General features: G+C 40.4%; 1 protein-coding gene across 1 annotated transcript; it reads left to right on the top strand.

Moving 5' to 3' along the window:
• The first annotated feature begins 14,641 nt into the window (after positions 1-14,641).
• LOC143133323 (uncharacterized) lies at positions 14,642-35,649 on the top strand. The gene is made up of 7 exons (XM_076293107.1): positions 14,642-14,849; positions 17,577-17,749; positions 18,202-18,395; positions 18,689-18,836; positions 18,973-19,002; positions 19,615-19,789; positions 35,354-35,649. The coding sequence occupies exons 1-7, from the start codon at positions 14,642-14,644 to the stop codon at positions 35,647-35,649; spliced, it is 1,224 nt and encodes a 407-aa protein (XP_076149222.1).
• The last annotated feature ends 36,440 nt before the right edge of the window (positions 35,650-72,089 follow it).

The following is a 72,089-nucleotide window of genomic DNA, read 5'->3' as shown; positions in this document are numbered from 1 at the left end:
AATGTTGCCGTTTCTAAGCTAAAAAAAATTGTCCCATACAGCAAGCATCACCTCACCATCCGCTAGCTGACTATCCCCTGAATACACTGTAAAAAAAAACGTGGTCTCTGTGGGCAGCCCAGGCTCCAAAAACAGCAACAAATACAGCCTACGTATTATTGCTAACAAACGCAGTCTGAGGCTCCGCACAAAAGGCACACATTTTATAGAACAATCCTACAGATTACATCTCCAAGTATGGTATGACAGGAATCAAAATGAGCGCATCACCTGTTTCAGCAAAAGATTGTATACAAGGACCTCACATACAAGGCGGCGGCAACCCCCCAGAAGGAGATGACGACGCCAACCCAGGGCCTCTTCTATCTCAACAAACAAACACTTAGGCCAAATCACTTTGAGTGACCCTACACTTCAGAGCAGTAGTATGTGTGTGATATCATCATCATATAGCACTTGCCTTCTTGCTTACACCACCTTTCTGATGCCTAACAGATCATCCCCCATATGACATGCAGTACTAGCCTCTGGCTCCAGGCTGGGGCTGCTGGATGGCACCTAAAAAAATAAAACAGCAATTGCCATACATTTTGTTATGCAATTTGTTATTGCAATCATAGCATTAAAAAGAATAAATAATGTAAGTTAATCAGGTGTACAAACATAAATTGTAATTACCTTTTGAGGGCACCTTTGCCACCATCACCATCTATGTTAATTCTTGATATCAATTTATTTGTGAGGACTCTGTCAATAAAACATAGGATCGAACTAAGTTGTAACCAGTTTGGCAGATATTCAGAGCACACTCACATTACCACCAACACAATGGTAAACATGGCTAGCTAAATTGCAAAATTCATTAAGTAGCTGCAATAATCATGATTTATTAATGCATTACATAGCCCATATGTCAAACAAATTAGAGCATGCACAACAACATCACCATGTAACAAAAAATACAATACAATACATTCAAAACACAAACACTTACACCACGTTGAAGGCAGCAGAGGTGGCTAGTACCAGGCATCATCAAGTAGCAGGTAGTACCATCGGGACAGACCGACTTTGACCTTTGACAGTTGATGGAGCCCACTATACAATCATAACAACGTTCGGAACTGCAGGGCCAAACAGGGAGAGACTGGAGCCGCCCGAACCAGCCTCAATGATGGATCCACCGAACCAGTGTTGCACAAGCACAAGGAGAACAGACGCAGACATCACATGAACAGAGACAAGACAAATAACAACAAACAGACGCATGCAAAGAGGGGATAAACTAGAGTTGCAAACACAAATACATGCTCACATATTATAATGTTATATGCGATTCTACGTGTGTGTGGGTGTGTATACTTCAAACAAGGGGCAAAACCGAGGTGAAGTTAGTTTGATATTTGATATTCGGATATTCGAAAGATATTCAAAAAAAAAAAAATATGCGGCCGGTTTCACCCCGTGTTTGCAGACAATGTGAAAACAGATGACCTGTCTACTTGCTCCCAGCCGACCTTAGGGACCGTCTAAAAAGTACCTTCTGAATTACCTTCATAGTCTTTTTTGTCAATAGCTTTGACATCATGTGACCTAGTGACTCCAAACTAATTCAAAATAGTTATCCTATATGGGACTCATCAGACACACCTCTTTTTATAGTCACTGTATGCACACTGTATTTTATATGAATATTTTGTAAAAAAAATACATTATATCCTATATGAATGGTCCTCTTTTTTGAATACCTCCCAAGTGATGTGACCTAGTGACTCCAAACCAATGGAGAATAGTTATCCTATATGGGACTCATCGGGCACACCTCTTTTTATGATCACTGTATGCACACTGTATTTTTTATGAATATTTTAAAGAAAATACATTATTTCATATTAGAAACAGTCTCCTTTTTTTAAATACCTCCCAGGTCATGTGACCTAGTGACTCCAAACCAATGCAGAATAGTTATCCTATATGGGACTCATCAGCCACACCTCTTTTTATGGTCACTGTAGGCACACTGTATTTTATATTAATATTTTAAAGAAAATACAATATTTCATATCATTTCACTGTATGCACACTGTATTTTATATTAATATTTTAAAGAAAATACATTATTTCATATAAGAAACAGTCTCCTTTTTTTCAATACCTCCCAGGTCATGTGACCTAGTGACTCCAAACCAATGCAGAATAGTTATCCTATATGGAACTCATCAGATACACCTCTTTTTATGGTCACTGTATGCACACTGTATTTTATATGAATATTTTGTAAAAAAATACATTATTTCCTATATGAATGGTCCTCTTTTTTCAATACCTCCCAAGTCATGTGACCTAGTGACTCCAAACAAATGCAGAATAGTTATCCTATATGGGACTCATCGGGCACACCTCTTTTTATGGTCACTGTATGCACACTGTATTTTATATGAATATTTTGTAAAAAAAATACATTATTTCCTATATGAATGGTCCTCTTTTTTCAATACCTCCCAAGTCATGTGACCTAGTGACACCAAACCAATGCAGAATAGTTATCCTATATGGGACTCATCGGGCACACCTCTTTTTATAGTCACTGTATGCACACTGTATTTTATATGAATATTTTAAAGAAAATACATTATTTACCAAAAGAAACTGTCTTTTTTTCAATACCTCCCAAGCCATGCGACCTAGTGACTCCAAACCAATGCAGAATAGTTATCCTATATGGGACTCATCGGGCACACCTCTTTTTATGGTCACTGTATGCACACTGTATTTTACATTAATATTTTAAAGAAAATACATTATTTCATATAAGAAACAGTCTCCTTTTTTTCAATACCTACCAAGCCATGTGACCTAGTGACTCCAAACCAATGCAGAATAGTTATCCTATATGGAACTCATCAGATACACCTCTTTTTATGGTCACTGTATGCACACTGTATTTTATATGAATATTTTGTAAAAAAAAATACATTATTTCCTATATGAATGGTCCTCTTTTTTCAATACCTCCCAAGTCATGTGACCTAGTGACTCCAAACCAATGCAGAATAGTTATCCTATATGGGACTCATCGGGCACACCTCTTTTTATAGTCACTGTATGCACACTGTATTTTATATGAATATTTTGTAAAAAAATACATTATTTCCTATATGAATGGTCCTCTTTTTTCAATACCTCCCAAGTCATGTGACCTAGTGACTCCAAACCAATGAAGAATAGTTATCCTATATGGGACTCATCGGGCACACCTCTTTTTATGGTCACTGTATGCACACTGTATTTTATATGAATATTTTGTAAAAAAATACATTATTTCCTATATGAATGGTCCTCTTTTTTCAATACCTCCCAAGTCATGTGACCTAGTGACTCCAAACCAATGCAGAATAGTTATCCTATATGGGACTCATCGGGCACACCTCTTTTTATAGTCACTGTATGCACACTGTATTTTATATGAATATTTTAAAGAAAATACATTATTTACCAAAAGAAACTGTCTTTTTTTCAATACCTCCCAAGCCATGCGACCTAGTGACTCCAAACCAATGCAGAATAGTTATCCTATATGGAACTCATCAGATACACCTCTTTTTATGGTCACTGTATGCACACTGTATTTTATATGAATATTTTGTAAAAAAAAATACATTATTTCCTATATGAATGGTCCTCTTTTTTCAATACCTCCCAAGTCATGTGACCTAGTGACTCCAAACCAATGCAGAATAGTTATCCTATATGAGACTCATCGGGCACACCTCTTTTTATGGTCACTGTATGCACACTGTATTTTATATGAATATTTTGAAGAAAATACATTATTTCCCATAAGGAATGGTCTACTTTTTTTCAATACCTCCCAGGTCATGTGACCTAGTGACTCCAAACCAATGCAGAATAGTTATCCTATATGGAACTCATCAGACACACCTCTTCTTATAGTCACTGTATGCACACTGTATTTTATATGAATATTTTTAAGAAAATACATTATTTCTTATATGAATGGTCCTCTTTTTTCAATACCTCCCAAGTCATGTGACCTAGTGACTCCAAACCAATGCAGAATAGTTATCCTATATGGGACTCATCGGGCACACCTCTTTTTATGGTCACTGTAGGCACACTATATTTTATATTAATATTTTAAAGAAAATACAATATTTCATATCATTTCACTGTATGCACACTGTATTTTATATTAATATTTTAAAGAAAATACATTATTTCATATAAGAAACAGTCTCCTTTTTTTCAATACCTCCCAGGTCATGTGACCTAGTGACTCCAAACCAATGCAGAATAGTTATCCTATATGGAACTCATCAGATACACCTCTTTTTATGGTCACTGTATGCACACTGTATTTTATATGAATATTTTGTAAAAAAAATACATTATTTCCTATATGAATGGTCCTCTTTTTTCAATACCTCCCAAGTCATGTGACCTAGTGACTCCAAACCAATGCAGAATAGTTATCCTATATGGGACTCATCGGGCACACCTCTTTTTATGGTCACTGTATGCACACTGTATTTTATATGAATATTTTGTAAAAAAATACATTATTTCCTATATGAATGGTCCTCTTTTTTCAATACCTCCCAAGTCATGTGACCTAGTGACACCAAACCAATGCAGAATAGTTATCCTATATGGGACTCATCGGGCACACCTCTTTTTATAGTCACTGTATGCACACTGTATTTTATATGAATATTTTAAAGAAAATACATTATTTACCAAAAGAAACTGTCTTTTTTTCAATACCTCCCAAGCCATGCGACCTAGTGACTCCAAACCAATGCAGAATAGTTATCCTATATGGGACTCATCAGGCACACCTCTTTTTATGGTCACTGTATGCACACTGTATTTTACATTAATATTTTAAAGAAAATACATTATTTGCCATCATGAATGGTCTCCTTTTTTCAATACCTCGCAAGCTTATTTCTCGCTAGACATTACAGATCAACATAGAACTGTTCTGATATGTGATACTAGTCAGACACGTCAATGTGAAATAATATTTTGCATGAACTATTATATTTAATTTTTTTTAAATAATCATATTTATTTCCTATGGAAAACAGCGTTTTGCTCAATAGCTGCCATATAAGGGGTCCTAGACAACACAGATCAATCCAGAACTGTTCTGCTATGGGGTACTTATCAGACACACCTAAATATGAAAAATGATTTGGCATCTACTATTATATGGAAGGTATTGAGAAAACACAGTTTCCATAGGAAATAAATGGGTACTATAAAATAGTATGTGCAAAAATTATATTAATTTGAGGTTTGTCTGATTAGTCCCATAAAGGATATTCTGCATTGGTTTGGTGTCCCTACGTCACTTCCCTTGGGGGGGGGGGGTATTGAAAAAGGAGACCATTCCTTATAGGAAACGATGTATTTTCTTTAAAATATTAATATAAAATAGAGTGTGCTTTCAATGGTTATAGGAAGAGGTGTGTCTGATGAGTCCCATATAGGGTAACTATTCTGCATTGGTTTGGAGTCACTAGGTCACATGGCTTGGGAGGTATTGAAAAAAGGAGACCATTCCTTATGGGAAATAATGTATTTTCTTTAAAATATTAATGTAAAATACAGTGTGCATACAGTGACCATAAAAAGAGGTGTGCCCGATGAGTCCCATATAGGATAACTATTCTGCATTGGTTTGGAGTCACTAGGTCGCATGACTTGGGAGGTATTGAAAAAAGAGGACCATTCATATAGGAAATAATGTATTTTTTTACAAAATATTCATATAAAATACAGTGTGCATACAGTGACCATAAAAAGAGGTGTGCCCGATGAGTCCCATATAGGATAACGATTCTGCATTGGTTTGGAGTCACTAGGTCACATGACTTGGGAGGTATTGAAAAAAGAGGACCATTCATATAGGAAATAATGTATTTTTTTTACAAAATATTCATATAAAATACAGTGTGCATACAGTGACCATAAAAAGAGGTGTGTCTGATGAGTCCCATATAGGATAACTATTCTGCATTGGTTTGGAGTCACTAGGTCATATGGCTTGGGAGGTATTGAAAAAAAGGAGTCTGTTTCTTATATGAAATAATGTATTTTCTTTAAAATATTAATGTAAAATACAGTGTGCATACAGTGACCATAAAAAGAGGTGTGCCCGATGAGTCCCATAAAGGATAACTATTCTGCATTGGTTTGAAGTCACTAGTTCGCATGGCTTGGGAGGTATTGAAAAAAAGGAGACAGTTTCTTATGGTAAATAATGTATTATCTTTAAAATATTCATATAAAATACAGTGTGCATACAGTGATCATTAAAATAGGTGTGCCCGATAAGTCCCATATAGGATAACTATTCTGCATTGGTTTGGAGTCACTAGGTCACATGACTTGGGAGGTATTGAAAAAAGAGGGCCATTCATATAGAATATAATGTATTTTTTTTTACAAAATATTCATATAAAATACAGTGACTATAAAAAGAGGTGTGTCTAATGAGTCCCATATAGGATAAATATTCTGCATTGGTTTGGAGTCACTAGGTCACATGGCTTGGGAGGTATTGAAAAAAGACAGTTTCTTTTGGTAAATAATGTATTTTCTTTCAAATATTCATATAAAATACAGTGTGCATACAGTGACTATAAAAAGAGGTGTGTCTGATGAGTCCCATATAGGATGAATATTCTGCATTGGTTTGGAGTCACTAGGTCACATGGCTTGGGAGGTATTGAAAAAATGAGACCATTTCTTATGGGAAATAAGGTCTTTTCTTTAAAATATTCATATAAAATACAGTGTGCATACAGTGACTATAAAAAGAGGTGTGTCTGATGAGTCCCATATAGGATAAATATTCTGCATTGGTTTGGAGTACCTAGGTCACATGACCTGGGAGGTATTGAAAAAAAGACTTTTTCTTATATGAAATAATGTATTTTCTTTAAAATATTAATGTAAAATACAGTGTGCATACAGTGACCATAAAAAGAGGTGTGCCCGATGAGTCCCATATAGGATAACAATTCTGCATTGGTTTGGAGTAACTAGGTCACATGACCTGGGAGGTATTGAAAAAAAGACTTTTTCTTATATGAAATAATGTATTTTCTTTAAAATATTCATAAAAAATACAGTGTGCATACAGTGATCATAAAAAGAGGTGTGCCCAATGAGTCCCATATAGGATAACTATTCTGCATTGGTTTGGAGTCACTAGGTCACATGACTTGGGAGGTATTGAAAAAAGAAGACCATTCATATAGGATATAATGTATTTTTTTTTTACAAAATATTCATATAAAATACAGTGTGCATACAGTGACTATAAAAAGAGGTGTGCCCGATGAGTCCCATATAGGATAACTATTCTGCATTGGTTTGGAGTCACTAGGTCGCATGACTTGGGAGGTATTGAAAAAAGAGGACCATTCATATAGGAAATAATGTATTTTTTTACAAAATATTCATATAAAATACAGTGTGCATACAGTGACCATAAAAACAGGTGTGCCCGATGAGTCCCATATAGGATAACGATTCTGCATTGGTTTGGAGTCACTAGGTCATATGGCTTGGGAGGTATTGAAAAAAAGGAGTCTGTTTCTTATATGAAATAATGTCTTTTCTTTAAAATATTAATGTAAAATACAGTGTGCATACAGTGACCATAAAAAGAGGTGTGCCCGATGAGTCCCATAAAGGATAACTATTCTGCATTGGTTTGAAGTCACTAGTTCGCATGGCTTGGGAGGTATTGAAAAAAAGGAGACAGTTTCTTATGGTAAATAATGTATTATCTTTAAAATATTCATATAAAATACAGTGTGCATACAGTGATCATAAAAAGAGGTGTGCCCGATAAGTCCCATATAGGATAACTATTCTGCATTGGTTTGGAGTCACTAGGTCACATGACTTGGGAGGTATTGAAAAAAGAGGGCCATTCATATAGAATATAATGTATTTTTTTTTACAAAATATTCATATAAAATACAGTGACTATAAAAAGAGGTGTGTCTAATGAGTCCCATATAGGATAAATATTCTGCATTGGTTTGGAGTCACTAGGTCACATGGCTTGGGAGGTATTGAAAAAAGGAGACCATTTCTTATGGGAAATAAGGTCTTTTCTTTAAAATATTCATATAAAATACAGTGTGCATACAGTGACTATAAAAAGAGGTGTGCCCGATGAGTCCCATATAGGATAACTATTCTGCATTGGTTTGGAGTCACTAGGTCACATGACTTGGGAGGTATTGAAAAAATGAGACCATTTCTTATGGGAAATAAGGTCTTTTCTTTAAAATATTCATATAAAATACAGTGTGCATACAGTGACTGTAAAAAGAGGTGTGTCTGATGAGTCCCATATAGGATAAATATTCTGCATTGGTTTGGAGTACCTAGGTCACATGACCTGGGAGGTATTGAAAAAAAGACTTTTTCTTATATGAAATAATGTATTTTCTTTAAAATATTAATGTAAAATACAGTGTGCATACAGTGACCATAAAAAGAGGTGTGCCCGATGAGTCCCATATAGGATAACAATTCTGCATTGGTTTGGAGTAACTAGGTCACATGACCTGGGAGGTATTGAAAAAAAGACTTTTTCTTATATGAAATAATGTATTTTCTTTAAAATATTCATAAAAAATACAGTGTGCATACAGTGATCATAAAAAGAGGTGTGCCCAATGAGTCCCATATAGGATAACTATTCTGCATTGGTTTGGAGTCACTAGGTCACATGATGTCAAAGCTATTGACAAAAAAGACTATGAAGGTAATTCAGAAGGTACTTTTTAGACGGTCCCTAAGGTCGGTTGGGAGCAAGTAGACAGGTCATCTGTTTGTACATTGTCTGCAAACACAGGGTGAAACCGGCCGCATAATGTTTTTTTTTTTTGAATATCTGTCGAATATCCGAATATCAAATATCAAACTAACTTCACCTCGGTAGGGGCAAATAGGGGCTATGAAATGAAGAACATGTAACGTTACTGTAGCCTAACACTACCCTTCCCTTTACTTATCCGCATGATATTGTAAACTAAACTGCATAACTTACATATTACTTCATTAATTTGTGTTACCTAGAATGTCCCATAGATGTTTGCAAGCAGCTAACGTTATTAATTAACGTGCATGATAACAGCCACTATAGCAAATGTAGAGCTGTTAGCTAACTTACTTGCACCTGATATTTCATTCAACTAACGTTAAAACTCTACATTCATAACGACATCCCAGAGCGAATTATTGCTTGATATGATATTAACTACCATTCCAGATATTCCACATAATGGTAAGGTTAGTTACTGAAAGGTTATAGCTAAAATCGTGTTAGCTCGCTAGCTAATTGCTAGCTAGCTTCTTATCCTAACATGAATATCGGCTTTGTGGAAAAAAAAAAAAAGCTATATTTTAGTAAATTCCTTCAACTGGCACACAAAAGTACTGTAATTCTTACCTTGGATATGATGATGGCAGGCATAGTTTGTACAGCTTACACATGCAGTCAGATGCCAGACAGAAAAGTGACTGAAGTCACTGTGGCTGATGTTGAAAAGGGGTGGGGGATGCTGTGTGTGGAATGCTTTAAGAACCATTTCATATACTAAAGCATGCAGAACCATCCACTGCAGAAAATGATTCTTGAGTGGTGGTTCTTCTGAGAACCATAGAGCCTTTTTGAAGAACCAGTTAAGAACCTTTTTTTTCTGTGTGTAGGCTATTGTAGGACCTAGATACAAAATGTCCAGTGGTGCAACTGGTTAGCAGGGTATATAGGCCTACTGCTGCTATAGTTAGGCAAAACAATTGTGCATTTTATGACTAAAGCATGAAAGTTTCACCATATAATCTTCACCCCCTAAAGTTTAATTTCAGGCGTGGAGCTGTAACCTGACTCCGCCAGATGGATTTGCTCCGCATATCCATCTGGGAACTTTTCATTGAAGAACTTTTGGGAAGGGGCGGACATACTGGTTAGCTGATTGGATAAACCATCTGTCTATCACCACCTTTGTTGGTTATCCCCGTTATCGACGGGCCAAATCAACCAATTCGTTTGGTGAACTGCTCCAAATGTTCTTTAACGGAAAGTATTCAGACTGATCTGCGAGTGAAACCCTGAAGCTCGCGAGATCAGGATGGTCTCACGAGGCTAGTGGAGTTAACACTCTCTGGCAAAGGTGCGTTCGTGACGTCAGACTGCATATCATTCATAAATAAAAACAGACTTTGATGTTATAATTACAAATCTTTAATTACTGCTATCCCCTCCCCAAGCCCAGCAACATCCACAGAAGTGAATTCCCCTCTGCATCTTGGGCAGTTGCCCCCCCCTGCCTGCAGCTGCCATTGGGCCACGCAGGCCCGGCACCCCACCAGGGAGCGGCAGCACAGGCCCAAAACGGGCACGTCCATCTCACCTGGAATGACACAAAAACGAAAGGAGAATACAATGCTTATTGATGTTGTCTTTTGCACTATTGTTTTATATGTTGTGTGTTATAAATCTAACTTGTAAAGTTTGGATTAGGGGGAATCGCATTCGATCTCTGTGTAATTGTGCTGCATGGTCTGATTGACAACAGTATACACACTTTTACTTTGATTTTGATGTCATTGCAAAAATATCTGTGTTTGCTTTAATTGTCGATTGAAAACATGTGGCTTTTGTTTTTACTTACCTCTACAAATAACACACATGAACGTGCCCTTCAGGGCCTGAACTTGGTCCCTGGTGAGGTATCTTTGTTATTGGGCCCTAGCCACCTCCGCACGGACCATCTCCTCGGTGGTTGACCTTAACCAACAGCATAAGGTGAATGGTCTTTCTTTTGGTTGAGATTGATATCCATCACACATTGTTAAAACTTAAAACGTAAAATTTAAGCAGGCTGCAATACAATCTCAATGTTGCTCAATGTGTGCTTTAGGGTGTCTCATTGTTTTAAGAGGTAAGAGGTTGCGCTGGGTATTACACCATTAATGGCTCAATTTTCATCACTGAGCGGGTATTCTTGCTGGTTCGAGCATATCACGTCGGACTTATCACTTCGGACATATCACTTTTTTTTAGAGTGTCCTTACCGGCGTCCGGGACGTCTGTGAGGGAAGTCCTCCCCGCTGTAGGCCACCACCTTCCTTGAGCCCCTCCGCCAATACTCCAACCCTAATGGGAACAGACAGAACATGTTATGTTCATGTTAATTACGTCAAATTCCGTGCTCGAATTATAGGAGCCAGAGGGAAGTCAAAAATCTGAGGGGGTCTCTCAGATCTGAAGGTGTCTGTCATTGTAATTTAATCCTAACTTGCTCTTAGCCTCTTCCATGTTAATTGACAAAGCCATACATTATAAGCCCATATAATGCCGCCTACTTCTGATTGTGTCAACTGATTTAGCCTAGCCTATGCCATTCAGAGCTCCGGAAAGTTCACAGATATTTTGAAACACCTGTTAGCAATCTCTGATGGCGGGATAGTCAATGGATACCCGACAACATTTCAGTGCAAATTCCAAAATTGTTCGTCTATTTATTTCCACGGTTCAACACACGAGACGACTGAACACCCAGGGTTGCAATGCGCCACTCGCACCTATTGGCTATTTTGTATCGCCTTTAGGCAATGCGCGGGATGTGTCAACGTTTTATGAGATAGAGAAACCCCCTTAAAGACAAAAAGATAATTTGAGCACTGGTCAAATTAACTAAAGAAGCTCGGTATTGATATATACCTTCAGTGCCGGCGGAGGGGATCAGCCTCCTCCCCTGGCCGTCGGCCAGGACGACGCTCCTCGCATCCAGCGCCGCCCTGACCAGGTCCTGGATGCCCTGCACCGTGGCCTGGTCCGCACTGAAGCGGACCGTTAGGCTCGCCTCCTCCCACGCCCCATCCACTAATGTGGCCACCACAACATTCCTATTAAAAATTAAAAAACAAAAACAAAAGACGGGATAGCACACCAACAAAATACAGACAAACACAACCTTAATAGGCTAGAATTCTCAATGGGTTGGGTCGGCCCGACAAACCCGATGGGACCCGCGGGTTCGGGTCGAAAATATAAGGAAATGACTCGGGTCGGGTCGGACCTCAGGCTTAATCTTTTCCGCTCACATAAACGGCCATGAACTAAACTTTCCAACGATATGTATATCGAGGGTAGGGCCTATTGCAAAACCTATCGCTAAAATAACCGCGCATCCAAAGTGACATGGTTCTTCCATCATGATACGCAGAAGAGGAGAAATTCACCGTTTTATAGGCTAAATTGTTATGCTATAAATATAAATCTTTCCTAAATAACGTCAGGGTTTAACAGTCAAAAAGTAGCCTATGTTTTACGTCGGGCCGTGTCGGATTAGGCTACATCGGGTCCGGGCTTTAAAAGCCACGGGCCGGGTGAGGTCGGGTTATAATTTTCAGGCCCGTTGAGAACTCTATAATAGGCTACATAAGTAAATGACCTCGTGTAGGTGGCCGGTGATGGGGAGGGGTGTGGGGGTCTTGGTCCCGGTGCAGGGGCAGCAGCAGGGAGACGGCCAGGGGGGAAGCGGAACTGTGGTGGCCCCGCCTCGGTGGAGGGCCTTCCCTCCACATCAAACTCAGGTCCCACCGTGTCGGTAAAAATACCATTATATGGGAGGACCAAATTACCACTCTCCTGGTCTTTTAAATAAATAGTTTCAGGGACAAGCTGTTATGAGAAATGAGAGGGCGCCAAGGCGGTGTTATTAATTGTCACCGTCAGATAGCCTACATGTAAACATATTTTCGTTTCAGCATTTTTGTGTTATGCTTTGAAAAATCCACACATAGTCACTGAGTCAATTATTTGAAGGGGAGCCAATGAAGTTGCTGCAGGACAGGTGTTATGATGCGGGCAGCAGAGTTTTGGACTAGTTTTATGGATTTGTCAGGTAGGCTAAACCATAGAGGAGAGAGTTGCAATAATCTACACGGGAGGTGACCAGGGTGTGAACCAGAATTTCAACACTCTTGGGAATCCAAAAATGACAATATAATAACCCATATAAGTTGCTATTACACATTATTTATCCACTATAAGTTGCTATTACAATTCAAGGCATATCACAGTCAGCTTTCGTAAAACGATATGTTATAATTCTTATTGTGAATCTTCTTCTTATTATTATGGTTATTATCTTTTTAAAAATATATAGTTGCTATTACAATTCAAGGCATAAGCTTTACAGTGGCAACCGGGTGATCAGCGGGATAACGGCCTTGAGGTGTGTCCAGTTGTACAACATTAAATGGACTCAGCTGCGCATCGGGGAGTTTTTTGCCCCTCGCTCTCGTCCATTAATTCCTTACAGGACACCTCGGCGGCCGTTTTCCCTTAGCCTTCTTATCGTTATTATTGAACTATATTGTACATATTATTATGAACTATAACTTACTATTACAATTCCACCTCATGTAGCCATTAGCTTTCTGCATGCAGCCTAGCAGCAATAGCAGCTACCACTCGTGATGGTTTGGGAAATAAAATAATTCAACGCATAATCAGTCAGCTTTCCTAAATTCTTAGTAAAATTTCGTTTATTCTTCTTATTGTGAATCTTATTATTATTATTATCTTTTTTTTACATATAATAATAATAACATACACATAATATTAGCCTAATAAGAAAAGGTATAGTTCAAAATATGTGTAATGTAGTTCATACAATAACAACGACAATAATAGCTATTATTGTCGTTATTATTGTAAGAACTATTATCATACATATTATTATGAACTAACTATAACTTGCTTACAATTCCACCTCGTGTATCCATTAGCTTTCTGCATGCAGCCTAGCAGCAATAGCATACCACACGTGGTGGTTTGGAAAATAGGATAATTCAAAGCATAACCAGTCAGATTTCGTAAATTCTTATAAAATTTCGTTTATTCTTCTTATTGTGAATCTTCTTATTATTATTATGGTTGTTATTATATTTTTTAACATATAATAATAATAATAATAATAATAAGTGTTATTAAAGCCTAATAATAATTAGTGAAAATAATAGTATTAAAAAGTAGAAGCAGCCAAATAAAAATTACTCTAACATGCATTGTTTACAACAGTTCTAAGGAGGCTCTTCATAATATAAAAATCAGCTAATAATTGAGTCTTCTGCCTTTCAAGTAGGCTAGGCTACAACACTGGGTAGACTATGGCTAGTCTAGACTACAACTATAGGCTAATTAAGCGTAGCCTAGGCAGTTACATGTGTTGGTAGTGCAAAATTGTTCGTTTATCTTTATATTGCTGATGAAAAAAGTTAACGTAATATGCATTCCCCAAATTAATAGTATAACTTTAACATTACTTCACCTGAAAAATCCTGGCCACGTTGTCCACAGTTAGGTCCAGCAATCAAATGCTGACCGTTGCTGAGTGTGAGTGGAGAATTACTGAGTTCATATTGAAAGCACAAAGAGAAAGAATTTCGGAAGACACATTCCATTTATACCCTTCATTGGTCAACTCCGCCTCCTCTGTGATTTTGATACATTGGAGGGTTTGGTCGTTGGAATAAGGCTACTAGGCTAACGTTATATCACAACGGCTCAAGGATGGCACTGGAACAGCATGAAGGCATGATCAGGCAACTGAAGGAAGAGGGCAAAACATATGATGAAATAAGCAATAAACTCCTGGCTGAAGGGGTTATTCGAGGTGCCTCTGTTGCAAATCTGCAAGGAAAAGGGACTTGTGGACAGCAGGTGGGGAAAGGTGTCCCAGGAGGAGCTACAAAGTGCTGTGTGGGATGCCACTGGAGAGGTAGGGATTAGGGATTTGTAAACTTTGATGACCAGTATTGCAGTGTCAGGTCTCTTGCACATTAATGCACACATACCCAGATTAAAAGCATGATTTGCACGAACGAAAAATTCCTACAAATCAGTTTTGATTCCTCTTTTTACTGATTATGATTCCTTGAGCGGAATTCTCCGGGATCACCATAGAACACAACAGCTAGCACTACGCAATCACGTCAACTCTTTGCAACTTTATTTATGCTTAGAGAAAATCAACTGTAATATGCTGGTCAGCATATATATATGGCTAAAAATGGGTCAGCCAAATGTAATGTAATATATATGATGATAACATTACCATTAATTAAGTGTTAATCTGTTGAGATAATGATTAAGTTAACTAATATGAATGAGTCTTCTTCCACAACTGGTTATTTGCTAGCAGCTAGCCTACGGCAAACTCTTTGTGGCTCTGGGTCAGTGCAGCTAGAATATTGGGTCAGTGCAGCTGGAATATGCTAGAATGTTTACAAAACTTAATGAGGTGTGAAATAGCTGTACGATTGTGGTGTAATATGCCGCTTTTATCGTAGAATGTTTATGAAACTTAATGAAGTGAAACAGAGCCTTATATGGCTCTGGTGTGAAATAGCTGTAGCCTAGGCTACGATTGTGATGTAATATGCAACTAGATTAGGCTATCTTAGAATGTTTACGAAACTTAATGAGGTGTGAAACAGAGCCTTATATGGTGAAATAGCTGTACGATTGTGATGTAATATGCAGAACAGAATAGAATATTATCTTAGAATGTTTACGAAACTTAATGAGGTGCATGATAGCTGCATGATTGAATAGCTGCATGATTGTGATGTTCGCCATGTAGTCTTGTCACAGTCGGAGAGATTATTGTTATAGATAGATAGATAGATAGATTACTTTATTCATCCCCAGAGGGGCATTATGCTGTATGGTGTTACCATATTAGTTTATACGGGAGGGGACAGGAACAGAAGTCGTTAGGAATTTCTGGCGGAAGAGGATAGTCAAGCTCCACCAAAAAAAAAATCTAATGCTAACATTCTATGACCACGTGTGAGCAAACGGTTGCCCAATGCCAAGGGTGACTAGACCTCCTTGATAAAAACCGCGGACATAATCCTCCCAAAAAGTTAGAACAACCTGGACATCTACATTTGCTATGAATCTGATTGCAATAGCCAATATATTTTCTTGATCAAACGGTGGAAGAGTTAGCTTCCCTGTATTGGGGACGGGCAACCAAAAACGACTGTCCCGGGACGTCCCATGGAGGGACTAGCAGGCTGTAGGCTACGATCAAGTATGAAAATAAAAAAAATCATGAAATTAAATCAAATTGCATCATATTAACCAGTCTATACTTCTCTGCGTTCACCTGCGCACCCATTACACTCGTTTGCTTATAAAAACAGACGATATGACTGCAAAATAATAACGTCATATCATGTAGGACAAGCCAATGCTGCACACTAATTAGGCTAGGCCTACTCTCGTTTGAATTACTCGCGGACCCGTGATTGGATAGATATGCTATGCCACGCATGTCAGATGAGAGAGGAGACACAGAGCTATCATTTGATACCAAGTACATCCTTCTGGGTTATAAAACAGACGAAGTGACAGCAAAATAATCACTTCATATAGCTGGACACCCCACGTTTTTGTCTGTTTTTGTGGCAAAGCATGTTTATAATCCAACGTTATGGTGTGTTTCTCTATGGCAAAGCATATTCATAATCCGGTTTTGAGATCCTAGCAAATTCCTGCATGGCATCCAATTCAAGGCTCACATTGCATCCCAATTTGTTCAACAAAGAAACACCTTTTTGCCTTTACTTTGTTTATGACAATGCAGTAATAAGTTGAGAATCATTATGAGTGCCTACACCATAGCCACACGCAGGCTAACACGCAAACTCGGGTCAAATCAGGTCAGATCAGTTCGTGTCACAGATATGTAGTGCAGAAAGGTCATTTTTCATCACTAAATAAAAAAATGGCATTTATTTCCGTAAATCACACACCACATATTTCTGTAAATTGCTCAGCCCTAGAGTATCCCTCCAACATGGCAATTATATTGCCTGATTCAGGACAGTCTGCCCTACACACACACACGAAATGCAGAGAGAAATGCGTAGAGGTATGAGCTTGCTGTGGTGAGATACATGTCAAAATATAAGAATTTTTATAATGCTTTTTGTATTTTAATTCTTTAAAAATAATTCTTCAAAATAAAATCAATGATATTACTAATACATGAAATTATGGCAGATCTGAATAGCCTAGACTCTGCTGAAACAATATATAATATGTGTGTGTGGCACTTACAATGACCAAATCCTTATGAATAAAGGTAGTGAAAATGCCCTAAAAACAGCTAAGGGTTAAATGCCCAAATCAGAGGAATTCAGATGGGGCAGGTTAAAAATTCTTACTGGCCTATTGCTATGAGGGCTCACAGTCCAATGTAGGAGCAGAGGGCATTCTGTAGTTGTAAAACAACCAACAGCCTATGCCTTTTCTCATGTTCTGGGCTTGCTTAATCAGTAACAACATAATCTTAATCCGACATTCCCCTAGGATACTTTTATTTGCCACTGACTTGTGAACAAAGTTAAACAAGCGCATAACGTCAACGCCGACGGGATAATCGGGCCCTTTAAACCGGTTGAACACATCTGTTCTTCCCTAAAAAACAAACAAGCAAAACATACCAGCTTACAATTGATTATAATATGCTCTTTGAAGGTCGGCCCAATGTATGGTCGAAAAACCATGAAGGGCTACCTGGCGACCAAGGGCATTCGTGCGTGCCACATGCGAGTGGGAGCAGCAATGCAAGCTGTCCGCCCGCATTACCATGAAGGTCGCCAACGGGTAAGCTGCGTTTGATACCAAATAGGCAACTCTGGCTAGGGCCTATATTAGTCTACTTTGTAGATTGTATAGTGTTTTGATAGTTGTTTTTTTTTTACATTAAAAAATGCGAGTTGTATTATGTATAATTGTTCTTGATATTGTAACGTCGGGTGTCTTCCGGACTGCCTCCTAGAATGCAATGTGTGTGAATGTGTAATGTCGGTTTTAGTGAGTGTAATTGCGTTTACCATGTCATGTATGTGTAAGCTTATGCAGTCTTTCTTTAGGTTGTACCTCATGTGTTTTACCCGGTGTATTGTATGTGACCACCCTGTTCGTGTATCGTGCTTGTTTTATTGATGTCCCTTATGTTTCCTGTGTCAATGCGCCATGTCATATGAGTGAATCGTTTCTGTTTAGATATTTATGAATGAATATTTTTATGTTTGATAATTCGTATTAATATCTAGGGAGCACGGAATCTCAACCCAGTACCTTATCGGGCGGAATATTTCGGTGAAAAACTGCACATGGACCAAAACGAAAAGTTGGTGATGTTTGGAGTGACCCATGCAATGGCAATTGATGGATACAGTGGGAAGTTGGTGGGCCACTCCACGATGCCCGTTAAGAATAACCTCGTAATATATGAGGAGGTGTACAGGTATGTGTGTGCAGGGGTTAAATTGGGATCGGTGAGGTGGGGGAGCCCTTTTCCAGTTTGGAATGAACCTGCGGACAGTGGGCTATAAGGACTTGGGAGAGAGGAAAAGAAAAGGTCATGAACACAGTCATCGGTAGTTGTTTGTTAGGGGTGGGGTTTAGAGATAGGGTAAAGGCTTATTCTCTATTGTAGGCAGGTTTTGTAAGCAGGCAATTTTCAGGGGGCAATTGAATAATATAGTCTACCTCACCCTCACTGAAATTTCATCATGTGACCTCTTCCATTCTTAATAGAAAAGCAGTGCTTGGCCATGGGTTGTGGGATCAGGTAAGGACCGACAGAGGGAGAGAGTTTTACCTGTGCCAGTACGTGCAGGAGAAACTGGCAGGGCAGCGATACTGCACTGCAAGACCCTCTTTTCTGCAGACACCCTCAACATTAGTAGGTCACACACACACACACACTCACTCACACACACACACACACTAAATAACTAACTCTAATTATAGTTTAGCCAATAATAAGCCAATAATTGTGACATTACAAACGTCGTATCCGATTTTTTGTCTACTTTCAGAACCATCGCATCGAGAGGCTATGGTCCGAGGTTTGTAAAGCTCTTTTTGAGTTCACTAGTTCACATTCCTTAATTTGCAAACAGATATAATAGCATAATAGAAAAGCATGTTTGGCGAAGTCTCTGGCCAGGGTCCTGAAGTGATTTGCGGGATCGTGCAGGACTCAACTGCGCAGGCAGGAGTCGTGCAGGATTCCGCAATACACCCCTTTATTCTTGAACTATGGAAGACGGGAGGCGTAAGGGGAGGTGGTGGGTTGCAAGCGGAGTGACGCCGATGCTGCAACTTCGGCAGATAGAGGCAGACTGCGAATAAATAACCTGTCTGATTGAAGGAGGCGTGGCAAATTCCGTCATGCTCCTCCCGAACTTCCGTTTGTTACAAACGCCATTTATGTGATGTAGTGATGTAGACAGCCAGCCAGACAGACAGACATACAGACAGACAAACCCTGGCGAGAAAACATAACATCCTAACCTAATCATGTTTTGGATGAAAGTGTAAGAAGTTGATAACAAGTAGTACTTTACATTAGTAGCAGCATTCACGCATGCATCTATCTATCTATCTATCTATCTATCTATGTTCTGGTTTTGGAGGACATAAGGATATTTAATGTACATTTCTACTGCTAATTATACGTAAACACTAGGGTGAACTTCCCCATTAAAGCTTGCCTTCAAAGTCTAACCGACCAAGGAGCCATTAATATGGAGGATGACGTGGTGAAGTTTTGCACCTCACAGCTGGCTTGCCAAGTTGCCAGTGTTGGTCTGACCCGATTTGTGGAGGCCTGGAATCAGCACAGTGTGCCAGGTACAATTTCACAACTTTTAAAATCTTCCCATGTACATGTAGGCGTGTGTGTCTGCCGAAGTGATCGGTCAACAGACTCGTTCATAATAGCCTACCGTCATTCAATCATTTGTGTTTGTTTCAGTTCAAGAAAAATAATGTGATTTCGAATGTTAGCCAACTAATAAGCCTATGGAATTTTGGATGTGTTTAACTGGGTAAGGCTGAACTGCAAAGTGCTGTTTCGCCAGTGGTGGCCCCTACAGCCTTCAGAAGCGCGTAACGCAACATACACTGAAGTCAGGGGAGAATACGCGCAAGGCCAGTTTAGACAAGGAACGGCAGATTTTGAAGTTGTTAAAATCCAGTAATAAGGTTATGTGTAGTCAGACGTCAGCTATAGTAGAGTTCCTGAGAAATTTCAGTCCATATCTAACGGACGGCAGACTCCAATTTACTCACGACATTTCTATTGGTTTCTATGGACAGTATGTTTTCTCCAAGGATTTCCAAATATTTGAATACATTTATATGCAGCTGATTTTCAGTATCAGAGGAAGCTAAATAGCCCCCAAGTGTCATCTTGTAATTGCCATATATCAGTTTATATTAGACAGGGTGCACTTTTCAGTGTATGCTTCATTCTTCCTCATCCCAACACACTGCTGTTCTAAAGGCACGAAAAGCAGTGGTGGAGGAAGTACTGAAACTCAGTACTTAAGTAAAAGTACAAATAAGCAGAGAAATATTTACTTTAGTAAAAGTAAAAGTACCACAATGCCAACCCAACTTCAGTAAAAGTAAAAAGTACCTGCTTTTAAATGTACTTTAAGTATTAAAAGTAAAAGTACTTGCATGATTTATTAATATTATAGGCCTATTCTAATAAAAAAAATCAGTAGCCTATGAGCTGTGGCATTTAAATTAAGCTAGTTTTAGGTCATACTAGGCTAGATAGTTTTAAGCTGATGTAATTGTGCTTACCACCCGTGGCCCAGTTTACATTCTGACGTACAATTCTGGAGACTAATTCTGGTTATTTAGGGCAGTGATTCTTAAACTAGGGGTCGCGACCCCAAATGGGGTCGCCAAAAACTTCCGTGGGGTCGCCAATTATTTTCTGTATTCAGTCTGAAATTATTATTAGGTGAAACAAAGGAAAATGATATTGGCCTTTTTCTTATTTACACGCAGTTAAGAGAAGAGAGAGAAATGTTTTCGTCTTTCAACGAGATCTGGTTCAGCCTATGGGCTACTGGTCCGCTGATAGAAACAATGTAACTATCTGCTCCACTACGCAAACTCAACTTGTTCCCGCTATTTTAAGTAAAACAAAACAAAAGACATAGGTAGCCTACTAGCCAAAATGGACAGGTGGCTGCTTAAAAAAATGAACAAAAACTCGGAAGTGCCATCTACCAGTGCGTCTACTCCTCCGTGACCCTCAGATGGGACAAGTCTACAGGCCGGTGAGAATAAAAAAGGCGCGTCGGCTTTATCAGAAAGAATTTCTGAAATATGGATTCACTTGCCAAGTTAAAGATAACCTCGACCACCCACAATGTGTGATTTTGCGGCGATGTTCTGGCGAATGAGAGCTTAAAACCTGTCAAAATGAAACGACATCTCAAAATACAGATGTCGGCTCAGCAAATCTCCGTGTCCCCGTATGCAGCATTCCTCCTAGAATTAACTTGCTATGTTCACGGAAGCATGCCCACCCTTCCCATTGAAATTGTTAAAGATAGTAAACCAGAAAAGGGAAATAAAAAAATATTGTTATTGTTATCGCCATAAATATAATTAATGTAACGTTGTAGGCCTAATGCTGCAGGCTACAGTATGTGTGTGTGCGCGCTTGTGTGTGCGCGCGCTATACGCACATAGCGCTCTGATCTGATATGGCGGCAGCCTACACTTGTTTAATCGTGATTGTTTGGTTTTTTTCGGATCTTGTTCATATGGAGTAAATAAAACAAATGACTTTGCTTTCTAGGTTTTGCTTGATTTAGTTGTTAACGTTTGAGGGGGGTATTTGAGTAAGGACTTAGAATGGGTTTGGGGAAAGTGGGGTCGCCAGACCTCGTCATACTTTTTTGTGGGGTCGCCAGACAAAAAGTTTAAGAACCACTGATCTAGGGTGATCTGCTGAGTTAAATATCATTCAGTAAAACACGAGAGCCTGAAGTTTAACGGGGTAGACAAGGGAAACGTCTGGTAGATCGTAATGCCAATTCTGGTCCAGATTGAACAGAAAGGTTGTTGTTGAGAAACCTTTATGATAAGGTTCAGTTTCACTTGCACAGATGTACAGTACTCTTTTGATCCCGTGAGGGAAATTTGGTCTCTGCATTTATCCCAATCCGTGAATTAGTGAAACACACTCAGCACACAGTAACACACAGTGAGGTGAAGCACACACTAATCCCGGCGCAGTGAGCTGCCTGCAACAACAGCGGCGCTCGGGGAGCAGTGAGGGGTTAGGTGCCTTGCTCAAGGGCACTTCAGCCGTGGCCTACCGGTCGGGGTTCGAACCGGCAACCCTCCGGTTACAAGTCTGAAGAGCTAACCAGGCCACGGCTGCCCTGGCATGGATGAGCGCTTACATTACTATTCTGACTTTCTCCAACTTTTGCACATCTCCATAGAACTTTTTATTTATTATTTTTGATTTCTTCTCCATCTATCTACCCATGTCCTTGATTGCCTAGCCTTTCGGCACCCCCTCCACCCCCCACCATTCCCAACACACACACACAAAACACACACACTTACATCATCACTGTCATCACCTCACATACATACAGCTAGGGGTGGGGGATATATATCGTCTGCGATAATATCGTGATTGTTGTTTTAACGATGTGCAAATTTACACTAGACTGCATTTCCGGCGGGAACTGCGAAAGTGTGCTTGCCCTGGTCCGGTCACCAACGTGAGCAGACAGTGACATACGCTATGCTGAACCTGGCTTGATCCAAGCATTCTAACAGTGCCTTTCAGTGTTGGAGCAGTGGCAATACCTCAAAAGCTCTATTCAACTATTGCCTTGCGGGGTGAATGCGGTTCGTTGGCTTTTACCTGTGGCCTGCCTTCGAATTTAGCTTCTATGACTAAAATCAAATCAATAAAATAAAACAACAGCAGTGATTGGCTACAAAAATAAATAATGTCACGCGTCTTGCACCTCTCAAACTGGGCTATCAGGTAACCTAGAGACAAATTTGAAATTATGAAATATGACTAAGGCATTAAAATGCTGCTTGTTTGTCAGGATACTTTTTCACTGATTTATTTTAGAAATATGAGCTATGAGGGTGAATGTTATATATTCCATCCCCTAATTCTGTTTTACTGGTTTATTTGACAAATAATCTATATGGATTTGCTCTATAAAGACCTTATGTCTGTTTGGGATTGTTTTGAGAGCCTATTGATGTATCTCAGAATAAAGGAATGTCCACAACATTAGTGATGGGGGTTTTTTTGTGTGTGAATGTATTTTACTTAACTCATTGAATGTAGCTGGATACTCATGAACGCATGTGTCTAATAGCCACAATAGGAGTAATTTTAGCAACACCGTATTTTGTGTGGCCCATAACGACCCAGTGGATCATGAAAATGTGCCAAAATTCACATTCCTTGCTTCAGTATAGGTTTAAGGTCTGGGGCAGGGATTTGACATTCTGTGACTTCTTCATTGAGGGCTTGCTTAGCAGCACTGTCCGCTTTCTCATTTCCCCTCAGACCAACATGGCCTGGGACCCAGCAAAAAACTACACTCAAGTTCTGGTTCTTTAGACGTTCTAGTTGATCAAGCTCAGCTTTGGTTGTACTTTTTGTGTGACATTAAAGCCTACTGGAAAGATTTTTAATGGCAATTTAATTGAATGCAATTTACTTTTACGATTAAATAAAATTAATTTATCCCTCTCACCCATAGTTTTCTATTTATTTACAAATGTACATAGGCCTACTGTAATTATATTTATACAATTATTCTACTGATCTTTATACTATTCATCCTGCACATTAACTTATTCTTACTACTCTTATAATGTTGTTTCTGCACTACAATGACACTGTTTCCACACGGCACATAGCTGTATGTTATGTACATATCTGTTATATATTTGTCATATTGAATATCCATATTTATTCTGTTTTATTATATTCTGTTAATACACTGCATATATCTATATTATTATTTCTACTATTATAATGTTACTGCTACATCTACATAGCCTACATTATTCTACTTATTGTATGAGATAACTGCTAATACACTGTACATATTTATATTTAATTCATATTACTCTAAACCACGTTCTGTAAATCAACTGTATACTACTGTCTACACTGCACTATATTTCTTGACCTGTCTCTGTATGTTTCATCACCTTTCTATACTTTGCCTCACATTGCAACACAGCTCAGATCTTTGACTGCTATGAAGGCCAGTTGTTCTAAATGGATGGTTGCTATGGCCAAAGGCCAGTTCTATCTCTGCTGTTGTCAAGCCGTTGTCAAGCGGGCATATCGTAGAATTCTGATTAACCTTATCTTATTGAAAACATCTCTATTTTACTTAGCCCACTTCCATACAGTGGGTCCCATTAAGAAGTGGCCACTTCATTCACCGTGATTACCGTGATTCACACAGCAGCATTATTAAATTAATCTGTCACCATACGCCTATGCCTACGTTTGCAAAGAAAACATTTTAATTTGATTCACATGAAACGTTACATTTCATGTACATGTTGACAATGAGTAGGCTAGTTTTGGTTGTTGGTGGTGTTATTGCATCCCTTAGTTATGCCTACAATGCAAGTTCCCTCGCGATTGGAAGCTCCTGTAGACAATAGTAGACGCATTTCAAAACATCGCATTAGGAGTCCTTGCCACTTCTTTTAAGCTGTCACAGACGTAGGTGCTACTTTTAGGGCTAAAGTGCTTCGTGAATTACTGTTCTAACTATTAGCAGTCCTAAAGTTACACGTGACGAAGTTACGAGTGCAAGCATCTCATATCAAATGACCATGGCATTACCTAAACAACATAAATCCCAATTAGCAACATACATCTCCTCCCTATAGCTAGCCACACAAGAAATTAATGATACTAAATCTCTGCTTAGCATGCTTCTCCGCTTAGCATTCTAATAACAGAAGGGGCACATTTATGTTGACCACTACAACATGACTCATTATGTCTGTAACGTTAACTGTATAAAACACTTACTTTCATAAAGGACGCACACCATCCAGCACATGGAAACCGATATTTTAGGTTCTTGGCCACAAACTCAAAACGTGTCTCTCTGAAGCCCTGTTCTAGAATCTTTGCTCTGAAGGCTGTTGCTAGGCGACATCAAATAAACGAAATGATAGTCTTTCAGTATTAAATGTGTGAAACGTGTGATTCCGAATGGATGTGTGTGGTTTGCAATTAGGATAAACAAGAAATAACATTTCCAATAATTTCCCATGATAAATGACATAATATTTGCACCTTCCTTACTTGTGAATCTCACACCGTATTTCAAGTAGGCTACACTAGTGAAATGTAATACAACGCTGCCACCTAGCGTTCAGATAGGTAGGCTATTTAACATTAACGTGACGCTTGTTTATTCTTTCGTCAACTCCATGCTTTTAGGAAAACAATCTTTTTATCATAGTTCCCTCTTCAATGGCGATTACCAGCTCGTTTTTGTAACAGAGATAGCTGTTTATTGTCCCTAGGTTTACAGAAACACCTATTCATATTAATACAGGAAATCAAGTTAACGCTGCCGACCACTGCTTTGTCTATTACATGGCCCAGAATGCCTTGCATGTCTTTACAACAAAACAACACAGTAAAACCTAAATGCCCGTAAACATATGCATTTGCATACTTGTAACATTTTTAATAATACTCTCCCATCATGATATGTAACAATAATGAAAAATGTAATTTGAATACCGTCAATGTGAAAACAACTCTATTATGTAAGCTATATATAGCTACTGTTCTCCTTGCTATTTCAGTTCGTAAGTCCATACTATCCCATGGCAGAGCAAGGATTTCATGATTGGGCAAGGTTGCCTGGAGACATTGTGGCTGCCCAGAGACATTGTGCATACATGGAAGGCATTGTGATAGAAGGTGAATGGTGCAAAGGTGAATGGTGAGAGTTACCAAATACCTGTGGGTGGTTTGCCAATTGATGGAAACTTTTGGAATATTTCTTTTTTTTTTTTGCTTATGCACCCTCACACTGGAGTCCCCAGTTCATATACAAAATTTGGTATCGATATGTGACAGTGTTCCTGAGATATGGACGACTTCCTGTTTCGGAGCTTCGCCGCCAATTTCGTTTGGCTGTGACGGGCAAACGCTTTCGAAAATCAAAAATCCTTCCGCTAACATTTGTGAGGCTTGGTCCAAGGATAATGTACGTCAAGTTTCGTGGCGTTCGGACCAAATTTGTGACCTGTGAAAATTTTGTTTCGCTTTCTGTTCAATCCAATATGGCAGACGAACGACACGCCCACCTGACGTCATCTTCGCGACCAACTTACACCGGTACTGACCGGACGTTTTAAAGTTGGAACGGTGTCTCTGTCTCAAAGGGCCTAGGCGCTAGAGCTGACAAAAAATTAGGGAGACGGGAAAAATAATAATAATAAATATAACCGCAAGCGGTGATTTACGGGGTCCGAGCAAAACGAACATGATGGCATAGCTTTTTAGTTTTACATATGCTTTGATTGTTTGGGCACAATTGTTCAAAAGAAACGTGATCGGATTTCGGTTATCGGATTTCAGTTACCGGATTTCAGCTATCGGATTGGATCAAATCTTGAAAATGGGTTGTTCAAAGGGAAACAAGGATCCTGAAATTGGATTAGATCACAATCTATTCTTGGTTTTGATCTGGATAAAACCTTCACTTTGTGTCGTTCAAAACTTTTGAGTTGGATTGGAATAAATTTGATGCATAAAATTAGGATTACCCTGTGCTGTAAAATTATAGTGTGCTAACCTCCACAACCCAACAGTATTCTAACAATACTTGATTCTACAGGACTATTTATTTGTTGTGGATAAGATGAAGGGTTTGATAATGGAAGGCAGTGTTTCCCACAGAATTGAATTGTATTTGTGGTGGTGGGTTCTGTGTCGGAGTCAATAAGATAAACAGCGTATAATTATACAGTTATACTTGCCTTGCACTACAAGTCCATATTGACAAGTAGCTGTAATGCTGTAATGTTATAGTGTGCTAACCTCCACAACCCAACAGCATTCTATTCTAGTATGCTAACCTCCACAACCCAACAGTATTTTAACACTAATGCTTCAGGTGGGATTTGAACACTCAACATAAGGATGACCAGTACACGGCATTATCCCACTAAGCCACTGTCAATCCTACATCTTTGCCAGTCACATTCACATGGTGAAAATGTGTATTGGTAAACACACAAGAAAAACTCCAAGTATACATTTGACAATAAAATGAAGGGCTTTCCTGAAAGAGAACACCTGAAAACGTTTGGAAATTCTGTGACAATTAGACATTTGTAGAGAAGAACAGTAATGGATGAAATATAAATATGATAGACTTAATGATGAAGGAAAAATAGTAAACAAAGAAGTTCCCCTATATGTCTTCGAATGTGTCGGCATTCTGATTCTTGGCAACTAATGAGTGTGAATGTTGATTGCCTGATGTCATTCAGGTGCTGTTCAATGGTGTGACTCTTCAATAACCAATAGCATGTGCATCTTGAGCCTAAAGCTCTAGCAGGATTCGAACTCTCAACCTAACAAACACCAGCACTAGACATTATCCCACTCTGCCACTGACAATCATACACATTCAGCAGTCACATTCAAATGGTGAAAATGTGTGTTGGTAAACACACAAGAAAAACTCCAAGTATACATTTGACAATAAAATGAAGGGCTTTCCTGAAAGAGAACACCTGAAAACGTTTGGAAATTCTGTGACAATTAGACATTTGTAGAGAAGAACAGTAATGGATGAAATATAAATATGATAGACTTAATGATGAAGGAAAAATAGTAAACAAAGAAGTTCCCCTATATGTCTTCGAGTGTGTCGGCATTCTGATTCTTGGCAACTAATGAGTGTGAATGTTGATTGCCTGATGTCATTCAGGTGCTGTTCAATGGTGTGACTCTTCAATAACCAATAGCATGTGCATCTTGAGCCTAAAGCTCTAGCAGGATTCGAACTCTCAACCTAACAAACACCAGCACTAGACATTATCCCACTCTGCCACTGGCAATCATACACATTCAGCAGTCACATTCAAATGGTGAAAATGTGTGTTGGTAAACACACAAGAAAAACTCCAAGTATACATTTGACAATAAAATGAAGGGCTTTCCTGAAAGAGTACACCTGAAAACTTTTGGATATTCTGGGGCAATTAGACATTTATAGAGAAGAACAGTAATGGATGAAATATAAATATGATAGACTTAATGATGAAGGAAAAATAGTAAACAAAGAAGTTCCCCTATATGTCATAGAGTGTGTCTGATTCTTGGCAACTAATGAGTGTGAATGTTAATTGCCTGATGTCATTCAGGTGCTGTTCAATGGTGTCAATCTTCAATAACCAATAGCATGTGCATCTTGAGCTTCAAGCTCTAGCAGGATTCGAACTCTCAACCTAACAAACACCAGCAGTGTGTAATGAGTGTGAATGTTAATTGCCTGATGTCATTCAGGTGCTGTTCAATGGTGTGACTCAGAAGGCTCAATGGTATGGAGTGATGACACGGAGATGGCAGGTTTCGGTGCAACACAAGTTAACTTTATTTGAGTTTCAATTCATCTGTTCTTTTGTTCTTTACTTGTATGTGTGCTGCATCAAAGAGGAAACAAACAGAAAATGGAGTAATCAGTGAAATGGGGTAAATCAGTACAGATCCCAACTCACAAACAAACCAATTGACATTTGAACAATAAACTGAAATCATATGGCTATATAAGGTACAACTAAACAATACTTGACATCCCAAGTCAACCAACATCACCTAATCATCTCTCACATGGGACTCCAACACACCAAACCAACAAACAAAGACCTTAACTTTACACATGATGGCAGAGCTACTCTACAAACTGATAAACATCACAAAAGTCATAGTGAGGGTGATTAAAGTGATGACTTACGTTAACTCAAAGACGCACACAGAGCAGGACACACTGGAGTGCTGGGTTGAGATGAACAAAAGAGCGAACTGAGGGCGAGCAAACAATTTATCCTGGTCTGAGCCCCTGCTCCGGAGCTACAGGGTTTCCCAGCGGGTAAACTTTGGAAAGATTTGCAAAGATTTGGAAAAGATTTTTGAAAGACTACAGTCTCAGACCCTCTCACATCTAAAGACAAGTAGTAGAGTTTTAAGTCACAGACTATGATTTTGCAATGACTAGGGATCTTGCAGGGTCACTATTTACAAGACTGCAACATGATTCCTTTAAATTATTACCCATTGTGCAATAGATAAACAGGAACTGAAAATTATAGCCTACTAAACTCAAAGTCGTATTTTCATGTTTCTGCAGCATTGTTTCATGTGTGACATCCTTAACCGATATGGAGTTGTTCTGTCAAGTGGAAGAGCCGACTAAATATGTATAAGAAATGACAAATATTATAAGAATAACAAATAATTATAGGCTACAGCTTATAATTATACAGTAATACTTGCCTTGCACTACAAGTCCATATTGACAAGTAGCTGTAATGTTATAGTGTGTTATCCTCCACAACCCAACAGCATTCTATTGTAGTATGCTAACATCCACAACTCACTAATGCTTCAAGTGGGATTTGAACTCTCAACCTAAGGATCACCAGTACAAGGCATTATCCCACTGAGCCACTGTCAATCCTACATGTTGGCCAGTCACATTCACATGGTGAAAATGTGTATTGGTAAACACACAAGAAAAACTCCAAGCATGGAGGGGCGATTAGACATTTGTAGAGATGAACACTAATAGATTAAATATAAATATGATAGACTTAATGATGAAGGAAAAATAGTAAACAAAGAAGTTCCCCTGAATGTCATAGAGTGTCTCGGCATTCTGATTCTTGGCAACTGATGAGTGTGAATGTTGATTGCCTGATGTCATTCAGGTGCTGTTCAATGGTGTGAATCTTCAATAACCAATAGTATTCGAGCTAGAGCCTAAAGCACTACCGGGGATTCGAACCCTCAACCTAACAAACACCAGCACTAGGCATTATCCCACTGAGCCACTGACAATCCTACATACTGGGTAGTCACATTCACATGGTGAAAATGTGTGTTGGTAAACTGAAAACTGAAAACTTTTGGATATTCTGGGGCAATTAGACATTTATAGAGAAGAACAGTAATGGATGAAATATAAATATGATAGACTTAATGATGAAGGAAAAATAGTAAACAAAGAAGTTCCCCTATATGTCATAGAGTGTGTCGGCATTCTGATTCTTGGCAACTAATGAGTGTGAATGTTAATTGTCTGATGTCATTCAGGTGCTGTTCAATAGTGTGAATCTTCAATAACCAATAGCATGTGCATCTTGAGCCTAAAGCTCTAGCAGGATTCGAACTCTCAACCTAACAAACACCAGCACTAGGCATTATCCCACTCTGCCACTGACAATCATACACATTCAGCAGTCACATTCAAATGGTGAAAATGTGTGTTGGTAAACACACAAGAAAAACTCCAAGTATACATTTGACAATAAAATGAAGGGCTTTCCTGAAAGAGTACACCTGAAAACTTTTGGATATTCTGGGGCAATTCGACATTTATAGAGAAGAACAGTAATGGATGAAATATAAATATGATAGACTTAATGATGAAGGAAAAATAGTAAACAAAGAAGTTCCCCTATATGTCATAGAGTGTGTCGGCATTCTGATTCTTGGCAACTAATGAGTGTGAATGTTAATTGTCTGATGTCATTCAGGTGCTGTTCAATAGTGTGAATCTTCAATAACCAATAGCATGTGCATCTTGAGCCTAAAGCTCTAGCAGGATTCGAACTCTCAACCTAACAAACACCAGCACTAGGCATTATTCCACTCAGCCACTGACAATCATACACATTGAGCAGTCACATTCAAATGGTGAAAATGTGTGTTGGCAAACACACAACATCAAGAAAATTCCTAGCATACATTTGACAATAGAATTAAGGGCTTTATAAAAAAGAGTACATATCTGAAAATGTGCACTGTTAATGGTATCCACCTAATGATGTTTGTATGGTTGTTATCCAAGAAAAAAAAATTACTCATATAGGAATATAGGTGATATAGGAGAAATGGGCTGAGTGGTCGAACTTTATTGGCCTATATCTCTGAAATGGAACAACGTATCCAAATTCTTTTGATAACTTTTGTGAGGCTTTGTCTAAACATTGTCTGTGAGAATTTTGTTGAAGATTTGATAATTTTTGAAGCCTGTGAAACTTTTTATGATGTTTGGCTTTTCTCTGAAATTGTGGCAAAAGTAAACATTTTTAGAGCATAAGACCAGGGTGAAAAAGATGCATCTGAATGTAGAGATTAATATGATGAAATAATTTTGAGTCTAGGTGAATCTGGTAAGGAGAAATAAGCGTTTTTGACAAGAGCGCCACCTTTGGGTGCAGTACCCCAAATTTGGGTTATGGGTAGTGGGGGGTACTGGTAACAATACTTGAAAATGTCAAGTTTCTAGGACTTACGGTTTATAGGAATATAGGTGATCTAGGAAAAAAGGCCTAAGTGGTCTAACTTTATTGGCCTATATCTCTGAAATGGAACAAAATATCAAAATTCTGAGCGATAACTTTTGTGAGGCTTGGTCTAAACATTGTCTGTGAGAATTTTGGTGAAGATTCGATTATTTTTGAAGAGTGTGAAACTTTTTATAATGTTTGGCTTTTCCATGAAATTGTGGAAAAAGTAAACATTTGTAGACCATAAGACCAGGGCCAAAAAGATGCATCTGAGTTTAGAGATTAATATTCTGAAATAATTTTGAGTCTAGGTGAATCTGGTAAGGAGAAATAAGCATAATTAACTTTTTTTTTCAATAGCGCCACCTTTGGGTGCAGTACCCCAAATTTTGGGTTATGGGTAGAGGGGGGTACTGGTAACCATACCTGAAAATTTCAAGAGTTTTGGAGTTACGGTTTAGGCTGCAGTATGACTTTTACAGAATTTTGGCCAAAAAATGAACGGTACAGAAACAATAGGGTTCCTGCAGCTACGCTGCTCGGACCCCTAATAATAAAACTTAAGAAGAACAATAAGTGTGCTGCTTTGCAGCAAGCACACTTAATTATCGAGTATTTAAATTACTTATGAGGAAAAAACACTCGAAATCACGCACTGAAGACTCATACATTCCCAGGAGGTAGGCTATGCGGGAGAAGTGCAGCAGAGCAAGTGTCACGTGATCACTAGTGGGTCACAACGTTGTCCCACACAGCCTAATGTTTATTTTGTGCAGCGAGAGTAGCCTACTTGGGATTTTATGCGGCTACTTCTGTTCAAGTAGCATTGATGAGACAGTCACATTTTTTCCTACACGGTATTATATGGAGAGAAAATATTAGCCTTTGAGTATTTTAATAGTCAGTTGTAAACAAATAACTATTCTCATGTAACTCTTTTGTAAATGGATTGAAGTTCGCTCTAAATAGCTACGATTACCGATTATGCTAACCGTTAGCATCTCTATTGGATTTTTCATATACATTAGCCATAAGCTAACGCATTAGTTTCTATTCTGTGACTTGGAAAGCTAGCCTACGTGATTGCTCTAAAACAAAACATAGAAGGAAATAACTGAGATGTAGGCTACTCTGTTGGTCTGCTCTTAGTTTTACAGTGAATCCTATGTAAAGGTTTGAAAGGAACTTCAGCTTCAGACTTTCTCTTGGGAAACTGTTAGGCCTATTCATCTTCTCTAATGTAGCTGGCTACATGTCATTGCCACACACACAAGTGGGGGCAGAATTGGAAATGTGTCAGAGTGACAATGCATTGGTTGATTTGGTTAAAAAGTCACAGGTTAGGTTATTGGTTATTATTGTAATGATGCTATTCATAAATAATGAGCTGTAAAGTAACTCAAACTTTAACAAAAACATTTTTTTAAAGGATATCGACTAATTATCGTTATCGTCAAAATCATAAAAAATATCGAGATATTATTTTTTGTCCATATCGCCCACCCCTACATACAGCACACTGCTTGCTACGGTAAGCCTCCTCTACATACTTGCTGCACACTGCCCCCCCCCCCCCTACATACACAGCACATTGTCTTCAGGATCTTCAACACACATCCTCTACATACTTACAGCAAACTGCCCCCACCTACCCACACACAACACACACACACACACAGTCACTGCTCCACTCCCCTCCCGCCCACACACACATCTTCACTGTCATCACTCACATACATCATACATACAGTACTCTGCTTGCAATAGTAAGTCCCTTCACCATACTTGCAGTACACTGCCCCCCCCTCTCCCCTACCTACACAGCACATTATTTCATCAGGAAGCTTCTCCAACACACATCCCCAACATACTTACAGCACACTGCCCCCCCCCCAATACACAGCACATTGTCTCATGAGGAAGCTTCTCCAACACACATATTGCACACTGCCCTCTCCCCACATACACAGCACACTATCCCTTCTCCCCTGTCATCCCACCAACACACACACCAAACCCCTCTTCTACTGCACTTTTTACCCCCCCATAAAAGCACAAATAGGCTGACACCAGACATAATTTCACTGCATTTCTTACTTCCAGTAACTATATGCATGTGACAATAAACTTCCTTGTATCCTTGTATCCTTGTAAGTTTTTTTTCGGACAGCGGTTCTATAATAGTGTACCATTCATTTGTGCCGCAAATGATCAGATGATCAGTGTAACAGAAGCATGGGCATAGCCTGTAACTTCGTTGCTCCGCGGACTAGCAATCTCATAAGAGAGGAGGCCCTAACGCTGCAAATAATAGACAGAGAAAGGCAAGCATATGCTCAGGGCACAGAACACAGTTGCATGTCCAATGTAGCCATGGGTCTGATGAATATAGCCTACCGAATGCAGATGGCTACAAGTTCACGCTTTGCCTGGTCTAGAAGCCTATGTTTCAAAGATTTAGAAGCGGGGCACGTACCGCTCTATCTTTGGTAGCAACCCAGCCCCCTGGTAAAACAAACGTGTTTATCAAAGAGGAAAAAAAACTGATCAGAAAATGTAACGTAAAAAGGAACGATGGTGTTGTAGAAATTTAGCGGAGTAAAAGTACAGAAAATTGCTGCATAATGTAACGAAGTAAAAGTCAAAAGTATGCACTATAGATTCTACTTAAGTACAAATACCTGGAAAATTTACAGTAGGCTAACAAAGTATTTGTACTTCGTTACATTCCACCACTGATGAAAAGACAGAATACTGAACCAAAATCATATGAAATTAGTGTCAATATGCTTGGCAGTTAATTCTATGGAGTAACGGAACAAAACTTTGGGTCTCCTGACCAGTGTATGTCTGGAGGATGAAGAATACCCTGGAAAGTGCACCATGTTTAAAGTGAAGCATGGTGCTCTAGGTCTATTTTGCTTCCTATGACGCTGCTAATTAGCTGCAAGGGGTAGATATAGATTCATTCAAATATTTGGAATCCTTGAAGAAAACCTTATACCATCCATAGAAACCAATAGAAATGTATGCTGACGTCTGACTACCTACAACCTTATAATAATGAAAAGTATGCTTTTATCACTGCAAAAGACAAAAGACACTTGTTATGAAGGGTGCCAATACTTTTGACCACACAGTATTCACTTCTTGCGGGATTTTAGTGGTATTTTGTGTTGAATTTGGGGAAATCAATTGTTGTTTTAGTTACGTTGAGCTACTGAAAATATCCTGGTTTGGTTATTTCATCAAAAAACCTTCAAAAGTGTCTGAGTTTGGCCACCTGCACTACAGGCTGATTAAACAAATGGCCAAGCCTCTACTCACATTATCTGAACTAAGTTATGCGCTGAGACGGGCACGCACATTGGCAAAAATATATGCCTAATAGCCTATTACGAATTCTTTTGCAAAATTATATAATATTAAATGCATTATGTAAAATATATTTCCGTTATATTAAATAATACATCAAAATATTGGTAGGGACAATCCTTTCCATCCCAAAGTTGGTCCGGACATGTCCCTCAGTGTCAATCCCTATGCAAAGTTGCGCCCAAATCCCACCCAAGACACCGATGAGGTGCCCTTGAGCAAAGCACCTGGGATACTGTGTGGCTGCACCAGTAGTAGTACTATTAATAGTAGCACTACCGGAAGGGTTAAATGCAGACAAAGAATTTCCCTAAGGGGAGTAACAAAGTATACATTAAGGGCATATACCAGCCCTAGAGCAAATTATTTGAAGCCTAGTGTTACTATTATTTTTTAAGGTAATGTCTCACATACTAACTCTCTAAAATATGTTCTGTCATATGTCAGGTAGGGGGATTCCAGATTCTCTGGCCTCTGGCGGATGTCCTGTGAAGGTGACACCAAGCATGGTGCCTTGTGCCGCTGTTGCAGCGGACCTTTATGACGCAGAGAGGGGCTCCTCTCTCACTAGGCATTCGCCTTTTGGGAGAGATCCATTCGTCAGTGTGGAGGAGCGAGCCTTGGCACAAGGCCGTTTCATGGCCTTGCATGGGGACCTCAATGCCATGTTCAACAGTGTGGTCAATGAGAACAATGGGCCTTTCAGTGATGCTCTGTTGGACCTAATTCGGATCTCCACATAAAAGGTCCTTGGAGGAAAAGACCACCCCCTTTGCTACCCTGGAGAGAGGACTCCACCCATGTTTTGTCCTGCTCCATCCCTGGAGAAAAAAGACTCCTCCCCTGTTCCTTCCCTGGAGAAAAAGACTCCACCCCTTTTCCCTTCCCTGGAGAAAAAGACTCCACCCCTTTTCCTTCCCTGGAAAAAAATACTCCACCCCCTTTTCTACCCTGGAGAGAGGACTCCACCCATTTTCTCCTGTGTTTGTATTGTTTTGTCCTGCGTCTTTTGTATTCCCGCTCACCACCCTCTCCAACCCTGCTCCATCCCTGGAGAAAAAAAGACTCCTCCCCTGTTCCTTCCCTGGAGAACAAGACTCCACCCCTTTTCCTTCCCTGGAGAAAAAAGACTCCACCCCCTTTGCTACCCTGGAGAGAGGACTCCACCCATCTTCCCCTCTGTGTTTGTATTGTTTTGTCCTGCGTCATCTGTGTTCACGCTCATAGCCTGGTACCTTGCCATGGTGAGCGGGCATAATTGAGAATGAGTAGTTGACGTCACTCCCATAGAGATCGATACAAGTTAGTGGCTTGTTATTTGTTCGATTTTGAGACACAAATAGGCTAACAAGTCACTATTTCCTATTCATCTCAATGGCAAGAGTACAAGTATACCATCCAAGATGGCAACAAAAGCAACACAATTTTCAGTTGAGAGCCGCCTTCTCCTAGAAATCTAGAGGCACCATAGCAGCAGCAAATTTAATTTGCTGTCCGGGCTAGTTTAGCTAATCTTGCGGGCTGGAAAAATTACACTTCGATCAGGCCAATCACATCGTGTATAGAGTCGTTAGGCGGGCTTAACATAATGATTGACGGCAGAGTTGAAACAGTTCGGCGTGAATTCCCTGCTACTTGAAAACAAAGAAGATGGATGTTGCTGTTGGCGAACACGGTGACACGAGTTAAGATTTTTTTAAGTTGGCAAAAGTTTGAACTAGCCAACTAGCTCCGCTGGTGGGAAAACGCATGGGACTTGTGAGTTGTAGCGCTATCCTATTGTGTGCAGAGGGAATTTGAAAGACAACCGATTATCCCGCCCCTCGGACTGAACACTGCGAACGGTGAGTATCCAGACCCTACATTTTAATGTGGGTCTGGCTTGTCAGGCTAACCTTCTCCTCATTCTCAACACCAAATCGGGCTTCAAATGTTTGTGTATTTCAAAAAATTTAATTCCACCAACAACAGCATTCATTGAGTTCATTACAAATGTTTGGTAATTTGATGGTGTGAGGGGAAAATGACAAAGAGGGACCTTAACCTTTGATTTGATACTTGTGTTTCTGTATGATTTCACACTTTTGAATGGACTCTTCTGTGTTTAGCCTAGCTCGTGATGTTCCGTATAATTGATACTTCTAATGCAGTGTGAATTCACTCTTTCTCTTTGACACGAATCTAGTTCTTAAAGTTCTTATTAGTTCTTATTATTTGATACTTCTGTTTCAATACATAATGGTCCGATGGCAAATCATGTGTTGTATGACGTTAGAAATGTTCTTAATGTCCTTGATTCTTAAATAACCCATTGTATTGACTAAGTCAACATGTGTATGTGCAGAGAGGGTGTAATGATACAATGATACAATTAGTTATGATACTGTGTGAGGTAAAATGTGTGTGTGAGAAAACAACTGATTGTCTCTTGGGTGCACAGACTTTGTCTTTGTATCCTGATAGCCTGATGTTTATGAGACCTCTCTGCGCAGAGATTTAATAAACTACTAACGAGAAAGACAAACCTTATTTCAGACTCAGTTTTTACTGACCTTTAAGCTAAACATTCTTCCACATACATGGCGACGAGGATGGGATTCCTTGGCTGACAACGTCCGGAATTCAAGGCAAAGGTGACTGATCATCCTGGGACAAATTCCCCAGCCCCATTGTCTCCAAGTTGAGACCAGAGTGGGGACCTAGCCTGAGGACCGGACTGTCTCCACAGGAATCCCAAGTAAGAAGGAAGAGGGCAAGGATCTACAAGGTCACCTCAACCTGTTTAAACGGTGAGAAAGAGTCTGATATAATGTTTGAAATTATATAACTTGTCTTTTGAGCGACAATTTAAATTGTGTTTCAAATTGAGATAGTCTACTAATTTTGGGGGTTGTACCACTATGGCTATAATTTGGGTGGGTCATTAGGTACTGGATTGCTGCTTCGGTTGGAAGCACCTCAATGTTTAGCTAAACTGTAGAGTTGGAGCGCCAGATCTGAGGTATAACTGGTTTTGTTTCGTTAAGTTTCGTCATTTGACTGAAGCGCCAGATCTGAGGTAAATGGGTTTTTCGCTGGTGTAAAAGCCCTACGTTGAGGGAACTGGACTTCGGTTCACTGGGAGATATAAGAAGGGGACATTTAGGTATTGTTTTCCCGCGTAGTCCCTATTATCTCCGTTGGCATTCCAGGGTTGTGGCGACGGCCTCAGCTTTACCACAGTGGTGTCCAAGTGACGACCACACATATAGGGAAAATGGATAGCTCGAGTTATAGCCATGGGTGGGACATTAAGTGAAAATCAAAAATCGAACTCTGATCCAGTGCAATGGCACAGTCCGCTCATAATACAAATGAAAGAAAGGTATGGTCAACGGGCCGTAGCGTATGGGTACAGGAATTTGGCTTTCCCTCAAAGGGGAGTCAACGTATGAGACAGATAGAGCAACTGGAAGACAAACTTAATGAGAGAAAAAGGTTGTATGAAAAAAAAATCTAAGTTGACAGTCCAAATGGTGCAGGACATTGCAATGCATTATGATGGTTTTATTTATTATTATATATTTAATTATTACTTTTTATATATGTATCCTTTATTCCACCAGGGTATACACATTGAGCCTTGTTTCCAAGTGAGCCCTGGCCAAGAAAGGCAGCACTTAAAAAAAATAAACACACACACACACATACACACCATGTACAACACGTAAACACCATACAAGCAACGAAACAGGTAACTATAGGGGTAAATAACACAATCAAAACACATTTACATTGATAATTTAAAGTGGCTGTGACACACTTTTTTTTTTTTACAAATCAGAAAGTGTGATAAACATACTAAGCCTATGGTCTTTTTGTAGGGAAATGTTCAGCTACAAAAAAGAAGAAAAAAGGACAGCAGGGATAGTGATAAATCTGCTCAGAGAAATTCTACTTTGTGTCCAACAGTTCCCCAGTGAGTGACGGTGGACCCTGACCTCGACTGCTTCCACCCCCGCCTCCGCCACCACCACAACCACCACAAGTCCTGCCAGCAAACCCTGGATTCTCAGCGGCCCTGGAGAATACTCAGGGGCGCGCTGAGCCATCATCATACAGCCAACAGCAACGACAACTATCTCCTGATTCCACAACGCACACATGTGCGACTGACAACCAAAGATCAACAGTCCAATGACAGATGACCATCTGATTGTATGACTCAAGGGGTTAGTTCTCAGACGTTGAGGAGGATGACCCTACTTCATCGATGAGTCCCCTCAACCCTTTTGTAAGAGGGGGAGAGGGGGGGCGTCTGAGATCACACCCAAGGCCCCATGTAGTACATTCTCAACTGAGCACTTGGCCTTTTGCCAGGAGTGTAGCCCAACTTTGCAAGAACAGCGGCGCTCGGGGAGCAGTGAGGGGTTAGGTGCCTTGCTCAAAGGCACTTCAGCCGTGCCTACTGGGAGAATGCAGGCCTTGAAGAGGGGAGTAGGAGAGTGGGTGAATCTGTCTGGAAGATTTTCTTGTCAGGACATCAAACGAGGACATGTTTACTGGACAAATGAATACTGCCTACAGGGCTGCGATCCTTAATTGCCCGGACAACCAAACATCTAATATCAAGGACCAAATGCTGAGAGAGCGGGTGGGGAGCAGTCGGGGGAGAGGAGTCCAGCCGGAACCACTGACATGGGACTAGGTAAGAACACAGAATGCACGCGAACAGCTTACACCGCAGGGACATCAACAAGCAACATTGTCACAATGCATACATGCTGACACAGAAAAATTACTGCACCATGACCACTTAGCATCACCGCAACACACAAATATCACTCATGGAGAGATAGGCACATATGTTAAATATAACTACGATGCCTTTAAGAAAATGCCATTGCTTAATCTAGTGGTGAATGGGGTACTGATTTCATTTTTGGTGGATTCAGGTACAACACATTCAGTATTGAGAAAAAATGAATTTTCAACTCCACCCAATGTGAGCTCTAATCATGTGATTTCGATAGGCGCATCAGGGGCCCCTGTGACAGAGTGGTTTACAAAAGATTTATGTTGTGTTTACGATGACAGACAATTTCAACATGCTTTTTTACTTTCCTCCTGCTGCCCGATTAATCTACTGGGGCGAGATTTGATGTGTAAGCTGAACATTACATTGTCTTCCACCCTTACAGGGGTGATAGTTAGTGCTACAACAGATGACGGCACAACAACAACAGCAGTCAAATTGAGCATGCAGTCAAATCTATATGTTTATCAATGGCTATTGCCACAGCATAGTCCTGATAGTATGTCCCTCCTTGCGGAGGCTAAAAATAGAATGCTCAATGGACAGGTTGTTTTTGTGCCAGAAGATGAATTACATTGTACCGCTCATTTGGCCTTGGAGCCAGACTCAGTTTGAAGTGAGATGGGACAAAGTCACCCAGCCAGAGGAATTGATCATAACAGCTCTGATATGGTCAACTCATGTCTGTTTTGCTCTGCTCACTTTGTCAGAAAATCAGTTATCTTACTTTGATGTTTCCCATGCTCTTCCACATGTCTTGCTTGCAACAAGGGAATTAGATGGGTGGGAGGACTTGGGGCGCTTGGCGGATGATGTGTAGGCATGTGAGTGATTGGATACAAATCTCAGAGAGTTTGTGATTTAGCAAGAGTCTGACCATGTAAAACCATGTTTTGGTGTGGTAACACATGCGCAGCGAACTGTGAGTCTGTTTTCACTTTCTACTGACACTGACTATCGCATGTTGACTGAGACTGAGGCTGCAGCCATTCCAGCACTACAGGAGGTCCCTATGACTCTGTGGGCAAAACTCAAATACCGGTATGACGTTGGGTTAATTAAAGACGATAAACCAGAGGTGATCACCCCCAAATCTGACTGTAGGCCGTGCCAACCCTTCAGACCACCCCAACTTTGGACCCTCCCAATCCTGACGAGCCTTTTACTATTGATGAAAAGGGGGGACACATGACCTCTGTTCTTTTACAGGACCGTGGAGGGAGACAGCGCCCTGTTGCTTCTTTTTCTGCTAAACTTGATCCTGTGGCGGCAGGGCTGCCCTTGTGTCTCAGAGCGCTGGCAGCAGCTGAAAAGGCTGTGCTAGCCTCTAGAGACATTGTTGCTTATTCACCTCTCACACTGTTGGTTCCTCATGCTGTATCTCTCATACTCCTTGAACAACGCACCTCTCTGCAGCACGATATCTCCGTTATCACACAGTGTTGTTAGACATGCCTAATATCACAATACAGAGGTGCACAGTTCTTAACCCTGCTACTCTTCTTCCCACAGCTGATGATGGTGAGCCACATGACTGTGTGGCCGAACTTAATCATGTGTGTTCCCCCAGAGTTGACCTTGCTGATATGCCACTGCCAAATGCTGAACTGGAACTGTTTGTTGATGGCTCTGCTTCCAGGGACCCAGCCACAGGCAAAAATGCAGTAGGTTATGCGGTAGTGTCGGCCCATGCCACACTCCAATCTGGCCCTTTGCCACATCACTATTCTGCCCAGGCTGCGGAATTGGTTGCACTCACCGAAGCTTGTAAATTAGCTAAGGGTACAACTGTTACTATTTACACAGATTCTCGATATGCATTTGGGGTTGTGCATGATTTTGGGGCTATTTGGAGACATAGAAATATTTTAAAATCTGATGATAAGCCTATTCTGCATCATGACAAAGTGGCTGCGTTACTGGAAGCAATATTACTCCCCAAAGCAATTGCTGTGTGTAAATGTCAGGCCCACACTAATGGCACTGATCCTCTGTCTTTGGGTAATGCGAGGGCGGATGCTGCTGCCAAGGCCGCAGCTTCTCTGACCCTCAATGTGACTGAACCTTGTCCTGTTTTAACCTCTTCTCTCCCACAAGACTTGCTTGCTTTGCAAACGTTTGCCTCTCAGGGTGAACAGGCCTGGCGCCGTAATGGCTGTATCCTTTCAAATGGGGGTTGGCAGAGTGCTGATGGAAAGCCCTGCCTACCACGTCACTTCTTTCCACATTTTGCTAAATTAACGCATGGGTTGGACCATGCGTCAAAAGGAGGGATGTTTGAGATAATAAATAAAAAATTGGTTTACAAAAGATTTTACTGCATATGCCCAAGAATACTGTCAAAAATGTCTGATTTGCATGACGCATAATGTAGGGACAGGATGACCTCAACCACTGGCAGCCCATCAACCACCTGAAAAACCTTTTGATCATGTAATAATGGATTTTATTGAATTAACGCAGTGAAGAAAAAACTAAATATTGCTTGATAATGGTAGACCATTTGAATGGTCAACTTGTTTGAAATAACCAGTCAATATGGAGTATGGACAGATAGGGAAAGATAGCATTTCCACTGGATATTGTCATGATTAAATGCTCAAGTATTCTGCAAGCATGTCTTCTGTTTTTATCTCAGATATCTAGGCAAGTCAAGGTTCCCAACACCATCACAAGGACCATTGCACAATTACAAACCTTGGGACTATGTGCTAATCAAAGACTTTAGAAGAAAACACTGGAAGTCAAGAAGGTGGAACGGGCCATATCTGGTGCTTCTTACCACTCAAACAGCTGTCAAGGTAGCAGAAAGAGCCACGTGGGTGCCACGCATTGCAAACGTGCACCAACACCGGACATTTTGGGATTAGAGGGATCAAAATCCACCACAGGTTGAAAGCTCTCTGAGTCGGGGGAGGAGTGGTCGGGTGTGCCGCACTCCAAGCTCGCAACAGTCAAGAAAGAGCTGATATCTGGGTGGTGAGGCCCTTGAAGACATTATGAAGAGGATACAGCTGTTTGATTTGGAAAGAAGGGTTGTGCAAGAAGAGAAAAGTGTGAAACTGTGGGAACTAGGACTATTGTTACTCATCTGTTTTGTAACGGCATTAGCTCCTCTGAGCAGAGGAGTGAATTGAGGAGTGACCTGAATGTCTAGAGGACGTGACAAGACTGGCACACGATCTACAAGAGCGGCAAAAGGCGGATGGGAGGATTGGCTTCCTAGTTTGTTCCCAGGACTCAAAGGCTGGGTTGTAAGATTTTTAGCCCCTGTGATGATAGTGTTTATTCTGTTAGCGTTTGTGGTTTGTCGTCATACCTTGTGTTAGGGCTTTAATTATGCGCCTGGTTGAACGCTCCGTGGGACTGCAAATGGTTCGGTATACTGCTTTAACAATGTATGACAAGGAAGATGAAGAATGATGACGACTCAAGCCTAAAGCTTATGTGAATAAGACGAATTGTGTCTGATGTGATGGTTATTACAAATAATAAAAAGGGGGGAATGTGAGGGGAAAATGACAAAGAGGGACCTTAACCTTTGATTTGATACTTGTGTTTCTGTATGATTTCACACTTTTGAATGGACTCTTCTGTGTTTAGCCTAGCTCGTGATGTTCCGTATAATTGATACTTCTAATGCAGTGTGAATTCACTCTTTCTCTTTGACACGAATCTAGTTCTTAAAGTTCTTATTAGTTCCTATTATTTGATACTTCTGTTTCAATACATAATGGTCCGATGGCAAATCATGTGTTGTATGACGTTAGAAATGTTCTTAATGTCCTTGATTCTTAAATAACCCATTGTATTGACTAAGTCAACATGTGTATGTGCAGAGAGGGTGTAATGATACAATGATACAATTAGTTATGATACTGTGTGAGGTAAAATGTGTGTGTGAGAAAACAACTGATTGTCTCTTGGGTGCACAGACTTTGTCTTTGTATCCTGATAGCCTGATGTTTATGAGACCTCTCTGCGCAGAGATTTAATAAACTACTAACGAGAAAGACAAACCTTATTTCAGACTCAGTTTTTACAGACCTTTAAGCTAAAAATTCTTCCACAATGGTTACAGATATGAAACAGAAATTAATACCAAGCGAATAAAATATATACAAATTAATTATATTCAATCAGTGACCACTACAATACTAAACAATATAAATATATAAAATATAAGAATAATATAGTAATATATAATATATATTCTATAATATAGAATATTATATATAAGTCATATATTTCATTTCCATTCATCACAGAGTTCCCAAATCACATATAAGGTGTGTTAGAGTGTCTAGTTTCGTAATTAAAAAAAAAAAGAGCTAAAAACGTAATATGACGTTGTTTACTATGAATAAATAAGTAAATGATATTGCACGTTATGAACATTACAATGTATGTTCACAGATAACAGGGAAGACGAACAACTCCGTTATGATTTCCCCCCTTATCACACCCATGCAATGGGTCATTTACTCTACCACTTACATCTTACTCTCTCCAAACAGGAGGAACTTCAGGACATCGTGGGCATGGCCCGTTCACTGATATCATTAATTTCTAGCGTGCAATCTTCTGCACCCAATGTCCCTTCAAGTGAGGCAACAGCTGGCCGGAGTTCGGTTCCGAGTGAGGTCCCGGCTCTTCGTCGCGATGTATTTCGCAACGGAGGCCCAACACCTGGCCGGAGTTCGGTTCCGTCTCCTTATCGAAGTACAGTTGAAAGTAGAGGCCCAACACCTGGCCAGAGTTCGGTTCCGAGTGGGGTCCGGGGTGCGTTTCAAAATGGAGGTCCAACACCTTGGCCGAGTACTGTCCCGAGTACAAGCGAGGGTCATGCAGCCATTGGTGAAAGGCTTCACAGTGAGATGCAGAGGTTAGTCCCAACCAAAGTTTTGTGTAACCAGACAATGTCTAAAGTTTTTTTTTTTTTTTTAAATAACCTCATTACGAAAAGGGACACTCAATTAAGTCATGTTGTAGCGTCAACTAAGACATGTTTCTGTTTTCACGGTTTCTGTAGGCCTATCTCGCTTGGAGTGTGTGTTTGGGTGGGGGGGGGGGGGGGGGGGGCATTAGCATTTATACCTAACTAAACATTCAAATTTTTCATTGTAGCTCATATAATCCTATTCTGCATATTGTTTCATTTTCATTTCATCTGGTTTTAGGTCATTTCCAGGTTTTTTCAACCGTACCAAAAGACGTCCTCTAGCCTCAGCTCTGCCTAAGATAAAGCAGGCAACAATGGTCAGGCTCATTCGGCTGCAATTTGTTCTTCTCCCCGGGCCAACAGACCGTACGCCAAAGCCCTCAAGCGAAATAGGTCTGCTTGAGGCTGGTTTAGGGAGAAGGACAGTGGCATTCCAAGAAAATGCAAGTCATTCTGAGCTGAGGATCATTTGTTGTATTTATGGGACTATAGATGTACTTGCACATGGATGTATGTATGTTTATTTATTTATTGCATTTCAGATTGAAAGAACACTTGAGGAGCAGTTTCCTAATTGAAGGGGTTGACTGGAGGTTGGCTCTGCTACAAAGCCTCAGGTAGAGTATAGTAGATGTAGTAAGTGGCTCTTAAATGGTCTATACCACAGACATCATGTAGTACATCTGCCAAAAATGGATATAGCAACACCTCTGAACAAGTCCATGCATTTGATGAATATACACACCTCACAGTTCCTATTTAAAATATGTATTTAAAGGTGCACTATGAGTTCCCGCATGGTTTCAGCGCGATTTCATTTTTGTCGTAAACATCTCTCCTTGATCCGCTTGCTGGCTGCCCCCTGAATACACTGTAAAAAAGCCCGGTCTCTAGAGAGACAACACAAGGGCCGTAATTCGTCAATATTATACTTACTGAATCTTTAAAGAAACGTGAATAAAAGGCACAAAATAAGGTTGGTGTAAGAGTTATCTGTGTGGTCATGGGATTTAGGTGACCATTATATTCAAGCTGCCTGTTGCTGACTATAACTAAGTTCGGCAAGTTTAACTTTACATGTCATAACATCAACTAAACATAAGTCACGCCTTAATTCTATCACTTGTAATACGAACATATGAAGAATGATATAATGAACAGAACAGAAGTCACGTCATGCAGTATCTCATAGTGCACCTTAAAAGTGTGTTTCTTAGCCTCTCATAAGATATTGTACAATGTGCATACATGTACACAGTCTTGTCTGCTGTTATGACATTTAGCCGATGCTTTCAATCTATTATTAGGAGGTCCTGGACAACGGAAGCTTTCTGTTGTCCCTACAGAGTTTGAAGGGTACACGGCACAACTTCTGAAGACAATTTTGACAAATGGCAGAAATACAATTTACATTATTCCCCTGCAAGAGGTGCTTGATTCGAGTCCTCTTCCTTATGATGCTCCAGAATTTGAAAAGATGCCAAAATCTACTGTAAAACATGTGGCGTGGTAATGCCAGTGCAGTTTCTAGCACTTCACACTGGAACATGTGAAGCTGTAGAGAAAGACGTAAGTTGGTTCCCGGACATGTAACATGCATCAGAATCTTTGTTAATTAGAGGAAAGTTAAATGCCTAGAGTCAGAGGACTCACAGAGTACACAGCTTTATTACTTGAGTAAAAGTACAGATACCCTTTGCTCAATTTTACTCAAGTACAAGTAAAAGTACAACAGTCAGATGCCTACTTAAGTAAAAGTACTGAAGTACTTGAGTATCAAGAGTACAAGAGTAGCCTACATTTTGAAATATTGCATTACTACTGCCACAGTGCTTACATTTATGTACAGAAACGTCCTACATAGAGTTATGAAAAATGTTAATGTTAATACCTTGGAGAATGTAAAAGGAATTGAAAGTAAAATCAAGTCATTTTCATCTTTTTACCATGTTGCCAGGGATGGGCAGTATTTCTAATACATGTTTTTAAAATATGTATTTCAAATACAAAATACTACTTTGTAATTGAAACACTTGAAGCGAAAACTATCATTAACTTGTTCAGAAAGTTGAAATAGTCTGGCGAGGTGGGGCCACAGGTTGGTACATTCCCGGGATGGACCTGCTGCATCTTCATCCATTGTTTCGTCCATGGTTTCATCTCTTATCTAAATCTGACCATGGAGTTGACTTTGACGGAAAGCTGAAGGTGATTGCTGATAGGCTGTCCCAATTAGTGGCGCCTGCACAATCCAATCACGTTTGAGAGGGAAACAACAAATTGAGGGTTTCTGAGATTTTTCTTTTTTTTTAGAAGAAGTAACTGGTACTCACAGTTATGGATAGAAATGTAGTGGAGTAAAGAGTACAATATTTGCCTGTCAAATGTACTTGAGTAAAGTCATGAGTACTCCCCAAAAATGATACTCGAGTAAAGTACAGATCCCTCAAAATTGTACTCAAGTACGGTACTCAAGTAAATGTACTCCGTTACTGTCCGGCTCTGCCTAGAGTATATGTATATGCTTTTTAAGCATTGACCAATGTTTACTCACAACACGTCATTTAGGTTGAACAATACAGTAACATGTTGGTTTGTGTCTCAGCACCGTCCCAGTTTTATTGCACTTGCAGTGCCAATATTAACCACACACATTTGTATTGCACTTGCAGTGCCAATATTAACCACACACATTTTTATTGCACTTGCAGTGCCAATATTAACCACACACATTTTTATTGCACTTGCAGTGCCAATATTAACCACACACATTTTTATTGCACTTGCAGTGCCAATATTAACCACACACATTTGTATTGCACTTGCAGTGCCAATATTAACCACACACATTTTTATTGCACTTGCAGTGCCAATATTAACCACACACATTTGTATTGCACTTGCAGTGCCAATATTAACCACACACATTTGTATTGCACTTGCAGTGCCAATATTAACCACACACATTTTTATTGCACTTGCAGTGCCAATATTAACCACACACATTTGTATTGCACTTGCAGTGCCAATATTAACCACACACATTTGTATTGCACTTGCAGTGCCAATATTAACCACACACATTTGTATTGCACTTGCAGTGCCAATATTAACCACACACATTTGTATTGCACTTGCAGTGCCAATATTAACCACACACATTTGTATTGCACTTGCAGTGCCAATATTAACCACACACATTTGTATTGCACTTGCAGTGCCAATATTAACCACACACATTTGTATTGCACTTGCAGTGCCAATATTAACCACACACATTTTTATTGCACTTGCAGTGCCAATATTAACCACACACATTTGTATTGCACTTGCAGTGCCAATATTAACCACACACATTTGTATTGCACTTGCAGTGCCAATATTAACCACACACATTTTTTCCATAGAACAACTCTGAACTGGATTTTTGTTTTGCTGAGCCCTTCTCTGATGTACAGCCAGACAGTACTATGGTAATTTGTATAGTATGCTTTTATCTCCAGATATTCAACATGAATTTACTTTAATGTGCATGGAAAACACAAACGTCCCTTTTAACATACAGTAAAGATCTAACAAAAACATGATATGATTGTTTTTAAGTGTATGTGATCTCTAGTGGAAAGACGGTAAGGAGAGGAAAAACATTCAAATTAGATTTCTACAAAACCGAACTAAACCAAGTCTTCTCTCAGCAGGTGAAATGTCCGATTTGTGAAGTCAAATTTCATACAAAAGAAATTTCCCTTCATGCAAGCTCTTGTGGAGATGGGTATGACTCCTTTCATTTTTAAAACTCCAACATACAAAGCAAAATACCTTTGTTGTTGTTTTCACTTGGTCTCTACCAATCATTTATGTTGCTAGGTTTTTAGGTTTAGGTTTTTACAGTGCATTAAGGGGACCGGCGGCTACCATATTGTGAGATGTTGTATGTGACAACATGTTTTAGCCTAGAAACCGCTTAACATCGCTTACAGCACCTTTGACATCGACACTAATAACACTGTAGGCTCTTCTGCAGCTCCTCTCTACATATACTGTATGTTTCCCCCAGGGATCCTGTTTAGTTTATTTTTATATCAGTTTTGAAAAGAATGCTTGGCAATGCTACACCTTTGTAAGCATATCTGCATATATTGTTAATTTGATTGACCATTTACTCATGCTGTTCCCTTGATAAGAAAATTATTACAAAAATGATAAGCATGTCCTTCAGTCTCTTGATCGTACTGTATTGTTTAAATGTTCCAGAACATCTCGAGATGTCCAGCCCATGTGCACCACTGCAGGGACAGACAGTGTAGCTTGTACTTCACCCATTCATCATGAACAAGTTCCTGAGATTGAAGGTGTCTTGCCCACAGCTTGTAGCCTGGTTCAACACAGACAAACCTCTTAGCAAATTGTAATTGTTTACTCAATTCCAAAGGAAATGCACATTCTTGAATTGTTTGATGATTAGGAAACAAAAGGCTCCTTTCCTGACTTATCTGGGTTTACCCAAGCTAATGAACCCAGAGCACATTTCTGTATATTTCCTAATCTCTAATGTTGTTTAAAGGGAAACTTGGCAGGATTTCCCCCTCTGCTGGAGAAATTGTGCATTATGCTATTTCAAACTGTGGGAAAAGGTAACGATAAAGCGCATGGATTTGTTTACAAGCTAGCGAACGGTTAGCATAAGTTTGGCAGAACTATGTGGATGTTACAAGGTAAGAAACACGATTTAAAACTAGTTTCTTGTTTCTCACTTCTCTTTCCGGGACGGTAGTCTCAATGTTGCAAGGTTGGTTTTCCGCCTGGGGACGCTAGGCGCAGCGGGGAAAGTCACAATTTTCACCGGAACAGGTCATTTAACCATCCAAATGATTTCTAAACGGGTTTATTACGTTGAAATAGTTGCCAAGTTCCCCTTTAACAGTTAGGTAAAAATAATAATTCACACCGGCAATTTCTATATTAAGATTCTAACTGTGCCGTTTTAACAGACTGGAAGACCGAGACAGACCTGATGAAGGCAGCCAGTCTCTATAGGAGATTCATTCTAACAAATTCAGAGAACAAGCCAGATGTTATTGTGTGCCTAGATCTCACAGAGCCAGAAGAACAACGCAAAATGCCAATACTGTCATTTTATAAGCGACAAGGAGTCGATTGGGCAAGCCCATCAACAGTGAACCTGAAGGGTATGCCATTGTAATCTTTTGATTTTCTGTTGAGGTTCAGCCTTTATCTGTATGTTCTTTTTCTATCAATGCAAAGAGTTATACCATGTTAAGGCAAATAATTATATTTTTTAAATGTGCACGTATGTGATTTAAAATCATCTGGAAATATTGGAATATTGTTTGAAAGTACCCTATGTCCAAAACATTGTCACATAGGGAAAATAAATGATTGTTACTAGAGTAGTGCTGTGAACACAGTTATCGTGGTTTTATCGAAACCTAACATTCATCTTTTAGCATCTTCATAACCTGCACTTATTTTTTCCCTTTCTCTGTCACTATTACAGGTGATCCTGCAATTGGAGAAGGAGTAGTTCGCTACTTCTTTTCTTTCATAATGGACAAACTCATGTATGGATTAAACCTGACACATGGTGAGTTTGTCATAGAAATAGCCGCTGTGTCTAAGAAGCACTGTCATTACCATTACCATGAACCGGCAGTTTATTATTATTAAAACTTTGGACACACCTTGTGTAATATTGGTTTGGTACATCAGACAACCCAGTGAAAACCTTGCTGTTGAATGGAGCAGAGGACCACAAAGTCCCCTCTGCCACCCTGGCCCTGCTTCATGGGGATCTTTTCCGGGTGGCGGGCCGGATGATTGGTCATTCTTTTCTTCACGGGGGCCCCCTGTACACTGGCCTCAGCCAATGCTTTTCCACATTTTGAGTGGCCACACGGATGAGATCCCCGTCATCGATGTACTGGACTGTCCAGACACGGATGTAGCAGAAGTTGAGTCTCTAGTAGGTTTGCTTTGATATGTACAAATTCAATGAATGCTAAATGTGTATTTATTGACTAAACCAGTGGTCCCCAAACTTTTTCTTCCGAGGGCCAGCTCACTATGCCTGGCTCTAAGAGAGGGCCAGAGACTCGGAGTATATCAGTAACCATAAATAGCTTAGTGCTGTGAACAACAGCAGTCTACCTTAGTTGAATATTCCATTACATTTAATCATTGGCTACTGCAATATATTTTGCAATCATTGGCTACTGCAATATATTTTTTTTTACAATAGACTTTAGCATTCCCAAAAGTATTAGCAGTGTCTTTGCATACACAGCTGAAGTTGTGAACAAGCAATATCCTACAAATAATTTAAAGTTCTCAAACTATGAGAGTTTTATGAAGTGCTGGCAAAAACATCTGAAATGACCACCATTCTAACTTTCACTCACCTGATGAGAACTTTGTGTATTTGTATGAACATTTGAAGAGTAAATAAAAAATAGAAATAATTATCCCAGAAAGTCCCAGAAATATGACTTGAATAGAAGTTAGTTATTGTGATAAACTTTTAGAATACTTTGAGCACTGATGCAGTCAGCATAGGCCTCTTTCATTGTTTGCAGGTAGGTTCATTCCGTTTTCAATGGCAAACGCGAAACAGCGCCAAAACAACCACCAGTGGACAAAAAGAGTATTACATGTGTATTGGGGGAAATTACAGTTTGACGATGTCGTAGCCTACTGCCGTGCGGGCCAGATGCTATATACCACAGACATGTTTTGGGGGGCCACACAAAATGAGGTGGCGGGCCGTAGTTTGGGGACCACTGGACTAAACATTCTTCTATATACAACTTAACATGATTTGGGGGTCCCTCGTTTAACAATAAATGTAGCATTGGTGATGCTTATGCTGTAGATGTTTCAGAATTGTTGAAGATGCATCAGAGCTCTTCACATTGTATTTTATTTCAGATGAATGACTGATTCTGACTAAATTCACTTTACATAGCTTGATGACAACAAGATGCTGACCCCACAGGACAGAGAGGAGGTCAACGCGCTGGCGTACAGCTGGATGTAGGCTATGAATCTGATTGAATTTAGTATTGGCCATCCCCAAAATGCTAACCTGACGAGCCAGACCCACATTAAAATGTAGGGTCTGGGCACTCACCGTTCGCAGTGCTCAGTCCGAGGGGCGGGATAATCGGTTGTCTTTCAAATTCCCTCTGCACGCAATAGGACAGCACTGAGTCCCATGCGTTTTCCCACCAGCGGAGCTATTGGCTAGTTCAAACTTTTGGCATCTCAAAACAAGCTTAACTCGTGTCACACTGTTGGCCAACAGCAATATCCATCTTCTTTGTTTTCAAGTAGCAGGGAATTCAAGCCAAACCGTTGCAACTCTGCCATCAATCATTATGTTATGCCCCCCTAACGACTCTATAGACGATTGGTCTATTGGTGATGATTGGTCTGATAGAAGTTTAATTTTTCGAGCTCACAAGCCAATGGAGAGTTGCTAGACTAGCCCTGGAAGCAAATGTAATTTGCTGCCGCTAGGGTGTGTCTAGATTTCTAAGCTACCAAAATGCACCAGAATACAGGAAATCACATCAAACAAATGAAAAAAATTCTGGGGGAGGACCCCCAAACCCCCCTTCCACATATGCGACAATTAGTGGGGAGCCCTTAATACATGTGGGCCAGGGGTCCATAATCCGTCCATGCCTGGTCCCTACACCTGAGAACCACTGATGTACGTTTTGTTTACTTTGTTTACTGTACTGTTTACTGTACGGTATAATGCTGAATGAGCCAAAAATTTCCGCAGCAAAATTTGGGTTGGCCCCACCAAATCTCACTCCAAGGTTTTTTGAAAAGTTGGCAGCCCTGCAATGTGTCATGTAAATTCGTTGCAAAATCTAGAGAAATGTGTGAGGTGGTCAGCGGGGGACAATTGAGACACACATTGGATTGTGTTATTACTTGAACATTCCACACATATCCACAGCTGTGGTAGGCCTATCAGGGGCAGGAGGATTACTGTTAGCGCAGGCTTTATATAAAATTCTTCAACAGAAGGCCTCGAATGCAGGCTTGCCCTGTGGTTTGCGCAGCCTACAGTAAATAACAGACCCGCCACAATGTGCGGTATGATGCTTTTTTACGAGCAAGATGTTTTTGGTGCCCTACGCACACTGCATTTTCTTAAATAACAATGATCATCAGTAATATTCGACCATTAATTTGTGTAAATGCACTCTAAACATGAATGTGTTAAAAACAACACAACATTTGTTGAATTTCAACACATCAATGAGTTCTCTTTGGGACAACACAACTTGTGTTAATGGTGACACAGTTGATGTGTAAGCATACTGACACATAAGTTGTGTCAATATAGTGACACAAGGATGTGTAATAATGTGTCATTTTAACACAGTTATGTGTTACGTGTGAAAATGCTATTTACACATTAGTGCTCGGAATTCCAGTTATCCAACACAATTATGTGTCATTCCACAAGGTTAATCAATATGAATAAAGATGAAGAGCCAAGTTGAAAAATACTTTGGAATGTTTATTTTTCATATGTCAACATTAACATTGCCTTCAAGTTACTCATAAAAATACCTTTATCTAGGCTTAATACAAAACATTAACATTTTAAACCCTCTTGGTCGTCGTCCCCCAACCCAACCCAGGAGGACAGCAGGTCCCTTAAAAAAGTTCATCACTTACTCACAGGAAAAGCATTCATAAAATTCAGTTGAGAACACATACCAGATAATACAATACACACAAGATTAACTATAGTCCAAAACATACGCGGAATATAACCTTAGTTTCGGCTTACTTTAAAATTTAAACTTTTTTCAAAGAAGGTTAATCACTCAAAAAAGATGCCAGCAAAGTTTCCTGATCTCACCAGGAACTGGCTGTTTGCACACAGGGCAAATATACATACTGACATTCTTTAAGCCAAAGCCTGGACTTTCCCAAGGAGTTCCAAAACTTTGGGTCGTCTAAAAGTCTTTGTCACTGGCAAGTCATAAATGTGTTCAAAAAACAGGAAAACTGATGCAAGCTGAGCAGGATAAGCAACGTTGCATACCCAGTAGAACTTGAAGAGCTTGTCCAAAGCACAGGTTAAGCTGTCATCATGCAGTGGAATTGTGACTCTGTGAACTGTCGCACTGGGCTCATCAGATGGCCGATGCAGACAAGCTCTGGCTGCTTCCTCGAAGACCCCTCATCATAAGTGCATCGGGAGGAGATGCTCATCCCATGCTGAAATAAAGTGTACACATTTATTATACACATCTTCTGACCTGGAGCCTATTCATTATGTTCCTTCATGGTGCACGTACACTACATACCGGCACAAAGTTGATCAGGAAAGAAATGGCCGACTTCACACTGCATCGGGTTGAGGCTGATCCCCTTCCTGACGCAGTTGGTGGAAGTAGGCGAGTCAGAATCTGTAATGTACTGTAGCATACCTCATCTATTTGAAGGACATAAGCAAAAAGTTAAATATGTCAAATATGTTTACACAAAAAGGCAAAGCATTCAAAAAATTAAAATTGTTTACCATCATTCTGGTCTCCAGCCTGATCAAGTAAGGAGAACACGACTCCCTTCTCTAGAGCAGCAATCTTCCTCAATTTGGGGATGAATGATGACTCCCACCTCCTAATGAGCAGCTCTGCCTTCCCCTCGAACATTTTCACAAACTCTGCATCCAGCTGATACAGGAAACATAGGAAAACAAGTTTAATTGTGTAGCCATACATTTTCCTCAGAGGTCTTCACACAGTATCATCACATCCCCTGTCCTTACGCCCTCATATTGACTGAGGAAAACATGCTAAGAAAATCATTAACGGGAAAACACAGGAAACCTCAGAGTGGGAAACAGAACAGGACACCTCACCTAAAACTAAAGACATAGATGTTGTTTACACACAAGAAGAAAGTCTACCCCAATCAAGCTTGCTTTACAAGAAAAACAAAGAACAAGTACATATCAATAAAGAAAAGACTCACCAGACTCGGGACGTCTATAAACCAAGGATACTGTTGGACAATGTCTGCAACAGTCGGAGACTGGGTGCTGATCCAATTTCGGCGATGGCTAAAAAGTTTTCTCCATTGCAGTCTTTATTGGTCCCATGTTCTCTGATGATGGTTTCATCCTTTTGATGATTGACAACCATTCACTAATTTCTTTATCATCTAATGGCTGCACTGTAGATGGCTGCTGCACTGTAGATGGCTGCACTGTAGATGGTTGAGCCAATGCAGCATTACAACCACATGTTCTCTTGTCGTAGCGTCGCTGGCCCTCTTCTAGGCTTCGTCTGATATTTCGTAGCCTCATTTCTATGAATCCCGTATGTGACAAAGGGTCATAGAAATGTTCCTATTAAAAAAATGAAAATAAATAATATATATATTGTTATACAATATAATATATATGTAGTGACTGTCTTACCACAAATCAGACACTCGGCAGGGTGAGGGCTAGATCCTGTTTTTGACGCGCTATAGGCCTGTCCACTTCGGATAAAATTGAAGTCCACAACGTTTAGAGTCCTTGGGTGATGTTCCCATTTAATAGCAAAGATAGTTTACAAAGTTCAGACTAGTATATGCAAACGTGAGGGCTAATCTAGCTGTGGCGTGCCAGCGGTAAAAACTGTGCGATCTCCCCGCCACCCTAGCATCATTACCCCCCCCGCTACACCTGTGAATTAATTACCTGGCGTGCCTGTGCCACCGTGACCTATGACCTAGCTCCTGTAACACAAGCACACTGCCCTCTAGTGTAGACCACCACCACAACATCAACAATAGCTAATGGCTCCCACACACCGGCCCCTAATTGGGAAAGTGTGACCAATTAAACTACAAAACAGGGAGCCACACAAAAAATGTCTTCAGGTCTTCTTCCTTCTGGATTGGATGTTAACCAGCGTTGGGTCATGACCATTACACGGCTTCTTGCAACAGGAAAAGCTTGGAAATAGGGCGCTCCAACTGCACCGTCTTAGTCTTCAACTACACGGCACGTACGAAACCCTTCTTGTCTGGGTAAGTCTTTGTCACTCTACCCATAATCCATGATCCACGGGGAGCAGTGTGATCCATGATAATTCAAGGATGTTCCTTTAAATCCAGCTCCACAGTCAAAAACCACCCTTAGAGATTTCTTTCTTGGGTGATACACCCCATGATGAGGGAGATACCACACATGGCCTTCTTTACAGTCCAGCTGGTCTTTAGGCACCACTTCAGCATATCCGCTGTCAATCATCTGTGAGAGAAACGCTGTATACTCCTCCTGATAAGATTTGTTCCTTTCAAACTTTCTTTTTAGCCAGTTAACACGCTGTTCCACTATGCACCGGTTATTTGGCATGGTGATGTCATCAGTCTTAAAGGGTAAATCCATGCAGTAATGACCTCCTTGCAAGTGTGTGGACTTCTCAAGGACCTCCATGAACCTCAGGTCTTCCCTTGACATCTCCTGCCTCTCCTCCAAGGACTTCTCATTAAAGTCTTGATTGTACTGAGAAACCAATTGCTCCTCCAGCCTGGCAATGGATATCCTATTGGCATAGACGGTTGAGCAGCTTCTCTTGCAACATCCACTATTGCCTCTCAATGGACCGTTGATGACCCACCCCAATAGGGTCCTCATGGCGTAGGGTCCACCACCTTCGCTGTTGACAATTTCCCAGGGCTCCATCAATTTTGGTGCATTGGTCCCAATCAAGATTTCAACATCTGCATCCAATTCTGGAATTTTAACATCTCTCAAATATTCCCATTTCTCAAGGTCTTGCTGGGTGGGAATGTTGCTCTTTGACACTGGAATTGCGTCCTGTGTGTACACCTCTGGGAGGTCCAAGAACTGGCTGCCACCCAATTTGGACACCTCCAGACCTGGAACAACTTGACTTTCAACAACCTTCTCTTGGCCCATGGTGCGTAGTAGAATGTTGGTCCTTTTACCCTGCAGATTCAACTTCTTCAAGAAACTGTTGGTACAAAATGTTGCTGTACTTCCAGGGTCCAAGAAGGCATATGTCCTAAGCACCTTGTGTCCTTTCTTAGATTTCACCTGTACAGGAATGATGGAGAGAGTACAATGTTGATCTCCGGCCCCAGTACAACCACATGTCTGAAGCGACACCAGTGCGTTATTTACTTCTACTTCCTGTGTCTTGGTCATCTTGTCCTTATTGTAGATGTGCAAAATAGTTGGATGTTTCAGATTGCATTCATCACAGGTCAGACGACTTCTACACTCTTTGCTCATGTGGCCCACTTTCAAGCATCCAAAGCAAACACCCTTTCCTCTCAATAATTCAATCTTCTCCCTGTGAGGAATTTTGTTCAAGCCTGGACACTTGGGCAATAGATGAGGCTGCTTACAATAGTGGCAGAACTCTGAGCCTGACTCCTTCGAAGCACTGGGCTGGCTTGGCATCGCCAAAATGTTAGTTGCAAAACTGCTTCCTTTGATATTACTCCTGGACACTGGCCTACTACTATTCATAGCCTTCAAAGCGCTGGATTGTGTGTCTGCAATATCACCAAAAAGTGGATGAGACAAGATTTTGACTTGAGTCTCGAGAAAGTTCACCATATCAGGAAAGTTGGCTCGATAGCCTCGTCGCTCTTGTAGCTCACAGGCCGTAGATCTCCATCTGTCCCGCAGCCTGTACGGCCATTTCATTATCACATTCTTCATATTTGATGGAATGTTCAATTCCTCCATACATTGTATCTCAGTCATAACATTGCAGCATCCTCTTAGGAAAAGTGCAAATTCTTGCAATGCCTTAACATCCTCAGCCTTTACGACAGGCCATCCGAACACTTTGTCCATATAGGCTGTTGCTATCTTCTGTTCACTGCCAAAGTGCTCTCGCAGAAGACATTTTGCTCTTTGATATCCTTGCTGTGATGCCATATGTAGGCAACTTCGAACCAGCTCTCTAGGCTGCCCTGTAGTATATTGCTCTAACAGGTAAAGACAGTCTTGATAGCTGCTAGTTCTCTCCTCAACACAGTGTTCAAAAGCTCTAACAAATGAAAGAAATTGCAATGGATCCCCATCGAATATGGCTATGTCTTTCTGTGGCAAACTTGATGACATTTGTTGCTGCACAAGCATTGCTGTAATCTCATTCTGCCTTTGCAAGATTCGACATATGGCATTCTGGTCCACAGTGCTTTGCATTGATGGAGTGTTCTGTGCTGGCTGAAGCCTGTGCAATTGCTGTTCTTGTGCAGCTACTGATCCAGCAGGCGCAGTTATTAAGGTTGTAGGAACATTTTCAAACTGATGCTGTCGGCCAGTACCATGTGTTCCATTGAGTGGCTGTGACTGCAGTCTGAAAGTGCTATCCCTTGCTGATATGACACGACGCTGTTCATGATCCTGTGAGCGTGCAAAAAGGTCCTCGCCATGCGCAGGAGACACAGGTGGTTCTCTTGAGGTTGGTTTTGTAGTCATGGTGCTTTGTTTAGGAACATACGTGCTTGCATTTGGATTAAGTTGAAGACTTTGCCCTTTACGTGCCTTACTCGCGTATGAGTTCATTCCATCTGATGCGGCCATTCCCACATCACTGCCTTCCAGTACTGAAAGCCTTGCATCTGCCATAGCAATTTGTGTATCAAGTTCCAACTGTTCCTTCCTTTTCCTCAGCTTGACTCTTTTCAATCGGAGTTCCTCCTCTTGTTCCTCAAGCTGATGCTTTCTTTGTAAAGCAGCAGCCTTCTCCATCAAAGCTGCCCTTTCTGCCTTTGCCTTTAGCCGTGCGGAAGATGCACTGGAACTGCCATGGCTTCGTTTGCTTGATCTTTTGCTGGACACATTAGACACACTGTCCCCTGGCTTAATGTCATCTTGACACACAGATTGAGCATCTTTGTTTTTCACCTTTAGTTGTGCACCCTGGCCATCATCATCATCATCATCATCATCATCATCACAATCATCATCAGAAACAGCACCATCACCGCCACCATCAACAATGTCAGCAGCATCATTCACATTTTCATCATCACATGAAGCTCCCATCTCCTTCAACCATTTATACACTTCTTCAACAAATGCATCATTAACAGACCTTTTTGACTGAAACCATTCTTCCTGTCTTTTCTGTTCCTCTTCAGGCAGAGAAAACTCTGTGAGCAATGTGTTGTGAAGATCAAAGGCATTTTGACATAGAGATTTAAACCTTTTTAGCTTTTGTTGAACATTTGTGACATTTGCAGGAACATTTTCAACAGAAGACAAAAACGGGACGATGTCTGCTTTTATTTTGCTTGTTTTTTTTTAAAATCATACTTCTTTCCTTTTGAAGCTTTTCAATTATTATAACGATTCCTTTAGCAGTAGGCTTTCTTGTCCTTTTTTCGCTACCCTCACGTTGCAACTCTGTAGCTTTATTTTCATCATTGCCTTGTGTGTCACTCATTTTCAACAGATTACTTTGTAAGATTCACGGGCCTTGTTATTGCGCTATGTCGACTATGCGGCCTCTCCGTTTGCCTAGGCAACACACTCGCAATACGTGACCTATGCTCAATATTATTAACACTGCGTCAATTGTGCAGACGTAAATGTCTTTGCAGCTCACAGTATGGTAATAGGCCGTTCAAAACAGTCTTTTTTATAACATCGTAGTCGACAAGTCTTAATTGAACAGTCTTTCAGTTCGTAGCCTGCTTATCAGGAACGTCCAAGTTTTCCTTTGCCGGTCGATGATAAAAAGATTTATCCTACCTTAGGATTGGCGATGGATGACCCAGTTTATGGCTTTACCATGCTGCGGTTTCAAGTTCGATAAAGTAATCCGTTTGCTGTTTCAGCTTCCAAAGTATTCCAGCGAAATCCAATTGTTGTCCAACTTCCAACGTATCCAAACGATATCGAACATTAATCCAACTTCCAAAGTATCCAAACGAGACCAGATTTTCATTTGTTCTTCTTCCAGGACATCTCAACGAGATCAGAGTTTTTACTTGTGTAGTGACTGTCTTACCACAAATCAGACACTCGGCAGGGTGAGGGCTAGATCCTGTTTTTGACGCGCTATAGGCCTGTCCACTTCGGATAAAATTGAAGTCCACAACGTTTAGAGTCCTTGGGTGATGTTCCCATTTAATAGCAAAGATAGTTTACAAAGTTCAGACTAGTATATGCAAACGTGAGGGCTAATCTAGCTGTGGCGTGCCAGCGGTAAAAACTGTGCGATCTCCCCGCCACCCTAGCATCATTACCCCCCCCGCTACACCTGTGAATTAATTACCTGGCGTGCCTGTGCCACCGTGACCTATGACCTAGCTCCTGTAACACAAGCACACTGCCCTCTAGTGTAGACCACCACCACAACATCAACAATAGCTAATGGCTCCCACAATATATATATATAATATATATATATATATATATATATACATACACATACACATACACACACACTGTTCACTTGCTAGGAGAGAGTTGAGTGAGAGGGTGGGTGATGTGGGAAGCCTTCTTTTTGCTTTTTACTGACCGCTACACGCTTCAGCTAATTCAATGCTTTATGCTTCCCATTTTGGCACTTTGCACTTAATCCTTCTTGGAGTCTCATTTGCACTTTATCCTGACAGTCGCCAACAATATATATATTCAAGAAGCATGGTGACTACATGGACTACTACGTGACTAAGAGGATTTCATTGTATCCTCTTGTACAAACAATAAATCCTAAGTATTTCTCATGCAGTGCAGCTAAAAACCAGAAAATACTGACTAAACTAAACCTCCATAGATCAGAGAGAGTATACTTCACCAATTTTAAATCAATACTTACAAATCCTTCACCATCTCCACAGACCATCACTTTCAGTGACGGGAAGAGTGTTGTCAATGATTTTGCCAAAAGCAGTTTCTCTGGTCCAGAGGGATAACTGTAGAGCAAAACAAATGATTTAACGACAAGTCCATCACCACTGGACATTATTTACACATTTCATGTGCAGATGATCCAATTTAGTTTTAACATCCACTTGAATAGACGTGGATAAAAAGAACAAAAGGGAAACTAATATACATCAAAACAATGAATATCTATAACTTACAATCCATGTTTCTCTTCACTAGGTCACTGACACTTATGTTTACGAGCTTTCTTCTGGTACTGGTGGATAGTGTTCCTGTCTCCTCATGTTCTTTAAGGATGTCTTGAGCCTTCTTTTCAATAAGAGACTTGAGCCGATCAGCAGTCAGATCTTTCTATGAGACACAAGAACAAACATGCCTCTCAAATAAGTTGGTTAAAATGGGGAGTTATGCAGTCATTAAAAGATAACCAGTCAAACCTCAAACTGTAGGAAAAAATGACACCGCCATTTGAATAACAAAACTCCAGTGTTAATGATATTGATTAAGATTCTCTATTCATGTCAAACAATTCCACTATTGTGCACGATTGCTCACTGGCATCACGATCTTGTGTCATAAATATTTCTATTAAGGGAAATGCTATTGATTCATAATTCAAGTTAATGTTCCAAAAATAGCCATAATATGAGATCCCTCAAAATACTCACATTTTCATTGTCAGTATGTGGTGCTACACACTCCACCAACTCCAAATGGATCACAGTGGATACCCATACCTGGAATCTCGCATAATCCTTAAGATCTACGCTACGGTCACAGTCAATGTAGTCTTTGAAGTCACTATTGTAGTGTAGAAATCGTTGTAATTCCACTGGGTGAGAAAACTCGGAGTGACAGGCTTGTAAAAGCTGTGAAGCACTGCAAACGGAAAAAACTTTTTCGCATTTTTCAGTGCCATCTAAGTATACTGAAACAAGCACTTTCTTGACTGTTTGTCCAGGGTCCTGCAGCAGGCTAGGGTAATTTTCTAGCAGCTCCATTTTCACTGGAGAGAAGGAAACAGACAAAAAGAAAAAAAGATTAAATATATACATTTTAAAATATCTACAGGGTACACAGATGATAGCAACAAATTGATCATGTGACATAAACCTATGCATTAAAATGCAACATAACAACGTTGACATAATAATGAGCATACAATATGATATTATTATATCATGTATGATGCTATAATATATATTCACACTAGGGCTTTTGCCCAAAAAATCATATTCGTAGCTCAATTCCTTATTAATATTCGAATATTTATAAATATTTTGACCATTAAATGCAAGCAGACTCCGCACTCAAGAGGGCAAGTTCCATTACAGCCCATGGAATGATAGTTGGCAAGGATAACGTTAACTGTAAATAAAATGAGAAACTGTTACACGGATTCGCCTATTGTTGACATCTTAAAAACATTGCCTTCTGCTGCAGACCTGGAGCAAGCGTTTCGTGTAGGCTAATTGGTAGTGGTGGTGGGGAAGGCAGTGTTGTTTGGTCAGTGTAAACTACACGTTGGGGTGCTTCCAAAGCCTGAAATAGCTTGCTTTACCGACCCATTTTATACAGTTTATTCACGCAAGGCAACACTTCACACAATTTCTGCCAACTGTAATAACCACAGCTTAATTCAAAGTGCGTGAGCAGGTGTTGCAGGCAAGTGAGCTACCTAGCTAGTTGAGTAGCCTACACGAGAAGATAGCTGACTAGCAGTTAGTTGTCAATTTGGTCAGTAGGCTAGGCTAATCCCACGATAGAATTTCCCAATCAAATAAATTCACGTGTCCTATAAATCTCTGGGCCTGCGAGAAGACTTATGGTACTATTTGTAAACTGACAGCAGTTCGGGTTTGCTGGCACCCTAGCTAAGTTTCTAACCCTTATTAGACATTCTCTGGACATACTGAGAGCGCGATTGTGTACATAGCCTACGTTTAGAGGTTAACGTCATCTAAGATGACCCTTGCTAATAAGCTCACGTCACGATTCTCAACTTCACAAGGCTCGGAAAAAACTCGAAATCTGAATTGAGAACAACGTTTACAAGCAGACACATTTACATGAAATAATATCTCTAACAGGTTCGAATATTAGGGGCTGCCTTATATTCGTTCGAATATCTTTAATTTTGAAAATATTTGAATTATATTCAAATCACAAAGCTCCGTGTCAATATTGGCTAAAAGTAGCTAACGTTAGCACTAGCTAGCACAGCATTTAGTCACTTCAGTGTTGCAGTTTTCAGACGGCTGACGGCATTTCGACGCTAAACGTTAACCAAAGACTTGATCTTCAAGCCTAGACCCCCTGCTTAGCTCATTTAGCATAAGTAACTAGCTGGTCTAATTCGCCTTGGTGTGACCGCGAATATCAATCATTGTGTTGGGGGGACGCTGAGGTAAAGTCACCTGTGAGAGGTCGGGTTAAGCCTAACTTATAGCTTATTGAGCACTTTTTAACCACTTATGTCTATAATTGAAACATAAACACACAAAATCATCCACTTACCTGTCAATTGTATTGGTCCTTTCAACCGTGTAGAACTCCCTGCTGTACCAGCGTTGCTCCTCGTGAGATGTCGTTGAAATGTCGTTGGATGAACTTCTTGGCCGATAGAAAAAAAAAACTTAGCCGTAGGCGTTTTGTGATTGGTCTTGATGTTGACACATATTTTGTGTTGTAGAAGTTAAATCACGCAACACATTATTTGCAGAAATTGACACAACATGTGTTATTTGGCTTTCTACACATTGAATGTGCAAGAAAACAACACATTCTTTCTTAGAGTGTGGGCAAGCGTGACCACCTTGATTGGCTGATGATTGTAACGCGGGCATGATTCCAAACACCTCCCTTACGATGATGAGTGACAGGTGACAGGTCTCAGAATGCGTGCGCTACACAAGGACGGAAGATGATGAATAACTGGGGCCGTAGGCTATTCACAAAGGCTTTTATCTTACCACTAGGAGTAGGCTACTCCTAAATCGCACTAAAAGATTTTAGCTTGGAGTTTTCTCTTAAAAGTTATTCACAAAGCCTTTCAGACAACTCCTAAACTAGGAGTGAGTCTTCGTTGCTATACATGACGTCATTACTCATGCACGAGCTTGACTGAAGTGACCACCTTGATTGGCTGACGATTGTAACGCGGGAATGATTCCAAACACCTCCCTTCCGATGATGAGTGACAGGTGACAGGTCGGAGAATGCGTGCGCTACACAAGTAGTGAGAGGGACGGAAGATGATTAATAACTGAATAAAAAGGCCTAGCCTAAATGAATAAAGAGTAAGGCAAAACAAATAGCCTAGTAGCCTAATGAAACATAGGCCTATGGATTGATGCAGTACCTTTGCAACATTATTAAATTAATCTGTCACCGTATGCCTAGGCTACGTTTGCAAAGAGAACATTTTAATTTGATTCACAATGAAAGGTTACATTTCATTTACATGTTAACAATGAGTAGTTTTGGTTGTTGTTGGTGGCGTTATTGCATTCCTTTTACGAATGCAAAATTGTTCCCTCGCGATTGGAAGCTCCTGTTGCCGCATAGCGCATTTCAAAACATCGCAGCGTAAAATGCCACAAAAAGCTGTTTATGAATAGGTCTTAGTGAGTTAGGAGTCCTCTCGAATTCTTTTAAGCTGTCCCAGACTTTTAGGTGCTACTTTTAGGTCTAAAATGCTTCGTGAATTACTTTTTGTGAAAAAATTAGGAGTCCTAAAGTTAGGAGTGACACGCCCATTATTTTTAGGAGTGGCTCCTAAATTCGCCAGTTAGGAGCTACTTTTAGCCTTAAAATTCTTTGTGAATACGGCCCCTGAATAAAAAGGCCTAGCCTAAATGAATCAATAATAAGGCAAAACAAATAGCCTAGTAGCCTAATGAAACATACGGATTGATGTAGTATCTTTGTAACATTATTAAATTATTCTGTTACTATGCCTACGTTTGCAAAAGAGAACATTTTAATTTGATACACAATAATGTTACATTTAATTTACATTTTGACAATGATTAGCCTAGTTTTGGTTGTTGTTGGTGGCGTTATTGCATGTTAGTTATGCCTACAATGCAAAATTGCTTCCTCACTATTGAAAGCTGCATAGGATTTCAAAACACGGCAAAATGCCGCAGGTTTGTGAATAGGTCTGTGAGTTATTTTAAGCTGTCAGAGGTGGGAAGGTGTGATATGTTGGGGGGCAGGGCCGGATTAACTGGTCACAAATGTCTGATGGCCCCCCTTCCCCCCCAGCCAACGTGAATCGGGTGGTCAGTTAATAGGCTGAAGATTTTTCCTGCCATCTAAGGCAGCGGTCCCCAACCACCGGGCCGCGGCCCGTACATTCCTAACCGGGCCGTAGCCTACGACATGAGTTTTAAAAAAAATGCATGCAAACTAAACTCAATTTAATTCGCAATAATGTCACGTTTTTACATGGCATAGGCCTATATGCAGTTGTTTGATTGCACGTTATGTTTGCATTTTGCAAGGTCTATTTTCTTACGTCTGTCCTGCCTTCAACACTTTACATATTGCCTTCAGCGCTGCGCAGCCTCAGGTCAGCTCACTTCACTTGATCAGTTCTTGGCGAACGGTAGTGTCACACGAAGTTAGCTAAACTGCTAGAATGAGCATCAAAAAACAAGCATCTTTAGCAGACACTGGCCAGGGTGTTTAAGTTGCGAGAGCCGCTGCAGAGATCTTACAGAAAAAAAGTCACCGTTAGCTGCACATTTTAGTGATGAGGACTGGGGGTCAAAACTCGCTTACCTATGTGGCATATTCGGGTTGCTTAATGACCTCAACCTGTCACTCCAGGGGAGAATGACGACTGTCTTTAAACTGGCAGATAAAGTCGCTGCATTTAAAGCCAAGCTTGATTTGTGGGGACGAATGGGGACGGGGTGTATTTGATATGTTCCAAACAGTAGTGGGGGTTTTGGGAGAGACTGAGGCGGGGCCCTTTCTCTTGCAGCTGGTGCGCGATCACCTTGTTGCGCTTTCAAATGAGTTTGAACGTTACTTCCCATCCTCCAAAGATCCACGGCAAACCAATGAGTGGGTCCGCAACCCATTTGTCAATATCCCGAATAGTCCTAACATGTCAGCGCAGGAGGAAGAGCAGTTGATCGAAATTGCAAATGACGGTGGTCTTAAAAGTGTGTATGAGGAAACCTCTCTGGCGGGTTTTTGGATCAAAACCAAAGCAGAATATCCCGAGATAGCCGTAAAAGCGCTGAAAACGTTGCTACCATTTCCCACTATGTATCTATGCGAGGCCGGGTTTTCTCCAATGACTGCAACTAAAACCAAATTGCGCAATCGACTGGACATTTCAAACACACTGAGGGTGTCACTGTCTTGTTGCAGGGAAACAAGCACAGGGCTCCCACTGATTATATTCGTAATTCACGTTTAGTTCCCATATTTTGTTAAGCATGTTCACACTTGATAGATGTAGCTTCAAGTTGTTCAATTTTCATAGTTCATATTGTTCCATTTTCACTTCTTTAAGTTCACGTTTTTAAGAGTTCGTTACCTTCACTGTTCATACATAACTGGAGCTAGTTCTTTTCAAGTAATGCATGCACAACACATATGGAACATGGAACTCCCGAACCCCCCCACGGTCCGTGAAAAAAAAATGGGAATCAAACCGGTCCATGGTACGTAAAAGGTTGGGGACCCCTGATCTAAGGCACGAGCGCACATGTGAGGCCAAGCCTCACCAAGTAGCTCGTTTGTTTACAACTAACATTCCATTTAATTAAACTGCTTTATAGGCTATGCCGAAATAGTTTTCAACATTTTGAATATTAGTGTCGGGTGAATTGAAATGTTCTCAAAGTAGCCTTATGGTTGAAAGCTGCTTGGGATCCCCCCCCGTCAAGCAATATAACCATACAAACGCGCTTCCTGCACTCATTGTTTCAAAAGGAGTAATTTTGGCTTTGTCAGAACTGAAGAGCTGTGGACGGCACGGCACGGTATGCCCAATGAAAATAAATGAACGCAACGCAATGCAACACAACACAGACACCGCTTCTCTCGCGTCAGTCACTGACATGAACGAAACACAGAACCCGCTTCTCTCACGGCAGAGGAAGGGAAAGGTTCTTCCAGGTGGACGGCCCTGCGCCCGCACGGGCCTTTGCCAGGTGGCCATCTGGTGGCGAGGTCAGTACATTTGCTAGGCCTCGTGTGTGAAAAATCGGGCCGAAAATGTCTCTCGTTATATTTTTCCCGATTTTTGCACTAAAAAATTGGAACTTTTTTGGAACGATACCCCCTTTCCCCCTCCTTTCACCATCATATGTCACTCAAACGCTGTTGTTGGACGTCACCCCGAGCACATGGCTACTTACCATATGACGAATTAAAGGCACCAGCGCGCATTTAAAGCAACGAGGCCTGTTTTTTAAAAGGTACATTTATATTTGCATGGTTTTAGCCTTATGAATGGCTCAAAGTTTAAAAAGTAAAGTTAAACATTGATATTATGACTTGTGTCTGCATTTAAATAAACAAAATATTTACTATTATTGTTGTTTTGGAGTTATTTGCATGGTTTTAGCCTTATGAATGGCTCCAGGTTTAAAAAGTAAAGTTAATAAGTATGTAAATAGACAAAGACAAGGTTGTAATCAATGAAATGTTTATTAAAAATGTATAACAGAGCAATAATAATAGATAATAATAGTGATAATAATAAAAATATAACAATAATAATACAAATATAACAATTATAATAAAAATATGCTATAAATAAATGTTAAATAATAATTACTTAGTCTGTCTTTCTTTTTTCAGCCAGCCACAGCTCCACAGTCTTCCCTTCATAAAGAGCACAGAAGTGCTCTCCCCTATACTGGCTGTGGCCATAGTCCTTTTGCTGTGGCTGGCCACAGAGCTGGCAGATTCTTAGTTTATGTGGCTTCCTCTGCTTAACACCTGGTTCCTCAGGTCTGTCACACCTCTTTTTCAGGTTCCAGGCTGATGTCCTTGGCAGCTTCTGTAGGTCAACACCCTCACTAAGTTTTTCCCTGGTCCACTGCTGAACCGTGCGTCCAGCAGTGCGTCCACCGTGCGTCCTCTCTCTTCCTCAGCGCAGAAGTATTGGCCCTTGATGTACGCGTGGCCCCCAGCCACCGTGCGCTCTTGGCCACAGATGTCGCAGGGGTCACCAGGCTTGTGCGGTGGCTTTCCCCTGCTACTTTCAAGGACCTTTTGGTCCTTTTCCGCATTTCTTTTTCTCTTGTAGAGAGTATTCCGGGTGGGTCTGCTGGGCCCCGCCACCGGCTCAGCTGGCTCTGCTGCTGGATCTGCTGCGGCCGGCTCTGGTGCTGCTGCGGCCGGCTCTGGTGCTGCTGCGGCCGGCTCTGGTGCTGCTGCGGCCGGCTCTGGTGCTGCTGCTGACTCTGCGGCTGGATCTGCGGCTGGATCTGCTGCTGCGCCTCCAGCCACTGTTGAGCCGTAGGCCCGGCTGGGCCAGCCTCCATATAGCAAAATGTGTACCCCTGGAAGGACGCATGGCCAGTTTCCAGGGTCCGCACATCACCGCAGAGCCAGCACGGGGACGACGGTTTGGAGGGAGAGGGAGACCGTCGAGGAGAGGAGCTGGAGGAGGAGGACGACGTGCAGTCATAGGCCACTAAAATACAATACAGAAAGCTGTTAGTCAAGGTACATAGAAACATAGATACAGTTTAACAAAGTATATTTCTAACAAACCTAAAGAAGACTCCAGATGTTTGGTCTTTTGTGTTGCTTTTCTGCCTTCCATTCTGTCCAAATAAAATGGTTGAATGATTTGACAGTCTGTTTTTTGCCTTTTTAAAAGACCTTCTTGGGGGAGACACACCTACCAAGACACACCTACCAGTCCGGTCAAACCCCCATGTTATAGGATAACTATTTTGAATTAGTTTGGAGTCACTAGGTCACATGATGTCAAAGCTATTGACAAAAAAGACTATGAAGGTAATTCAGAAGGTACTTTTTAGACGGTCCCTAAGGTCGGCTGGAAGCAAGTAGACAGGTCATCTGTTTGTACATTGCCTGCAAACACGGGGTGAAACCGGCCGCATAATATTTTTTTTTTAAATATCTGTCGAATATCCGAATATCAAATATCAAACTAACTTCACCTCGGTGCCGTTAAGAGCCAAACCAGATTTTGTTCAAATCTACACACCTATGGCTACTGAAAAATGTAAGGTTAATTTAGCAAATGTTATTTTGAAGTGTTAAAAAACATCGTTGTTTTAGAATTTCTGAACAAAAGTGGTGATGATTGGGGGTGTTACGATACATCTGTCCTTTGTCAAATGTGTTATGTTCCAAGTAGCCTATGCGTAATTCTGCTGCATAAAGTTAAAACGATGATTTGAAGACATTTGTTTCGTTGGAAGGGCAAGGGGTAGCAACAGGGCAACACAGAGACAGGCCCGATGGCAGGGTTGTTATGAGAGTATTAAAATCTGGGATAGCCTATTCTACGGCAAGACAGCGGGGGAAAGTTAAAATACGTGATAAACACGGAAAAAGTTGGCATGCATTGTTTCGGTCCCCATGCACAGGGATTATTTGTCATATTATTAATCACATATGATTATTTGTGAAATTGTGCAAACAGGCGCAACACATTTGAAAAGGAAGGACTGGTAGCATGCAAGCTCACGAAAGATTGATTTAAGAACGTTATCACAGTGTGTGGCTGTGGCGCAAAGCAGCGCGAGCGGGAGACATGCGACAATTGGCAAGGGGATGGTCATGTCTTTTTTAACAATTCTGTCGGAGGGTCATTGAACAATTTCTAGCAGGCAAGGGAGGGTCATGCAACTTTTGACTGAAGCACTCAAAATTCCTCCGGTGGCCCCTTCAATAAATAACGAACAGTCCCTAGATTGCTGCTGGGCTATATGTCACGAAGCTGAAGTTGGCCGCACATTCAGAATGCGGTGTAGTTAAGTTTCGATTCCACCTTAAATATTGCAATTTTCTACCGACAGGGGGCAGCGCTGACTGCAAATACGCGATGACACTGGCATTTGCCTAGTAGCAGACGAACATAGGCTACTCCTCACAGACGAATAAAAGCCTTTTTTCTGGTGACTCCATTGTCGACCAATCTTTAAGTAAATGATACAACATGCTTTCTGTCAAATAAATCGGTTCATATTGCACTTGTTTTGGGGGGGGCTTTTCTGTTCTTTCTTTACATGAGCTATATTTCATATTTTACAATTTATGCACTAGATTTGATACCCATTGGTCACACATGATTTGCCGTGAGATATTACACCACATCCCGATACTACCGTCTCACAGCGTTCATATGACACCCAGCATGCCAAATTTCGTCGTGGAAAATGCCCATTTTGTTACATTTAAATGACTATATTACATATTCCACAGTATATGCACTAGATATGATACCTATGGTCCATACATCATTTGCCGTGAAATATTACACCACATCCCGAAACTACAGTCTCTGTGCTTTCATTTGACACCATGCATGGCCAATTTCGTCGTGGAAAATGGCCATATTTCATAGATTTAATTTACATGAGCTATATTTCATATTCCACAAGTTATGCACTAGATTTGATACCTATAGCCCATACATCATTTGCCGTGAAATATTACACCACATCTCGATACTGCAGTCTCTGAGCTTTCATATGACACCCTGCATGCCAAATTTCGTTGTGGAAAATGGCCATATTTTATAGATTTACTTTACATGAGCTATATTTCATATATTACCATTTGTGCACTTGATTTGATGCCTATTGCCCACACATCATTTGCCGTGAAATATTACACCACATCCCGAAACTACAGTCTCTGAGCTTTCATTTGACACAATGCATGGCCAATTTCGTCGTGGAAATTCACCCTTTTATTACAATTGAAATTACATGAGCTGTTTTTCATATTCCACAATGTATGCACTGGACTTGATACCTATTGCCCACACAACATTTGCCGTAAAATATTACACCACATCCCGATACTACCGTCTCACAGCGTTCATATGCCACCCTGCATGCCAAACTTCGTCGTGGAAAATGGCCATTTTTCTTACATTTTAATTACATGAACTATATTTCATATTCCACAGTATATGCACTAGATTTGATACCTATGGCCCATACATCATTTGCCGTGAAATATTACACCACATCCCGAAACTACAGTCTCTGAGCTTTCATATGACACCTTGCATGCCAAATTCCATCGTGGAAAATGGCCATTTTCCTTACATTTAAGTTAAATGAGCTATATTTCATATTTTACAATTTATGCACTAGATTTGATACCTATTGCCCACACATCATTTGCCGTGAAATATTACACCACATCCCGAAACTACAGTCTCTGAGCTTTCATTTGACACCATGCGTGGCCAATTTCGTCGTGGAAATTCACCCTTTTATTACAATTGAAATTACATGAGCTGTTTTTCATATTCCACAAATGTATGCACTAGATTTGATGCCTATTGCCCAAACATCATTTGCCGTAAAATATTACACCACATCCCGATACTACCATCTCACATCGTTCCTATGACACCCTGCATGCCAAATTTCGTCGTGGAAAATGGCCATTTTCCTTACATTTAAGTTACATGAGCTATATTTCATATTTGACAAATTATGCACTAGATTTGATGCCTATTGCCCACACATCATTTGCCGTGAAATATTACACCCTATCCCGATACTACCGTCTCATAGCGTTCCTATGACACCCTGCATGCCAAATTCCATCGTGGAAAATGACCCTTTTTCATAGATTTAATTTACATGAGCTATATTTCATATTTGACAAATTATGCACTAGATTTGATGCCTATTGCCCACACATCATTTGCCGTGAAATATTACACCCTATCCCGAAACTACAGTCTCTGAGCTTTCATATGACACCTTGCATGCCAAATTCCATCGTGGAAAATGGCCATTTTCCTTACATTTAAGTTAAATGAGCTATATTTCATATTTTACAATTTATGCACTAGATTTGATACCTATTGCCCACACATCATTTGCCGTGAAATATTACACCACATCCCGAAACTACAGTCTCTGAGCTTTCATTTGACACCATGCATGGCCAATTTCGTCGTGGAAATTCACCCTTTTATTACAATTGAAATTACATGAGCTGTTTTTCATATTCCACAAATGTATGCACTAGATATGATGCCTATTGCCCAAACATCATTTGCCGTAAAATATTACACCACATCCCGATACTACCATCTCACAGCGTTCCTATGACACCCTGCATGCCAAATTTCGTCGTGGAAAATGGCCATTTTCCTTACATTTAAGTTACATGAGCTATATTTCATATTTGACAAATGATGCACTAGATTTGATGCCTATTGCCCACACATCATTTGCCGTGAAACATTACACCCTATCCCGATACTAATGTCTCACAGCGTTCCTACACCCTGCATGCCAAATTCCATCGTGGAAAA

Source organism: Alosa pseudoharengus, unplaced genomic scaffold (genome assembly GCF_046254945.1).
Source record: "Alosa pseudoharengus isolate Yale_2024_CS ecotype anadromous, Long Island Sound unplaced genomic scaffold, YU_APseudo_1.1 YU_APseudo_1.1_scf_19, whole genome shotgun sequence".
NCBI classification, from domain to species: Eukaryota; Metazoa; Chordata; class Actinopteri; order Clupeiformes; family Clupeidae; genus Alosa; species Alosa pseudoharengus.
This window is presented reverse-complemented; position numbering and strand designations above follow the sequence as displayed.

Bases quoted from the DNA above. Each gene is read 5' to 3' on its own strand.
- LOC143133323 (XM_076293107.1), top strand. From the start codon at position 14,642: ATGGCACTGGAACAGCATGAAGGCATGATCAGGCAACTGAAGGAAGAG. The intron at 17,750-18,201 runs GTAAGCTGCGTT...ATTAATATCTAG, and splicing joins ACCATGAAGGTCGCCAACGG to GGAGCACGGAATCTCAACCC. The intron at 18,396-18,688 runs GTATGTGTGTGC...CATTCTTAATAG, and splicing joins ATATATGAGGAGGTGTACAG to AAAAGCAGTGCTTGGCCATG.